This window comes from Gossypium raimondii, chromosome 11 (genome assembly GCF_025698545.1).
Source record: "Gossypium raimondii isolate GPD5lz chromosome 11, ASM2569854v1, whole genome shotgun sequence".
In the NCBI taxonomy this organism is placed as follows: domain Eukaryota; kingdom Viridiplantae; phylum Streptophyta; class Magnoliopsida; order Malvales; family Malvaceae; genus Gossypium; species Gossypium raimondii.
Genome location: NC_068575.1, coordinates 48,381,346 through 48,453,434, shown reverse-complemented (window position 1 = coordinate 48,453,434; position 72,089 = coordinate 48,381,346). Strand labels below are relative to the sequence as shown.

The 72,089-nt window shown below is 33.0% G+C and overlaps 6 protein-coding genes across 9 annotated transcripts; 3 read left to right on the top strand and 3 right to left on the bottom strand.

Annotated features, from left to right (window-relative positions):
* Positions 1 to 15,720: 15,720 nt before the first annotated feature.
* Positions 15,721 to 18,216, top strand: LOC105803439 (protein IQ-DOMAIN 33). The gene is made up of 6 exons (XM_012635637.2): positions 15,721 to 16,157; positions 16,258 to 16,542; positions 16,703 to 16,909; positions 17,209 to 17,322; positions 17,411 to 17,788; positions 17,878 to 18,216. Exons 1-6 carry the CDS (start codon positions 16,080 to 16,082, stop codon positions 17,959 to 17,961), a joined length of 1,146 nt encoding a protein of 381 aa, XP_012491091.1. The 5' UTR covers positions 15,721 to 16,079; the 3' UTR covers positions 17,962 to 18,216.
* Positions 18,217 to 18,624: 408 nt separating this feature from the next.
* On the bottom strand, positions 18,625 to 20,144 carry LOC105803440 (eukaryotic translation initiation factor 1A). 4 transcript variants are annotated; one of them, XM_052624081.1, is made up of 2 exons: positions 19,923 to 20,144; positions 18,625 to 19,322 (listed from the first exon to the last, which is right to left on the bottom strand). In XM_052624081.1, exon 2 carries the CDS (start codon positions 19,280 to 19,282, stop codon positions 18,854 to 18,856), a length of 429 nt encoding a protein of 142 aa, XP_052480041.1. In that variant the 5' UTR covers positions 19,283 to 19,322; positions 19,923 to 20,144; the 3' UTR covers positions 18,625 to 18,853. The 4 variants fall into 4 exon arrangements, with proteins under 4 accessions (XP_052480041.1, XP_012491095.1, XP_012491094.1 ...); XM_012635641.2 differs by having other exon boundaries at positions 18,625 to 19,305; XM_012635640.2 differs by having other exon boundaries at positions 19,942 to 20,144.
* A 1,703-nt stretch (positions 20,145 to 21,847) lies between these two features.
* On the bottom strand, positions 21,848 to 26,115 carry LOC105803441 (uncharacterized). Its single transcript, XM_012635642.2, has 11 exons — positions 25,960 to 26,115; positions 25,716 to 25,849; positions 25,196 to 25,277; positions 24,787 to 24,857; positions 24,564 to 24,665; positions 24,365 to 24,454; positions 23,538 to 23,612; positions 23,406 to 23,438; positions 23,241 to 23,321; positions 22,465 to 22,524; positions 21,848 to 22,383 (listed from the first exon to the last, which is right to left on the bottom strand). The coding sequence occupies exons 1-11, from the start codon at positions 26,012 to 26,014 to the stop codon at positions 22,204 to 22,206; spliced, it is 963 nt and encodes a 320-aa protein (XP_012491096.1). The 5' UTR covers positions 26,015 to 26,115; the 3' UTR covers positions 21,848 to 22,203.
* Positions 26,116 to 32,952: 6,837 nt separating this feature from the next.
* On the top strand, positions 32,953 to 37,074 carry LOC105803442 (putative BPI/LBP family protein At1g04970). The gene is made up of 6 exons (XM_012635643.2): positions 32,953 to 33,455; positions 34,116 to 34,255; positions 34,560 to 34,914; positions 35,156 to 35,404; positions 36,413 to 36,538; positions 36,627 to 37,074. Exons 1-6 carry the CDS (start codon positions 33,024 to 33,026, stop codon positions 36,828 to 36,830), a joined length of 1,506 nt encoding a protein of 501 aa, XP_012491097.1. The 5' UTR covers positions 32,953 to 33,023; the 3' UTR covers positions 36,831 to 37,074.
* On the bottom strand, positions 37,007 to 42,399 carry LOC105803444 (3-oxoacyl-[acyl-carrier-protein] synthase, mitochondrial). Its single transcript, XM_052623171.1, has 15 exons — positions 42,174 to 42,399; positions 41,761 to 41,990; positions 41,000 to 41,107; positions 40,840 to 40,911; positions 40,576 to 40,662; positions 40,148 to 40,299; positions 39,604 to 39,684; positions 39,480 to 39,513; positions 39,301 to 39,367; positions 39,133 to 39,209; positions 38,606 to 38,666; positions 38,442 to 38,524; positions 37,793 to 37,864; positions 37,344 to 37,540; positions 37,007 to 37,205 (listed from the first exon to the last, which is right to left on the bottom strand). The coding sequence occupies exons 1-14, from the start codon at positions 42,295 to 42,297 to the stop codon at positions 37,376 to 37,378; spliced, it is 1,413 nt and encodes a 470-aa protein (XP_052479131.1). The 5' UTR covers positions 42,298 to 42,399; the 3' UTR covers positions 37,007 to 37,205; positions 37,344 to 37,375.
* Positions 42,400 to 43,454: 1,055 nt separating this feature from the next.
* Positions 43,455 to 47,410, top strand: LOC105803445 (protein-tyrosine-phosphatase IBR5). Its single transcript, XM_012635650.2, has 5 exons — positions 43,455 to 43,948; positions 45,209 to 45,308; positions 45,858 to 45,915; positions 46,344 to 46,450; positions 46,783 to 47,410. Exons 1-5 carry the CDS (start codon positions 43,712 to 43,714, stop codon positions 47,094 to 47,096), a joined length of 816 nt encoding a protein of 271 aa, XP_012491104.1. The 5' UTR covers positions 43,455 to 43,711; the 3' UTR covers positions 47,097 to 47,410.
* The last annotated feature ends 24,679 nt before the right edge of the window (positions 47,411 to 72,089 follow it).

The window sequence follows — 72,089 nt, the reverse complement described above, 5'->3', positions numbered from 1 at the left end:
TATCGGTTGAGTAGTAAATTAAGATTTTCTCAATATAATTGACATGGATTCAAATGCCACCATATGCATAATTTTTGTTGTTTTTAATTTAAAAGACTAAAGTGCCCTTGAATAATATAATTTATTTTAAATATGGAAAGACATTTTGTAAGATCTCTAACCAAGTTGTTGCCCAGTTGACTTGTGACATCAACTCAATTAGAGATTTTATTAATAGTATAGATACTAGATTATGGCACACTGAAGATGTTGGTAAAAAATTATTTAACAAATTTATAAAAAAAGAATTGGTATAAAAATTAAACGTGACTTTGGTTGAAATAGTAAAGATTAATATGTCTTGGGTTCAAATCCCATGATTCCCATCATGTGTATGTATTTTCATTTTAGATTTATCAATTCATTACTTTATTAAAAACAGTTTTCGATACCAACTCAATCAAACACATTGGTGTAGATTATATATAATAAGTATAGATTATAAACATGACTAGTCATTGGTGTAGTGTCACATTGTTACTACAAGAAAAATATAAATTACTAATGTTAAAAGTCATTATGAAACGTTAAACAACAATTTTATAGTGGTTTGGCTTCAATTGTCTACTTTCACTACTTTTAGCATTTCCGATTAAAAATTTTCCCCAATTCACTAATTGATACATTTCAATGAGAATGTAAACCTTTACAAATTTAATTTCTTTTGAAGGCAAAATATAACTTTTAAATTTCCTTAAGATTTTCTACCTAAAATTTTAAGTAACCTAGTAAATAAGTTGAATGAAATAGAAAATAATAAATGACTTCTCAAAGTATTGGTTTGTAATATTAAACACTCTTAATTACAAATAATAAGAACTCAACCTAACAAGTGTTTATAAATAAAATATGAATATAAGAAGAGTAAAAGGATAAAATCTTGAATATTTGCTCTTTGATTTGTTTCTTTTCTTTATTAGAGTGTTGCAAGAAACTATTTATACACTTATTAATTTGTAGTTGTTTATGTTGCTAAATCGAGTTTCTAGCCATTGGAACTTTGAAGCATTAAATTCGAGCATTTAAGACATACTGCAAGTAATGGTATCAATACCTCAAGTAAAAATAGTCGTTAGAAATGTTTAGGTATTGTACTTCAAGGGTTTGCATTGGTATCGATACCTTAAGTATGGGTATCGATACCTTGCATTTCTAGTTTGTATTGGGGCTTCTAACTTCCCTATGTATCGATACCTTAAGGCTGAGTATTGATATTTAGGATTAAGTGTTGATACCTCAAAACTGGGTACCGATACTTTACTATCTAGAAAATGTTTTTAGATCTTGTTTGAGGGAGGTTTCGATAGCCAAGCCATAGGAATCAATACCAAGCCTTAAAATTGCTTGGAAATTACTTTTGAAACATTCTTGAAGGGTCTTGAGATTACTAAATATGCTTGTAATAATTCAAGGTATTTTGTAACTTGTTTTTGAATATTTGTAACAATTGAAAATTTTTTAAAAATTATGAAATTGATTTTCACTTATTTAATTAAAAATCTAATTTATTTATATCAAAATATTTTGAAAATCAAAATTGAATTTTATCGTTTTAAATGTAATGCTTTTTTTGGCAATGACTTAATTTATATGCAAAATAGTTACCATAAAATTGGTTACGATATCTTAAACACAACGATAATATTTTGATTCTAAAATTTTCACATAATAACAATATATTGGTTGCAAAATAAAATTTATAGCCATGTAAATTTAGATGCTAAATCTTTTAGGAACATTATTATAGTGGTTGTCAAATATTATTTTATGGTGACATTTTAATTGGTTATTACATTATGCAACGACTAATTGCCATTGAAAAAATTATTTTAACAACCATAAAATTTGGCTGTCAAATTGTTTACGTAACAATAATAGTACTAGTTACCAAATATTATTTTGCAACAATATTTTAACGGATTGTGTATTATGTGCACTTGACTATATATCATTATCAAAATTTGTTTTAACAACCATAAAGTGTGGTTATCAAATATTGTTGTTAAATTTTACATAACAATATTGATATAAATGTGAAATATTAAATTACAACAATGTACTATTTGATTATGTCTTATGTTGTTGCACAATGACTAAATGTGATTGTGTAAAGTCAATTTTAACAACCATAATATTTGGTTAATTTTAACATAATGATAATATTATGGTTATTGAATTTATTTTGCACCAAAGTTTTATTTGTTTGTAATAAAAATAGGTAATGAGTTATTTATTTTAAAAAATTAATTGATTGTAATTAAATTAAAATAAAAATCTAAAAAATAAAAAATATAAATGCAATAAGGATTAATATTTGATGCAGATAAATTTCATGCACCATCGTTAATAATAAAATGGCAAGACATTATTACTTAAAATAAAAAATATTGAAGGACTTGAAAATAAATATTATTTACTTTATTAAACATAATTAAATATTAATTATAATTATTTTATTTTTCTTCTTTTGGGTTTTAGGTTTTAAGTTTCAGTTTTAGTTTTGGGTTTTGGACTACGGATTTGGAATTTTGGATTTGAGTTTCAGATGTTATGTTTATGTATATATTTATATTTAACAATTATAATTAATATTTAATTTAAAATAAATTTATTTATATTTATTTTAAACCCTTCATTATCTTTTGTCTTACACAAATGATGATGTGTCATCTTATGCACAGATAGGGTATCAAATATTCTCCTATAAATAATCTAATAAAATGATTTCACAAGTGAAATTAAATAACCCATAAAATTTAAAGTCTGAAAATTGGTGCATTATTTTCTCCTATAAATTATTTTATATATTTTATAAATAATCAAACTTACCCTACCTTGATTAAAAAATAGATGCATTATTTTATATATTTAATATTTTTTGCATATATATATTTATATTATCCACATAAGACATAACAAATATAAGTTATATTTGAAAAATTATCATATAAGTTAAAGGGTCAATAATTTTGAAGGGTTAGGTTTGATTTTGTTTTTCCTCTACAGACTTCAAACAAGGTTAAGACAAAAGCATTTTCTAAATATATGCATATTAAAGAATCGTTGTCTACCTAATTTAATTCTGATCTAATAATTTTATAATTGAATTGCTTCAAGGTTAAGTGCATTGTTAATTGGATTAAATATTTTAATGTGACACTCGTGATCTTCTGTCTTTTCTTAAACAATAATTTATGCACTAAATTAAAACATCATTTAATAACTAATTTAAGCATGCCCAGTGTATATAACCCTAAACCACCCCAAAAAACATAGATAAGTTTTACAAGACTTTAAAATTTTAACAAAGTATAAAAATAATTATTTAATAATATATAGTAGTGAGTGAAGTTTAAGTTGTTTATTACTCTTTGTTATATCACTCCACAAGTCACTTACCCCATCTCATATGTGTGTTTTTGATAGGTAGATTTCATATTAGGCGGATCTTAAATATCGAGCAATTCCATGATAATATCACCTCTATTGAAAACACATAGGATTGCTTGATATAATGAGATGTCCATCTATCAAGGACACACATACGGAACAAGGTTTGCTTGATAGGTGACACCATGTTCCCCAACATTCGAGTTCCCCAATATGTTTGGGAGTTGAGATCCTCAAGATCATTTAGTCTATTACACCAATTTAGTAAAGTGCAAGGCATTTTCGATGAACTTGAAAGACTCATCACAAGCTTGGTATCTAGCACTTCCGCATCACTATGTTTCTAATTTTGAACAATTAGCGGACTCAAACTTTTCTACAATCACCAGCATGCTTGATGTCAATTAAACAACAAGAAGATGAATCCTTGAGAGATTTTGTAAAAAGATTCAACGTTGTAACAATGATCACCACAATTGTGTGCCTGAAGATTTTGCAACTTAGGCCTTCATTTCAAGTACTAATAATTAGTTATTGAAATATAATTTAGTCAAAAAACCCACCTGCAAAGTTGTCTTCCCTTTATGAGATGGCTCATAGGTTCACCAAAAGCAACAAAATTCAGAGAGTAAACACTCGTGTTTAACGAGATCCTCGGTGAACCTCATGGAACTTTAGCAATCCCAGTCGGGCCAGGCTACCGCTGGGAGTTAGGCCCAAAAGAGACCTCTTGAACTAGCCATACTTAGGGGGTAACGAACTTACAGCCCTAATAACTCACCTAGATATCAGAGAATTGTTAGGGATGATAGGCCCCGCCAACACCAATAGAGGCAACAACACAGAGCTCCATTTAATAAGATTCACTCTTATCATGATTTGACATCTTCCGCAACACATAATCTAGTCAGATTGAACATTAAGGGATACTTGAACCTCCGCTCCCTCTAAAACTCAGTGTTGATAGAGAGGACTCAAATGAAAGGTGTCAATTTCACCATGCACCTGATCATAGAACTGAAGATTGCATTAATTTAAAGGATGCGACTGAGTCTGCAGTATGCAAGGGCTAGCTGAAGCAATTTGTAGCTCGTCCCAAGCAGTTCGCAAAATATAGAGGTTTTGATGGGAATGCATGTTCCTTAAGAACTTGTAGGGATGACAGAGGCAAGGGTGAACAAGTAGTTAGGGGAGTTATTAATGTTATGGTAGGATCTAATGAGGAATGGATCGAGCCCAATACTAAGAGAAAGGCATATCTCTGCAGTGTCTACTCCATCGAAGAAACCTCGCTCCTCAACAGTGTGGAGACTGGGTTTATTTTAGCGTGATGAGGCGTAGTTGCTTGATGTTGAGGGAAACGATCCCTTGGTTGTTTCATCCACGATCGCAAGTTTCCAGGTTAAAAGGATTTTGATCGACACATGTAGTGAAGTTGAGGTATTGAGTTGGCAGGCTTTCAAACAGTTTGGTTTGAAAGATTCAACACTGAGACAAGCTAGTTCCATCTATGGTTTTAGCAATCAGCCAATAGAAGTCAGGGGATTTATGGTATTGCCCTTAGTGCTAAGGGATGATGAACATACAGTGATGAAGATGGTGGAATTCTCGGTGGTAAATAATACAACTGCATCTAACATCATCTTTGGTTGGCCATTGATGAAAATGGTAAAGATGGTTGTGGCAACATTCTGTTTGAAGGTTAAATTCCCAACTTCGACATGAGAAGGATTTATGAAACCTGACCAACAGTTGGCATGATAATGTCATGTGCTTCACCTACAGTTAACATTGAAGGAAAGGGGTTACTCTCACACATCCGCGAGATTAGGTTCTTCTAGCGAGGAACCCGAGGTGAACCTCATCAAGAAGTCAATGATGAATTTATAGAGTTTGAATTTAAGGTCCGAAGATAGACTCAATAAAGTTGAACCTACGAAACAAATTGAGTCTATTAAGCTTTTTCACAATGACCCGGAGAGGGCTACAGGGCTACTAAGGTGGCTTCTACATTGTTGAAATCTTAAAAGCAAATGTGGATCCATTTGTTGAGAGATAATGTAGACGTGTTTCCTATATGGCGGTGGACATTCCGGGCATCCATCGTTCAATCATTCAACATTCCTTGAACATAAATCTAGAGACCAAGCCATTTAAGCAAAAGAAAAGGAGATTCGCTTAGTTGAAGCAATTAGACAAGAGACAGAAAAATCATTAGTAGTGGACTTCATCAGGGAAGTGTCATATCCGAAGTGGGTATCTAATGTGGTCATGGTTAGGAAACCTAATGGAAAATGGAGAATGATTTTGGGTTTCACACACCACAACAAGACATGTTTGAAATATGGTTCATTCGTCAATTGGGCACAAGTATATGAGCTTTATGAATTCTTTTTTGAGTTACAACTAGACTATGATGGCCAAACAAGATCAAGAGAATACATCTTTTATAACCAAGGATGCCATTGTCACATCCGGTTTCCTTTAAATCCAAAAATTAAGAACAATTGGGGTGAAATTGAAAGAAATTGTAAGTTGGCGGCCACTTTTGAAAAATAGGAAAATTTAGAAACTGAATTAGATATGGTCGAGATCCAATTCTGGTTCGGTTGGGTTGGAACTAATCGGTTCCTTAGTGGGAGAAAAAATGATTGTCAATGGATAGTTTCTATACAATTGAAGATTGTGTTTGAAGAACTATAAATAGTTGAGAAGTGACTTCTAAGGGAGATTTCTTCTCAATCATGTTTCATTTTTTTTTTCTCTTTTACATCTTCCTTGATTGTTTCAAAGAAGAGATAGTTATGGAAAGCTCTGCATAGAGCAGTGATCCTGAGGTTTGAGTCGAGAAAGTAGATAATCCAGTGAGCTGGTAAGGTTCTTAGCCTTTTGGTATATGTAAGGTTTAGAAAATGAAGTTAAGAATTTTCAAAACCTTTTTAAGGGTTCTGCATGTTTCTGAAAAACTGAGCTTTTAGCTAAAAATTTTAACTTATGAGTTTGGTTATACTGCTTAGCTGCCAGGAGGATGGAAACACTAGCGTTTGGAAAAGCTAAGCTAGTGAGGCAAAGAAGTATCAAGTGAGTTTTTGTACTTCATCCCTAGAATGTTGTGACCGGGATGTTTTGTGAGGATGTAGGAACTTGATTGTGAATGCTAAGCATGCATAATGTTGAGTAGGTTTATGAGTATTCACTAGTGTGTCGATATGAAAGAAATGATTATGATTTTATGCCTGAAAAGTAGCGTACCTGTAACACCCCCAACTCGAGTCCGTCGCCGGATTAGAGTTACGAGGCATTACAGATCAAAACCCAACTCAAATTTTTATTATTATAAATTATACTAACTCAACCACGAAATTTCATTTCATATATATATACATATATATATATATAAACACATAACCAATTAAAATCAAACATGCATCATAAATCAAATTACATATACTAACCATGTCTCAAAATTTCAACCATATCATTATCATTTACCTAATCAAAATTTATTATCATTCAAATTCTTAAAACATTTCAAAACATATATGATTATATATCAAAATCCAAGCATATATCCAAACATTTATTTGTACACATATTTCATTTCAAGTTACTAACTATACTACATATTACAACATAGGTGGTCTACCCTATTTGGACAATTATTATACATCAATTTGAACAGCATTTATATACCAAACTAGATAGCATTTTCACACCAAAATTTGGACAGCATATATACAAAATTTGGACTGCATTTATACATCAAAATTTGACAGCATATACATATATAATTGGACTGCATTTGTACATCAAAATTTGACAGCATATACATAAATAATTGGACTGCATTTGTACATCAAAATTTGACAGCATATACATATATAATTGGACTGCATTTGTACATCAAAATTTGACAGCATATACATATATAATTAGACTGCATTTGTACATCAAAATTTGACAGCATATACATATATAACTGGACTGCATTTATACATCAAAATTTGACAGCATATACATATATAATTGGACTGCATTTGTACATCAAAATTTGACAGCATATACATTCATTTACTCTATCAATAAGCCAAACGTAATTAATCACCAACATTTACTCAATTTATAAATCATCCCTATATTCACTTAACTACTAAATCCAACCAAATCATATATATTTCATATATAATACATAACCTAGACACTTAACTTAACATTACTTATCTTAATGAATATAACAACTTAATTACTTCAACCACATAATTACCAAAACACTTGAATGAAATCACCATGCACATATATATATACATTACCATATAAATACTAACCATAAAATACTAATCCATGATTAAAGTATGCTTAAACCATAATTTAGCCCAAAACCGAACACAAACAAGAAAATTAAGCCATTTTCGCATGGCTTAATATTACATAATCTAAATTCAAGTATTTCAGCTACGCTATACATGCCATAAGATCGAATTCAAAATTTACAAAATACCGAGAGGAGTCGATAGTGTGATAATCTTCTCTGACGATCCCCGAGCTCGTAACCAACTTCCAAAATCTATAAAAAGAAGAACAACATACACACAGTAATCTATTTAAGCTTAGTAAGTCATAAGCAAACATTATTCATTTTAACATTAATATTAAACCAACCAAATCAAATATAAATAAACATTTAACTTTAATAGCTTAATGAACAAATACTCCAATTATTGTATACTTATCAAAATATAATTTAAAAACTACAATAATAAGCCAAACTACCAATCACTTATAAGCACAAACATGCTCACATATTGTTCATATATCAAATAACTTTGTATCATCAATTCAATATACAACTTACCTTAATTTCATAGCATGATATAAATACATACTTGAACACTATTATTGTTTCGATTTCACATTTGGTCTTCACTTAACATTTCCCGTTGAACCGTTCGGAATTAAAAAGGATACACGGATAATTAAAAAGCTAGTACAATGCCAACGTCCTAGACGTGGTCTTACATGTAATCACATACCGATGTCACTGTCCCAGACAGGGTCTTACACGAAAACACAAGTCGATGCCGACGTCCCAGACGTGGTCTTACACGAAAACACATATCAGAGTCCTATGTCATGACATAAGTATCCTATCTATTCCTAGGGTTCGTACGGGGCTTTTAGGCGTTGATTATCGATCGAATCGAACTCGAAAGAAAATTCCTATCTTAATAATCATTTTTGGCCAAAACATATAACAAATAAATAATTTAATTTATCACTTATCATTTATATATTCTTGAATTTAACAACATTTAAATGCTTATCGACTTACCTCGGATGTTGTCGACTGCTAAATCGGCTACTCGACTACTTTTGTCTTTCCCCGATCCAAATTCGATTTCTTTAATTCTTGATCTAAAAATATTCAAATTAAGCTTATTTAAACACCATTCTATTCAATTTACACTAAAAACACATGAATGGCAAATTACAATTTTGCCCCTAAAATTTCACACTTTCTACAATTTAATCCTTTTTGCTCAAAACACAAAATACACAAATTTTGACTACACTCCTTAAGGGCCGAATATTCCTAGTGTCTATAAAAGCTCATGCATTTCATTTATTTCACATTATAGTCCTTCAAAAATTTATTTTCTCAATTTAGCCCTAATTACTCAAATTCACCAAAAATTCAAAGACAAAACATGTTAATCTAACAATTATATTTCATATTTCATCAACTAACATCATGAAACTCAAACATTCATCAATGTCACATTTCAAAATCATCAACAATTCACAAAATTAAGATATGGGTTTTGAAGTATCCAAAGCAACGATCTCAAAAACGTAAAAATTATCAAAAAAACAAACAAAATTCATACCTCAATCAAGCTTGCAAGTGCCGAATATATTAAAGCTTTTAAACAATCTTCTTTGTTCTTAGTTTCGGCCAAAAGATGGAGAAATAATGCTTTAATTTTAATATATTAAACATACACTAACATTAATAATTAGTTTACTTTATTAACCTTTATATAAATATATATATACATATATATAAGGCTATACTTGTACTTTGCCACCCACTAACTATATTTTGGCCTTATTACATCATAAATCCTCCATTTAATAAAGACAACAACAATTTGGTACCTTTAGATTTAACCCCTAAATTTTCATTTTACGCGATTAAGCCATTTTCTTTAATCAATCTCTCAAACGATAAAATTAAAACACGAAAATTTCACACAATTAAATTCACACATCATAAACACACAAAATAATATTAAAATATTTTTTTCTAATTCGAATTTGTGGTCCCGAAACCACTGTTCTGATTAGGGTCAAAATTGGACTGTTACAGTACCTCATGAAAATATGTTAGGCATACATGTATTGTTTGTTTTTTACAATGGAGTACAGAGGGGAAATTTTAATGGGTTAGACAAAGTTAGAACTGGTAAATGGTGTTTCTATATACCATCATACAGTGCTACTGGGTGCAAACCATGATGTGCGAAGCTCTAAGCCTTGCGAAAGGGATATTGCGGTGTTCGAGCATCAAGGTATAGAAATGTAGGAATGGGTAGATGAATAGGGAAATTAGAATTCCGTTAATATTCAGCCATTCGGTGTTGCTAAGCGCAAACCGTGTGTCACATCCAAAAAATAGGGCTAGAAGAAATAGGGATAAAATTTAGATTTTGTTTTTTTAAGCAAGGGGTAAGAGAATTTAGTATGCCTTAAAATTTATTTTTATTAAAAATTGTCATGAATGAGCTTGTCGGTTTAGTGGTAAGGCTTTAGCTTACCCATAGGTCCCAAGTTCTAAACCCCTTGTGTGCATTCAGTTAAAATATTTTATTTTTACCCCATGAAAGTGTCGAATTTGCAAAACAGACTAGCCAAAAATGTTTTTTAATGTAGTCCTTATTTTAAAATAGTCCTAATTCTAAATGAATTCCCGAAAACCTAATTCAATTAGGGAAAATAGTTTATAAATAGCTAACCCTTTTCAAACCCTAGAATTGAAATCTAGAGAATTTTTCAAGAAAACTCCCAAAGTCCTTTCTTTGCCAAATCAATTTTCAACCAAAAAATTCAAAGTTTTCAAAATTATCCCTCTCCTTCCGAGTAGATCATCAATCTCATCATTCGATTAAGGTTTTTGTGCCTCCAAATTAGGTGTGGGATCTACACTTAAAACCATTGTGTATAGTTAATTGATGTACTAGAAAGTAAGAAATCAGTATAGGTGAACCCCATAAGAATTGTTATACAAACCTATAGGAAATAACATGCAAACCCTATAGGAATTGTAATGAAAACCCCATGCTAGGCAAACATCCATGAGATGCGACCCCCAGGTAGTGTGAACCCCCTACAGTATGCGAACCCCATCGCGAAACCATATGACAAACCTTATAGGAATTAATATGCGACCCCTTAGTATATTGCATGCAAACCTTAAGAAATATGCGAACTTCGTATAACGTGCAAACACTAGGAAAAATTTATGTTAACCCTATACATTTAAAAGCCTAACATTTATGCGAACCCTCACGAAAGTTATTGTATGGAAACTGCATGTGCGAACCCCTGTAAGCAAACCTTGTATGTACGAACTCATCTGTGTAAACCCTAAGTGAGAACCTATTCGTGTGAACCCCTTGGTGTGCGAACCCTAGGTGCAAGAACCCTAATATGCGAACCCTCTAGGTGTGATCCATAATGAGTGAACCCCTAAGTGTGAACCCATATGTGCGAACCCCTATGAGTGAACCTTGTATGTGCGAACTCATCTATGTGAACCCTAGATGCAAACCCATCTATGTGAACCTCTAGGTGTATAAACCGTAGGTGTGAGAACCCTAATGTGCGAACCCCCAGGTGCGATCCCTAACGATCGAACCCCTATGTGTACAAACCCATATGTGTAACCTTATATGTGTGACCCTTGTATGTGCGAACCCGACTTATGCATGTGTTAACCAAACCAAGCGCGTTAGACCACACGAAAACATTGTATATGTGGAACTATTTTAATTCTAAAATTAATTTTATAAATGAAACCGTTGAGAATGGATGCATCTTTAAATGTCATTAAATGTGAGTATGAAATACTGAATGTGCGAATCTTCAGGCCTTACGAAGGGGACACTTTGGTGTTCAAGCATCAAGGTGAAATATGAAAAAGAATGATATCGACTAGTTCTTTGGGGCAACATCGCGACAATGGTATTTAGGTTCCATAGAGTAATATTGCGATGGCGGTTAGCAGGCTCTATGGGGCGATATCACGATAGAGGTAAAGTCATTCGGGGTGACACCTCCAAGAGGTTTAGTGTGTAAGGCTATAGCTCGGCTATGGCGACCAATGGAGTTCGTCAAGACATTAAACATGAGATATATTATGTAAGACCATAGCTCGACTATGGCAGCATATGGAGTCCGTGGGGCACTAAACACGAATTAGTCCGTTAGGACATTAAAAATTGAGTAGCCAGTCGAGACATTAAAAATATGGTAGTCCGCCAGGACGTTAAACATGGGATCATGTTGCGTGAGACCATAGCTCGATTGTGGCAGTATAATGTAGTCTGTTGGGACACTAAACACATGTGGATAACCGGGATAAAAATCATTAGAAATCTCGCAAATAAGGAAAAAGGGTTAGAAGGAAAATAAAAGTGTGGATAGGCAATAGTTAGCCAGTGGGTCAAAGGAATCCACTGATGAATGAAAGATGTAATAGAAATTGGAAAAGACTACTAAAATAATAGCCGTGAAAGCTGAAAGGGCATATGGATGGTAACCCAGCAAGATTCAGACAAAGGGAATAATGTGCTAGAAATGACTAGGGTAATAAAGAAAAACAAGAGAAGATGTACCCAAGGATCGCAAATGAGGAATCCGCCATTAGGGACCGCCAGAAGGCCTTCAATAAAATTTGGTATGCGGGAAAAAGTTACCAATAAGGGGTACCAAGTGATAGATATGTCTGTCAAGACTATTCCTCTTAGAGGAGGATCTATCACGAGTATAACCGTCATAGAGATGGTTCCATAAGGAAATTCTCACATAAGAGAAATCGTAAGCTCAAATGTTCATTGAGATAAACTATCTGAAGGAAGCTGTCGGGCAAAACAATTCTCTGCAAACGAATATACCTCACCTTAAAAGTAAGGTATAGCGAGGAGGGCGGATTACCAAGGAGTAATCCAAACAACATTATAATCCAAGTGCAGGGTGGAAGTAGAAAGGATAAAACAAGGTTAAGACCATCAATGTGGCGTTTTATAGGTAGAATATTTGTATATCCGTCGGAGCTATGACGTTAGCAAGCTAGAATGAAACTAAAAAGGATATTCTTGATAGAAAGTGTGTAAGGAAAAGTGAGAATCTTCAAGTATGACGAAACATTTAGGAAATCGTTATAACATGATGGTTGGTCATAAGCTTGACCAAGTAATGATCGTAAGCGATCGAACCGTCAAGAAGAAAACCTGGAAGTCATCTCGGAGTCCGCCACTTTGGGTAAAATGCGAACGCCTAAGTAGAACAAGTAGTTGGCGTATTTTAATTTATTTTATTTTTAAGTTAATACCTCCAAAGGTATGGGTTAAACATTTTCGTATATATATATAAGTAGTATCAAGGAAACTTACTAAGTTCTTTTGAACTTACAGAAGTTGGCTTACATGTACAGGACTTGTTGGAGGTGTAAGGATCTTGGGGAGGGACCCAACCAGACCCAGACAGATCAAGGATCATCATCAATAGTGTCATGCACATAGGAATGGGGTACCTTTAGCGGTTTCGTCTCGGGGTCAAAATTTATTGTAACTAAATAGTTCCTTAGAGTCTAAAAATTTAAGATAGTAAAATTTTATTTTAAATTTTAAGGTTCGACCGTAAGAATATTTATTAATAAGTAATAAAGTTTGTCTGTAAAAATAGTCCAAATTAAAACTATGCATAGGACCAATTTGATTCAGTTGTGACACTCCATACTCGGATTGGGCGACCAGGTCAGGTGAGGGTGTTACAGCCTTTTTCTGTTATAAAGTGATGCCCTTTGGTCTTAAGAATGCAAGGGCAACATACCAAGATTGGTTAATAGCATTTTTAGGAACATTGAGGTATATGGGTCTTAAGAATGCAAGGGCAACATACCAGAGATTGGTCAATAGCATTTTTAGGAACATTGAGGTATATGTGGATGATATACTGACCAAAATTCCCTCGATGGTACATGTGGTGGATCTCTAGGAGGATTTTAATATTCTACGAAAATATGGCATGAAATTGAACCTTGTCAAATGTGTCTTCAATACTGGTGCAAGTTTTTAGGAAAAAGGAATAGAAACAAATCAAAAAAAAAAAATTTAAGGCCATTTTGGATCTTAATCCACCCAAAAATACAAAGGAGATTCAGAGGTTGAATGGCAAAATTGTGGCATTGAACAAGTTTGTCTCTAGAATGGCTGATAAATGCCTACCATTTTTTAAGGCGTTGAAGTCCCCTTTTAGATAAACATAGGAATTCTAAGAATCTTTTAAGTAGTTCAAAATGTATTTGGCTTGCCCCCCATTGTTAGCTTCACCTTCGCCAGGGGATTCCTTATGTCTGTATCTCGCAGCTTCTGACGAAACTATAGCAGCAGTACTAATCAAAGACAACATGGCTCGTCAAAATCTAGTGTACTACATCAACAAGGTTCTCCAAGGTGGCAATTTTGTTATTCATATAAAATATTGTTATATAAATAGATATGCTGAAAAATTATAAAAAAAATATTAAAATTAATAATAATAAACTTAAAAATCACAAAATTATAATTTTTTGGCATTATGAATTTTACAACTTTTAAGAAATTTTTACAAAGTTACGTTTCCAATAGGACATTGAGTATTTGGTTAGAAAGTTGAGTTTTCAATAGGATTTTGAGTATTTTGCTAGAAAATTATATTTTTCATTAAGAATTTGAGTAAATAGTTTATGAGAATAACGGATTAAAAGTCGTCTTTTATGAAAGCTCCCCAAGAATTTCCGATTAATTACAAGATAATAAGCAAGGGTAAACTTTTTGTTGTACCATCTAAATGGCTTATGATTCAAACATAGTTTCCAGCCTTCCTTTCTTCAGCTTCAAGCCCACATTATGCAACAATTCATCAAAAAGTAGTCCGCAAACACCACTCTCTCTTCTTTCTTTTTCTTTTTTCAATTAAGATATTAATTTTGGATTCCATAGTCGGATAATAACAGGGAGTATATTAAAAATAATAACAATGAAGTTATAACATCTTAATAAATATTACTAAATTCCAACTTAAATTACAATAAATCTAGATGAAACTTAAATGTATATATAAACTGAACTTTTAAAGTTGAATTTTAGCATTAAATTAAGATCCAAACATAGACGGATCCTCAAAGTTACTTTAATCGAACCCACACAAGCACGAAAATGATGAAAGATGGATGGTTCCACTTTCCCACCACAATGCATGAGGAAAGCTTGATCATCAAATGACTATTTTTTTTCCCAAGAACGCCTAATTCACACATTTGGAATGATGAAAGCACATGAGAAAACCTTCTATTATTTCTCGCTATTATTAAATAAGTTTTGTGTTATTAAAAAAATATTTACAGTTTAAAAAATTATATGAAAATTGTTTTATATATTTACGGTTTAACTTCAAACAGAATATTTTATTTGTAAATGATAAATTTTTTTTAACAGTAAAGAATAAAGTAAGCCCAGGTCAAGTACATTCACCCCTTTGAAATGGTTTTGGAGTTGTCCTAACCACTCCAAACCTTTAGAAATTTATGGTATGAGAAATCAATCCAATTATTGATGCAATCCAAATTCGACCAATTCCAAACAACAATATTTTTAATTCCAACCAATTCGAATATTTATAATTAACAATCAAAAGAGTCAAATTACCCAAAATAGTACAATGCAATGGTTTGCACCTACAGATTCCATTCACCACCATCTCTACCTTACTTAAGCTAATTGACATGTTTTTTAAGGTTGTTTTTTTCTAAATAAAAATAAAAAAAACAGCCCAATTTCGAAATGAAAAAGTGAAAAGTAGGAGCAGGAACCAGAAAGCAACAGACGTAACCCCAGTAGCAAGCAAACTTTTTTAAACCAATCTGATGCAAGACATGTGCAAAAAAGTGATTGAAAATACATAATTAAATAAAAGAACTATGCAGTCCTTCAAATGCCAATCTTTTCTATCTACTCTTCACTTTTATCAGTTTCTATTATTTCCTGAGTTTAAAGCACTAATTTCCAGCTCTAAAGCTCTGAAAACCCATCAGATTTTTCCTTTTCTTTTTTAATCTTCAATTACAGCTAACATATGGATTATTGTAATACAAAAGAGTGGATTAGCTGTTTATTTGCTAACATTATTGTAGTAGTATTATCCACTGAAGCCTGGCCTCTTCAGAATTTAACTGACTGAAGAATGTCACAAAGCATTTTTTTTCAGCTTTATTTTCTTTTTTCTCTCAAAACCAATAATGACTCATGGAATCTCTAGTGGTTGTCAATATAATTGCAGACAACCCATTTGAGAATTTCACTCATTGAATTGCTCAGTTTAGAAATTGAGAGATGGGTATCACTGGAGAACTGGTTAGAAGTGTCTTCTCTAGGAACAGGTCTTTTGGGACTCCCCGAGACACCAGCTTAGTAAGTTTATATATCGTATATATATGCCTTGTAATCAGTGAATTCCCATAGCAGTATTTTCTTAAATTGAGATATGGCTATCTTGTCTTGATCCTGTTAGGCAAGAAGTAATGTGACCGACAAGAAAAGATGGAGTTCAGTCAGATCATACCTTTGTGGCGATGAATTTAATTCAGTTGTTGCAGAGGAAGATTCATGTTCAGTTAAGAGCTCTGAAGCCACTGTTACTCAGCCTATACCACAAGGTTTAAGGGACCAACCAGAAAACCAGAGTGATGATGAGACCAAGCCAAATATGCCAGAGGAAACACACAACTCAATTTCTAAACTATTCCATGCAGAAGATGCAGCCATTGTTATTCAGTCAGCATTTAGACAATTTCTGGTTTGATTCTCCTGCAAATTCATCAATTCACATCTTTTCTATTTTAATGACAGTATATGTAGTTTCATGCAGAAGTTCAGGATCCTGGCATGCTTGAGTAGCATTATGTTAATGAATTTGGAAGTCTGAATTCTTTGGTACTTTGGTTCTTGAATTTCAGGCCCGGCGTCGAGATACAGAGATCAAAAGAAAGGATGATAAACAGGAGACACTCACAGGGACCGAAAGTCCGAGCAGGGACACTATCGGTACTTCGATTGAAGTTCAAACTGGAAACTCTGTGGAAATTTTCTTAGTTCAAGATGAAAGCAAAGGAGTACATCACCGAGTTCAACAAAAACCAAAAGCTCAGGTTCTGAGGATAAAGGTAACACAAGCAATAATCCAATAGTTGGCGTTCCAAATTCCACTAATTCATGAAAACGATAAGAACCCAGTGTCAGTGATGATCTTGATATTCTCAAATACACGGCTCAGTTGTGTTCTAATCTCGATATGCGGATTTTGCTTACCTTTTTTTGGACAAAAAAACAGCATCCTGCAGACTCCGGGATTCAAACGCCACATTCGCTGGATGCTCTTAGAGTAACTGCATGCACTAACGGGGCTATGCCCCAGGTTCAGATTTTGCTTAATTATTTTCTACTTTGATACCTGAAATAACAGGAAGACTGGGATGATAGCATGGTGAGTAGTAATATATCAAAAATGAGGATTCAGAACAAACTAGAAGCGATGACTAGGCGTGAGAGAGCACTGGCCTATGCTTTTTCGCAACAGGTAAAGATACAAATTTGCCTACAGAACAAAAGAGAAATGCAAGTTTAAGCTTTGAACTGGTCTAACTTTATCCAAACTCCTTTGGTAGCTTCGAATCTGCTCCAAGAGAAAACAAGGAAAACCTGATGGCATGGAACAGAACATGAGCTTAAGCTGGAGCTGGCTAGAACGATGGATGGCAACCCGTGTTCCAGACAGCTCACTGGGTGAAAACAATAATAAACAATTTGAACCTGTAGACCACAATCAAAGATTTGTTATCAGGAAAGGAATTATAGACGGAGCAGGTGAAGAGAAAGAAAGTTGTGGATCTAATGAAGTATCTATCCAGCTAGAAACCTTACGAGCACCAACTTGTAAGGAAAAACATCGATACAGTCCATCAAAGAACAGGCTTAAAGCTACAAGAACTATATCGAGGAGGAAAACTGTACCAAGCTATCAACCATCCAAGGAATCCAACAAGGTTAGATGCTAATAGTTGTATCTGTAGTTTCTGGCTTCTATTAGTGCTTTAATACTCCAATGTAACCAGATCATTTAATACTGCTGCAGGTGAGCAAGAAAGATGGTTCAGGGGAGCGTGTAAAATATAAGAAGGCACAAGAACAAGCAATCAAGAGGCCAGAAAGAAATTAATGCAACAGTGCTAACCATCAACTCTCACCAGATCTTTTAACCGCTTGATCTTCGGATTTTTATAATGTTAGGAGAGAAATAAGTTGCTACTAGGGCTAAGGCTTACTCTGTTTAATATGTGGCTTCAACAAAATGGTAGGTTTCCCCTGTAAATGCTGTCACTAAACCATTGTTCATTCTGTAAATTCCTCGAGTGTTGGTTGTTAAGTATCAAATAATAAAGGTTGCTTAAGTAGCCGAACTTGCAACCCCAAAGATTCCATGTTCATGGTGCAAATGATTGAAACCTACATCTGATCACTCTCTCAAACAGGCCAGGAGCAAATGCATACTGTATATAACTATGCATCCTACTTCTGAGTCTCACAAGGCTGCATTTAACCTACAGCTCCTACTGAAGCATTAGTCGCCTAGATCAAACCTATGTTACTTGAACGCAGATGTGAGTGAGGGTTGAATATGGGTCTTTTTATGACTTTTTATTCCTCCACTTGATCATGAATACAATTTTCTTTCCATGTAATTGGAAGATCCTTGGAAAGTCATCCCCATATCTATGCTAGATGTGTAGACACAGATGTTGAACATGAGTAAACCAAGAAGCATGATTACTTCAAGAACAATTAAGAATCAGAGAAACATAGAATCAAACACCGAGGAAAATGCTCAAAATAAGCTTAACTTTCATTAGTAAATTTGAGATATGGAACACAGTTTGAGCAAAATTAACATTACATCTAAGAATGAACATTCACCTCTTACAAATGCAAACTTATGCATTCTGGGATAAATCCCAGGTATTTGCAGGCTTCTTAGCAGCATCCATCAACATCAACAATATCCCTTTTCTAACATTTAAACACATTATTCAAACATAACCAAATCCAAAACCCTAGATCTTGTCTATATCTTCATCTTCAAACTCAACATAATCATCTGCACCTCCTTCATCCTCCTCATCGACAATGCCTTCATTGAGACGTGTATTCTCTGGGAGCTCACCATAGGCTTTTAAGAGCCTTGCTTCATCTGGCATGTACTTGAGGATCACATCAGCCTTATCATCCTGATAGTCACGAAGGCCAACAAGGATTATATCACCGGCAGCAATCCAAACCTTCTTATGCATCTTCCCACGGATGTGGCAAAGGCGCTTAGTACCATCGATGCACATGGCTTCACACCGGCCATTGCCTAGCATTCGAAGCACTTGGGCATACTCTTGGCCGTCTTCCTTGAACACGAGTTCGCGCTTTTCATCATCAGCTTCATTCTTCCCTCTCTTTCTGTTCTTTCCTCCCTTCCCCTTGTTCTTTGGCATGGTCTCTTCTTATAGCCTTGTGCCTAAGAAAAACCAAATACTTCACATAAGCCAAAATATCAAGATGCTTGAAAATATGAAATTATTTCAATATAAATCAATTTAATTTAATCAAATTGGAAAATAAACAAGTGTAAACAAAAAATAGCCATAAAATCAATATGTAATTTCTATCCAAACCTTGAATTCCAATAATTCACAAATATCAGGATCAAAATTTCTGATGCTATTAAAATTAAGCAATTTATTGATAAAATTGTAACATAAAATTTATGTTTTGATTCAATGACCAAAAGTACAATCACAGTCAAACTAAAATACATAAAAATAATAATTTCAATAAATAGAAACAAAAAAGGAGGAAAAGGTCAGGCTTTAATCAGTTAAAGCAATCAGAATTACATGATCAAGAAATTAAAACTACAAAAAAAAGAAATTAAACAGAATCTCAATCATTATAACATAACCCTATAAGTTAAATTTTTGAAAAAGCAAAAAAAAAAAAAAAGTAATTTAACCAAGAACAAATTACGTTATTCTTTCACAGAGAATGATAAACATTTAATTATCGGCAAGTTGAAGTAAAAATAAGCGTCAAAATAAAGAGATTTAAAAAAAAAAAAAAAAGTAAAACACGTACAGAGAAAATAAAAGAAAACCTTTTTGGCTTCTGCTTCTGCTGCGTAGAGTAAAACACTTGAGAGTCAAGTGTTGAAGATAAGAGAAGTTTATAGAACCAATCTGATTCTTCGTCACCAAAGGCCAAACCCTAGCTTCGAAACGAAGAGTCTACAAAAGTTTTATAGTAATTTTGCCCTCCCCGAATTTTATTCGATCCGACTGGACTTTTCTTTTAGCGGATATGATTGGAATATTAAGGTTTTTGTTTACATTGTTTTTCAAAGTCACTTTTATTAAAGTTAAATAATTTTTGAAGTAAAAAATTAATTTTTTGGTTTTAAAAAATATTTTAGAATCAAATAACGTTTTTATCCTTTACTTATAATCTAATATATTTTGTATAATATTTGTATGAATATATAATTATTTTTAAATTTGTTTCAAATATATAATATTATATATTTTAATTGAATTTATAATGACTATATTTTAATATTTAAATTATAATTTATATAATTAAATTAAATTTTACAAATAATTAATATTAATTTTTAAAATATTTATATATAAATATTAATAACGACTTATAATATTTTTATATATTTATTGAAATACCATAATGTTAATAAATTTTAACATCATTTAAATATATATTTTTACATTTCAACGTTTTATTTAAAATGGTAAAATTTTTAAAATATTTTTTATAAAAATATTAAACAGTTAAATTATAAATCGAAAATTTCAAAACCACTTCTTAAATTTCTTTTTCCAATTATAAATTTAAGTCTATTAATTTATATATGAGATTATATTTAGTAAGCATGTGATTGAATTTGAATTTACTCTTCCCTTTCATCAACATGTATATTACTTAAATCCTAAAACAGCACATGATTAGTAGTTGTTTTAGTTAAATATTATATAGTTAAAAAATTCTTTATTTTAAATTTATATAATAGAGATACGCATCAATTTAAAAATTTACATGTATGATAAGTATAAATATATTAATAAATTCAATAGTTGAATTGTTAAAATGTTAATTGTATAAAAATTATTTAATGGTGTAAAACCACTTTTGGTTTATACGGTTAATATTTCAACAATCCAATCGTCATACTTCATACTCTATTCATGTAGATCATACATGTCAAGTTTGACATAAATTAAAACTTTTAGCTATTTATTTTATGTAAAAACTTTCAACTATTAAATATATATTAATATAGACAATATTTTAATTGATATAATAGAAATATTGAATTGATTCAAAATTTACATATTCGTGTATGCAATATATAAACGTAAAATGATGTTATATAAATAATTGTGTTAGTAATTTGTGAGAATTAGATAAATCAAATTTTCATATATAAAATTTACAAAATTAAACCAAAATTCCTGTATAGTTTTGAGATTTGTCTCAATTAAATAGTTACAAAAATAATTGCTTTGTTCTCGACATTTTAATGGATTTTTTTGGGTTACTTTATAAGTTAAAAAAACTAATGGTGATTTATTTATATAAACATTTATAGGTTTAGTTTAAATTAAACAATTTGATCAATAATAAATGGCCATATTCGTGACTGGAATCCAAATCGTTGTTTCCTCAGACTCGTAGACAGAAGAACGAATAAGGCATAAATTTATCAATCCACAAGTTTATTATTTTATCATTATACTTTGGATTTCAGAATAATTCTTTTTCTTCCAACATCACCTTTGGGTTCATTTTCTGATTGCAAAATAGCTTCAAAAATACTATTTTACGGAATAAAGATGGGACAGCAAATTCACTATAGTGATAAGATTGTAGTAAATATACTATAGCTTTGATATCACAAAATAAACCCAGTTATTATTCACTTAAAAATAGAATAAACTAACGAATATCTGACAATAAACGATATGTTATGGTCCTGCCAACATGAAAATAAATTTTCATCCATGAAGAATAAAGAAGCTATATTGAAACTGCTTGATCTGAAGTTATCAGGTTATCAAAATACCAACATCATTTCTGCTTATTTTGTACATCTAATGAAAATTATAAATCTTTTTAATCGCCCATCCAATGTCGAAAAAAACCAGAATGGAATGCCCGGTCAAACCACTGTAGGCTACCATAGAATACAATAACCCCAACATTCGCTCTCACCCTCTAACAATATAGGAATACACAGATTATAGCATGGAAGTAAATTCCAAGAACAATGCTCAATTGCTCATGCATCATGAGCAAATAAATGGAGAAAAGTCTATTCACAAAACTGATCGTATAAGAAACTGGAAAATCATGTATCAGACCCTATGATATCCCTGGCCCAGGAAATTCCAACTGGATATGATCTGTGTACCTTTGTTTTCATGGTAGGGACTTTTTTGACAGGGGAATCTACATCGGTTTTGTCGGGGTCTACTGTTGGTTTCTGACTTGGGGCTGACTCATTGGTTTCGGTAAGGAATTGTAGTCCCTGAAATTGTAGCCTTGGACAATTTAGTTGGAGAGAGAATGTATATTTGTGATAAAGAAAACAAGGCTTGACTTCACGTACCTTCACCGATTTCTCCTCAAATTTCACAGCTGAATCGATTGCAAGCTTCGCACCAACATCCTGCCAACAAGCACAAACAACTAATTAATAACGAGTAGATAACAAAGTCACTGAACATATAGTTGGCTGCTCAGAGCAAGAATGTTGAATCTGAAGAATACTATTGTCTTATGCAAGATGACAAATGAGAACTGGATATGTTTGCAAGGCAATACAATTAGAACAAAATCAGTAACTCTTGAAAATATAAAAGTATGACACGCTCAGAATTTTAGCCTAAAGCTAATGACAAAAAACACGATGACAATAAACTCTTAAAACCACATTTTTAGTTATAAATTACAAATTAATTTTCTGCAACTAGACTAAGCAATCTAAGTAACAAATCAAACAATCAGAGGAACAAAATATAAAACCAAAGCTCCCTCTAGCATACACATTTATCTCCAAATGTGACCAAAACAATCTTTTCTGTTATTTGCTCCACATTTTTGGAATGCTCAGTGTATATATATTTTAACATGGATAGAAGTACTATAATCATATGGAAATGAAAGTTTAGCATCTGGTTTCTAGAATAAAATGCATAATAATCGCGATATACATGCTAACCTCAGAAAAGGTTTAGTTTCTATGTATCCATTCTGTATTTGGGCATAGTAAGCACATCTGTTCCCAATATGCATATATATGATACCAATATGGGAGTGGGTTCCCAGCATCATTATTTCATGGAACATAACGCATAATAAAAACAATATAAGAGATTATTTAACCTGAAAAAGTTTAGTATTCACTCCATCTTTAACTCCTTCAGCAAATTGGCATAGATACCAAAGACCTGAATTAGCTACATCCTGCATGGCAGAGAATAATACTTACCACTTCTGCACAATTTCATAATTTAGAGAGTAATATTTAATAACAGTATCAGAATTAACCTGTTTGCTTTCAAGAAGCTCAATTTTTCCTTCCTGCAGAGTTCAGTAACAAATGAAGCATCAGATAAGTTGCAAATAAGTACAATACCGGCACACCTGAAGATCAAACATGAGAAAAGAAATGCATCTTACCAATCCAGCTACCATTTTATTAATCATTTCCACATTAAAACCAATTTCGGAAAGGTTTGATTTCATGTCGTCAACCTGCATGCAAATAATGCTTCATGTCATTATGAGCAGATAATCGGTTTCTCCCTTTTCTCATAAACAAAGTAAGCAAACCAAAGGTCAGCTGGAAGAATGGATGTTGATTTGAGGATCTATAAGGCTGCACCAGCCATAAACTTATATGCTAGAATTTCATTCTATTTGAAAAAGTTATGGACATAATAAAACAATGCACCCTCATAAACTCTCAAATGATTCTCCTTAATGCCAACTATGGGCTCTTACTTACACAATGTCAAGAGTAAGAAAGACTGACAAAGAGACTGATTTCAAACTCAGGTAAAAGTGTCTAAAATCAGAAATCGCAAATCAAAAAAGAAAATATTCATTATAGCTGGGAAACCTCAAAAACTTTAAATCAATAACTGAGATAAAAAAAAAGCACCTAAAATTCTTTGGCAAGTCATTCTCTATTAGTAAAGATTTGCAATAAGCTTCTAAACGCAACAGAACTCAATCTTTGGAAAGTTCTGTATCACTGCTCCAGAAAGAGAATCATCAGTAAAAGCAAAGGGAAAGAGGGAATGAAATACAACTCAAACTAAAATACAAGAAAAACATTTTAAAGGTTGGAGGGGAAAAGGCCAAGGCTTAAATATTTCCTCAAATGCAGCTGGAAAAATATCAAAAGATTCATGGAATAATGATATTTGATCTTCTACTGGTATCCAATATCTACTGCCCCTATGAATAACTGATAGTTCAAAATAAAAGTAGTCTTTGAATACATTTTTTGCGATGAGAAGGGATGTTTCCTTCTGCTCCTCTACTTTCCAGTCCAAGCCTTCCAATCTCCTGGATAGATGTCTTTTTGTTGTCTGCATGAATGAAGTAAGAACAAAATCAAACACTGAAAACCGTGTCAAACAAAGAATTTGTTTCCAAGGATTAGTACAATTACATAAAAGAAACACCAATATTACTCACATTTAATGTTTCAGATACATTATCTAATTGTTTTGACACAGCTGCTACAGCATCCATCATATTTTGCTTTGTGACAAACATCACATCAGAGATTGACAAGCCCTACATAATAAGGGATAAGAACAATACATCAGAAATTTAGGAATGTTAAAAGTACAATATTTAAAGCACTTTGGACAAAAATGATATTTCATTTTTTGATTCATCAATAAAATCGTTTTACCTTCCACCACATATAACAATATCCTAATGCTCCAAGCGCTGCAGCTGGCACAAGATAAGAAGCAATGCCCCCTGTGTGCATCAGGAAAAAAAAAGGAGTGAGCAAGCACCCTACAGCTATATTACTGTTTTAATGATAAGCCACAAAGTTCAACTTCTAATTCTTCACAATGCAGCATATTTGCAACTCAAACTTTCTAAAATATAGGCACAGATCCACATAAGCTATCCCCCATATAACCAAAGTGCTCTAGAACATGAGACCAAGAAATTAATAAATTTAATAGAACAAGTAAATCATTCAAATAAATTAGAACAGGCCAAATCTAAATGAAAAGATGCAAAACAGGAAGTAGACATATATAATTTAAATTATATAGACATATTTCAAAAGACATAGATGCACATACCGCCGGAGCCTGAGTTCCCATTAAGAATGGTTACCGGATTGGACGTTGTCAAATCCTTGAGCTCTTGCGCCAATTGTCTAATCTAAAAGTACATAAACCCAAAAGCATACACACATAGTTAAATACAATCTTACAGAGGAAAATGATTAACACAGATAAAGAGAACTCCAACCTCATCCCACCACCTAGAGAAAGAAACAAAGCTGCAAAATTTCATTGACATTTACCCAAATCTGGTCTAACAAGTTCTATACCATTAACCCGGCACGAAAGGATATGTGTCCAAAACAAGTATGTTCGATTTTTCTAAGTTTTTCCTTGAAGAATCACACCGATACCCATATTCAAATATTTGTCAAACACAGGTACCGGGCATGGGTACTTCAGGAAAAATGGAAGTCCAAATAACATAGATTCTATATACATATTCAGCACTTGAAAAATAATATAAAACGCCGAAAACTTGTGCACTTAAAGTAAACTAAAAGGCTAGATTTTGACTGGAAAGGATTGAGAGTACCTGAGCAGCAAGAAGGGTGTGATCATACTTATAAGGCGAGAATTGGACATCATCAACGCCTTTCAGTAATTCCTGAAGCTGGGAAATTAGTTCAGATAAACGCCCACTCCTCAAAACAATTGAACCAGTTAAACCTAAACCCAAAATTTTAAAAACCCGAATTACAAAACTATAGGAAAAAAGGTAAGGAAAATCAGACCAAAAAAGAAGAAGAGACATTAGATAATAGGGAAAGTATAATAACCAGCGCCCATCAGAATTAGAACTTTGGAGGTCTGAACCCCTGCCTGCATCGCCATCGTTCTTTTTTCTTTTGGGTGTTTGAATCGAAGAGAAGGAGGCGCAGACTTCAATTGAAATCCACCTTTTATTTCTTGTGTTCTGGTACGATACTATTTAATCTCACTGTTAATTCTTAAAGTTTGGGTAAAACTAAACAATTCAATAAAGCTTAATTCTCGATTTGGCCCTTTTAAGTATACTAATGTTTTCATTTTAGTACCTCATTTTTTTTCCAATTTAATACATAAAGTATCATTAATTAAGGCTTTTACTCCATTTTTTAATTGACATTAAAAAAAAGCTTCAATGAATAAAAATATGACACATGGCACTCCATCACCATTTTGACCAAAATAATATATATATTAGTTGAAAACTCACTACTCTCCATGTTTTCTTTCATATCCTTCATCATTCAGCATCAAAGTCTTAAGCATTTTTCTTCTCCTTCCACCCATCAAACTCCTCTCCCTCCATTATTTATTATTTTTCCATTCTTTCATGTTAATCATTGTGTATTCAAGGGCGGTTGATAATTACAATCCACATTGGCAAGCTTGCTCAACTTCTGATAGAGAAGAAACTATTGTTGATGGAGAAAAGTTTATGAGCCTCTTTATTGATGGAAAAGCTAAGCCTAAGCTATATATTTCTTAGTTCGAGATTGTTGATTGCACATATTTAACTTAAGTCTCCATTAAGTTTTTGTTCTCATACAATAATCAATTCAAATCTCATACTTTTTCTTCTGTAATTAACAAAAATCACAAGGCTGGTTGCAAGAATAACACACAACAATTGGTGTCACTATATTGTGGCATTTTATTTATTATGGAATTTAAGGATCAATAAGAAATGCAAAGACTTGAAAAAAAAACAGAAATGCAAGGACAATGGAAGTTCATATTAATAACAATGACCATGAATAAAAATGGAATGATTGCACCATTATGTTCTTGCATTTTTCATTAAGATACAATAAAAGAAAAGAAAGATGTGATGAGTGATGACAAAGCCAAATAGGAGGGCTAGTGCGAAAACAATTCCCTCCTTGAGGAAATATAACATTATGTGGGGTGTGATTCTCATTTATCGGACAGTTTGCAGGCACTTAATGAAAACAGAGGTAAAATAGGCACTACATCGAGGACACCGACATCATGACAAGAGGTGACGTCATGATGAGGGACGTCGCAACGACGCGACAATTTTCAAATTGACAAAGAGGGTGGCATCGTGACGAGCATGCATAGGACGTCATGACGATGCGATGTATTTCTCAAGTAGTATAGCCGCGTTTTGACAGCCAAACAAGACTTCTTCCAATCGAACTCTGATTACTTTAGGGATATTTTAGTTGTTTTAGCCCTTTAAACTTAGTCTATTTAAAAGGGCCTTGTATCCCTATTTCGATAAGGCAATTAAAAATGTAGTACTATAGGACTTTTCTTTTAGGGGCGTCAAAATGTAGTTGCAGATGAGTTTTGGTGAGAGATTTCATGGTAACTATAGAGAGAATTTTGTACTCCTTTTGAGAGAATTCTATGAGAGTTAAGGTTTTATTTTCGGGTTTACTCTATGAGAGTATGGGCTGATCCCCAATAAACTGGTATCAGAACAATGTTACATTTCCTCAATCAATCAGTTCAGGGATGGAGCTAACGAATTTCGATATCAAGAAGTTTGATAGAATCACAAATTTCAAATTGTAGCAGTTTTGGATAAAGCAAGGTGTTTAAAGTAAGGTTAGTCATAAAGGGTGACAACCAAGTGGAGGGAGTTGATTTCTTTGATGTTTTATCTTTTATTGTGAAACACATATCCATTCGTGTATCACTGGCCCTGGTTGCATTATACAACCTTGATTTGAAGACTAGGAGTATTTCAGTTTTCAAGTTCAAGAATAGTTTGGGCTTGGTTGACATTCTACAAATATCGAGTTCGACCCGTGACATGGCCTGGAAAAGTAAGTATAGTAAATACAAGTCAAAGTGAAGATTTGTGGGTGTGCCTCGCATTTTTTAAACATTTTGTAGGCACTTAACAAAAACAAAGGCGAAATAGGCATGACGTCACAACGTGGAGGACACAAACATTACGACGATGGACGTCGTGGCGATGGACGTCGTGACGATGGACGTCGTGACGATGCAACAAGTTCTCCAATTGACGGAGAGGGAAATGTTGTGACGAGCATGCATGGGATGTCACGGTGACGCGACATATTCCTTAAATAACATAATCGCGTTTTGACAGCCAAGTAGAACTTCTTTTCCCAGTCGAACTCTAATTACTTCAAGGATATTTTAGTCATTTTAGCCCTTTGAAGTAATCAGAGTTCAACTGAGAGAAGAAGTACTACAGGGAAATTAAAGATGTACTACAGGGCTTTTCTTTTGGGGGCGACAAGATGTAGTCGTAAATAAGTTTTGGTGAGAGCTTGCGTGGTAACTATAGAGAGAATTTTGTACCCTTTTTGAGAGAAATCTATAAGAGTTAGGGCTTGTTTCCGGATTTGTTCTATGAGGGTTATGGCTTTGTTTTCGAGGTTAGGGTTTGTACATTTAGTACATTTATGTTTATTTTCTTCATATTGTACTCTCGTTTGTTTACTCATTTAATGAAAAATCAAAGCCTCATTTGCTCGTGGTTTTTATCCCATTCGGATGAGTTTTCCACTTAAAAATTGTGTTCTTAATATTCTCTATTTTTCTCTTTCGTTGTTTTATAAGGGTTGATCCTCAACACATTATATACTTTGAAAAAAAAAAACATAATTCCAACTTTCTACTATACATGAACCTCACATGTTTGGTTACAACAACCACCATAATAGTGGTTTTAAAATCTTTTCTCTTCAAAAGAAATAACACACTGTAACGGTATGAAATCTTCATGACAAAACACTTTCTTGCCTCCAACATATCTTTCACTTGTTTAGTCCACTTTTGAAGAATAGTTGAAACCAGTCCGTATCAAATGGGATTTAGAACATCATTATTAGAGAGTTTTAACGTGAGAAAGAGAGAAATATGTCGTGGTTGAAGGATGTTATCGGTAGCGACATTGGGTGCTACTATGGTGATCCTTGGTGGTGGAGGAGCTGGAACATGCTTGAGGAGTGCCTTGGTTCAAGCGTTAGGATGGTGTGATGGTGTTGCAAGACAGAGCTACTGAGAGTTGTTTAGGGAGGGTTTGTTGAGTAGTTAATAGCCAGGGTGGAGAAGGGAAAATAATAATAAATTGTGGAGGGTGAAGAGTTTGATTGGTGGAAAGAGATAATGAAAAGATTTTGATTGGTTGAAGGAGATGAAAGAAAATATGGAGAGGAATGAGTTTTCAATCCAATTTTTTTTATATTTCAGTCAAAATGGGGAGGGAGTGCCACTTGTCTTGCAGTTTTTTTAACTCAATTAAAAAAGGACTAAAAACTTTAATGGAATCATACTTTAAGTATCAAATTGGGACAAAAAAAATAGGTACTTAAGTGAGAAAATAAGTATATTTCAAGGACCAAATCGTGAATTAAGCCTAAAAAGAATAGTAGAGTGGAGAAGTATGAACATTTATCAAACATACCCTTCATAGCATCTGATAAGAGAAAAACGATTGATGTTCCGTATATTATAGTATCTAGATCAAATTAATCCTCTATTATTAAATGGATCGATTTAGTCCTATATTATTAAAAAGGATTAAATAAGTCCAAATTGTAACATAATTAACATTTTGTATAAAAATGACTTGAAATTATTTGTTTCAATCGTAGTTAAATTCTAAACAAAAGATTTTATTTATAGAACCATAAAAACTTTAAAATGTTAACTCTTTTAAATAGTAAATGTTAACTCTATTCTAATTTGACATTAATTGATTCTTTTTAATAATACAAGCCTCTTTGGTAAACTGTTGAAAAAATCAATCAACTTAAAATTAATACTTTTAGCAACTTAATTTTTTAAACACATTTGATAACTCATGATGAAAACTACTAGATAGAATTTTTTTTCTACAAAAAAGTGTAGAAAATGATAAGTAGATAGGGAGCTACTTATCATTTAACGGAAAATAAATTCAATGATTTTTATTTATTTTATTTAAGATTATATTATTGTTTATTGTAGGGTGTGCCTCTGACCCGTACGCGCTTGTGCACAGAAAAAAAAACAAATAATTTTATAAAATAATTTAAAAGAGTGGGTTTTTAACTGCAAACGTACAGTGTCAGTTGTGATATTTATAGTTCTGATGGAACACGAAGTGTTCCAAGGGGTCGAACCCAAAGGATTGCCAAGTGGATAAATGTGTTTATCAAGTTAATTACAATTTAAACAATTACTAATCTAATTGAGTTAGAAGTTATTAGTGCAAGTCCAAATAAAATTGTTTATAAACTAAAATTAAACTATTAATTAAACTAATTAAGCTAAACTTTCTTTCTAATGTTTTAGATAATATAAATGATTTAACGATGGTCTATTGATTAGTTGAGTGTTAATTAAACTAATAAACCTACATTGATTATATTAGTTGCCACTCTTAGTTAGGAATCTCCTCTCGGTCTCATTTTAGACTAAAAGATACAACCTAAGATTACCTCTCGGTCTCACTACTCGACATGATTATATTAAAATATCTAAGGATAAACTCTCCTTTTGGTCTCGTTTATCTAGGTTTTTCGTTAGAGACGTCAGTTCTAATGTATTAACTATTTCAATCTAAGTGAACAACCAATCAATTAAGAATAGATATTAACTTAAGCTAACAAACAACCAATCAACTAACCGTCCAATAATTTAGCACATAATAAATCTTTACATCCAAACAAACATTTCCTTGAACAATTAAGAGGCACAATAAAGAGATAAGGATAAAAATTGCTTATTTAGATGTGGAACCAATGACACCCAAAAGCTTCATTCATCTTCATTTACAAAGTCATTTAGAAGAAAGAATAAAGAAAACTACAAGAATAAAATCTACTAAAAGAAAAGAGAAAACCTAAACTAAAAATGAAAAGAAAAAAAGAAAAGAAAAGAAAAAGAGAAAGAAAACCTAACCTAAAAACTATAAACCCTAAAGAAACTATTCAACCACCAAAAGTCTAAAATGAAAGGTTTATAAAGTTGTATTTATAGCCTACTAATATTTAACCTAACATTAACCATTTTGCCCTTAAATAAAAGAAGATATAAGCTTATTTGAACACAAAATTGCCTCTACGGTTTTTTCACTCGTCAGGCTTGAGTATCGTGATACCCACAACAGTCTTGAGATTGGGAGTCTTGGGGGTCTCAATATTGTGATACCACTGTAGATGGCCTCTATTCTCCTCATTTCAACACTATTAGGGGTATCACCACTTCTATGTTTCGATATTGCGATACCCCTTTCTAGGTGATGTTTCTTCACATTCGGGCCACAGTCGACTCCCTACAACACTTAATCAACTTGTTAGGTTTTCTATGGCATGATTAGCCAATTTGGGTCTAAAAAATGACTTAAAACTAATAAAAAGCAATTTATTAATGACAAAACTAAAAATTGATAAAAACATATAAAAGCCACATAAATTGCTTGAGAATATGCTCCTTAAGTGTAATGGGGAGCCTAATTTAATGTATCAAATTACGATAGATTAGCCTCACATTTATTGGGCACGTTGCAGGCACCTTAAACGAGAATCGACAAGCAACCGAGAAAGGTCAAAACAGGCCCAACGTCGGGACAATGAGTGTCAGCTCCTCGGGATGACACGATGGACGACGTCGTAATGAGGAGAATGGGACATCGCAACGTCACAACATGTTCTCCTATTTTGCAATCGCATTTTAGAATTCAAGCAAGACTTCTTCTCCCAGTTAGACTTTGATTATTCCAGGGATATTTTAGTATGATTAGAACTCTAATCTAAGCCTATTTAAAGTAGCCACTGTATCCCTGTTTTGTTAAGCCAATCAATATGTAGTCGTAGGCTTTTTCTTTGAGGGCGACAAGATGTAGTCGCATATGAGTTTTGTGCAGAGTTTCATTATGGAGAGTATTTTATACCCCTTTTGTAAATGCCTTATGAGATCTAGGGTTTTGTTTATCAGTTTGCTCTTTGGGATTTTGAGCTTTGCATTTGAGGTTTAGGGTTATTTTCTCCATATTGTACTCTCGTTTGTTTACTTATTTAGAAAAAAGTCGAAGCCTCCTTTGCCCATGGTTTTTCCCTCTTTGAGGGCTTTCCACGTAAAATATTTGTGTTTGTTCTTCTCCACTTTTACTATCTCGTTGTTTATACGGGTCGATCGCCAACATTTATCAAATAATTTAATTATATTCAATATTTAATTTTAAATAAAATACCAAACATATTTTATAACTTAAACTCAACACTTAATGTTTTAGTAATTATTTTTTCAACACTTAATTTTTTTAGTTTATCAAACATAGCCGAAATAAATTTAATCACTTCGAAGGATCAATTTGATCTGGTCCTTATCATAGTGGGACCTTTCAAGTGCATTCACCAGAGAAAAAAGTGAAAGAAGTAGAGAACAAACTTTATAATTGATGATCGAAGTGATAGAATTTGTAAATATAGAGGATTAAATTTATTGAATTATTTAGAATTAGGATAAAATTGATAAAATGTGTAAATATTGAGGACTAAATATGTTATTATCCTATTTAAAAAAGGTCACATCATTACTTCCATTAATTAGAATGAGTGATCAAAACAGAAACAATCTAAAATATTATTAACGAAATTGAAAATTTTATAGTTTAATGACAAAAAAAATGCTAATATTTAAGTGACAAATTCTAAAAATTACCCTTAAAAAAAAGTCTAGTTGTAGGTAGATCAGACATTTGAGCAGAAACAAAATATTATTTTGCGTGACGTGGCAGCCAACTCTACCTCAAGCAAACAAAAATGGCACAACCTTCCACGGCACCGTTTGCATTTCCAATCATGGCCAATAAATGACAGTATTTATGGAGTAAAAACGTCCACCGAACCCCTTTCCCTCTCCCGCCATGGCATCCCTAGCTTTCTTTTTCGTCTTAATCTCCTCGACCTTCCTATCATCACAAGCTAACAATCTCCATCTTCAACAATTGAGAACCCAAGATGAATCCTTTACCTCTATCCTCGTGTCTCAGAACGGCCTTGATTTCGTCAAGGACTTGCTCGTCAACGAAGCCATCTCTTCCATCATCCCTTTGCAGTTGCCTGCCACCATCGAAAAATCTGCCCGAATCCCATTTCTGGGAAATGTTCATATGGTTATCTCCAATGTTACTATTTATAAAATCGATGTTTTGGCGTCTTATGTTAAGCTTGGGAATTCTGGGATCGCGATTGTTGCTTCGGGGACTACTTGTAACTTGACCATGAATTGGCATTATTCTTATAGTTCCTGGCTTGTTCCTATTGAGATTTCTGATGGAGGAAGGGCTTCAGTTGAGGTATTATTTTTTCCCCCTTTTTATTTTTTGAAAAACTGTTCATAATTTTTTTGTAAAAAATAAACCAAAGGTACGAATTTCAATTTAACATTGCTTAATATTTGCGACAGTTTCATTGTAGCTCTAGGCCAAACAAGCTCTAGAAATGGGTTTTCTTTCAATTTTATCTTTGCTCTTGGTTGGTTTGTCCGCTTTGGATTTTGGGTAAAATATATGTTAGTCTTTGGCTTTTTTCTTCTCATGCTAGTGGGTTTCATTTCTTATGCTGGTACTGAGTTTTGTGTTATATAATCGTTTTCTAGTTCATTAAATTTACTCTGCTGACTAAGGACATGGGATAAAGTTATTATATTTGCAGTTAAGCTTCATTTACTTCATAAAATTTAAGTATGAACTTTATGTTCCTGCAGTGCATTTACTGTTGGGTTGTTATAGAATGTTATGTTTGTATCTGGATTTTCTACATATGGTTGTTGTGTAGCATGTTTCGTTCATTATCGTTTTTTATCAACAAGTGGGTTGCTTGTTGATAGCAGCCATGCATGAAGTTCATGCACCAATGATTCTTTTGGCTGTTCTGAATTTGTGCTTATTTGCTCATTTGTAATATGCTTGTAACAAAGGGAATCTGATGAGTAATGCCTCTGCAATCTGCATAAGGTTGAAGGAATGGAGGTGGGGCTTACATTAGGCTTGGAGAATCATGAAGGAACTTTGAAGCTGTCCCTCTTGGAGAGCGGTTGTTATGTGAAAGAAATCACCATAAAATTGGATGGAGGAGCTTCTTGGCTTTATCAAGGGTATGTTAATTTATATCAATTGACTAATTTTGTCCTAGTTGTATCCAAGGTTCGTTTTCTGGTGACCTAAATCATTTTGCATTGTCGGAAGTGTTTAAAAGAACTGTTCTTCTATATGATTATATCATCATTGGGCTGCTTTTCCTTTCACTAACGGAAAAGGATTCTGGTGTTGGTTTATGTCTTCAACTTTCTTCAGTGAGAAAATAATGGCCTTACCTATGCACATTTTGTTACTTTTCTTTGCAAAGCTGGATCTATGTTTTATTTTATGGTGATTCATTGCTACTGTTTCATTTTTCAGGATGATTAATGCCTTTGAGGAGCAAATAGGATCTGCAGTGGAAAGTGCTATTACCAATAAACTTAAAGATGGAATCCTAAAGCTTGATTCATTTCTGCAATCCCTTCCGAAGGAAATTCCTTTGGATGATAATGCTTCTTTGAATGTATCTTTCGTGGAAAATCCTGAATTGAGCAGTTCTTCCATTGAATTTGACATCAATGGGTTATTCACAGATGGTAAAAAGGTTCAACCAGTTTCTAACCATTACCGGCAGGTGTTTCAACCTTCAGTTTTCTGCATTGATCAGTCTAAAATGCTAGGGATTTCATTAGATGAAGCCGTATTCAACTCTGCTTCTGCTTTATACTATGATGTGAGTTTGTGAAACTATGTAGAACTGTTGAATTATGTCTGCTTTAGCTTCACGATAGTTTGTAGCTAATGTAGAAATCAAGTTATTCAGGTTAAGGAATATAGATTATACCAATATGAAGATAGATTTACTCAATGAGAATCAATGTTGTTGACTTCTTCGTTCTGATTGCCTTGAGGTGCCTTAGTGTGGCATCTCCTGTATTATATATTGTTAAATTAATGGTTTCTATATGTGTCAGGCTGAATTTATGGAGTGGATTGTGGATAAAGTACCAGATCAAGCTCTCTTAAATACCGCTGGATGGAGATTTATCATCCCTCAACTGTACAAGAAATACCCAAATGATGATATGAATTTGAACATTTCTCTGTCTTCTCCACCTGTCATAAGGATTTCTGAGCATAATATTGGTGCCACCGTTTATGCAGACGTGATAATTGATGTGGTTGAAGGTAGTCAAGTAATATCGGTTGCCTGCATTTCATTGGTAAGTTTGTTGATTAGAACATAATGGTCACAAATTTCGTAATAATCCCATTGCATCTTCATTTGTTTATTGAAAAACACCTCTCACTTCCCACCTCTGCCTGCTTGCAAAGATGAAAATGAAAGGAATACAAAAGAAAAACCATGGCTCCTTGGTCTGTTAATTTTCCCCTTTGGCTTGGCACTCTTGAGAGTCTTTATCATTTGTGCTTGATTTCATTAACCAAGTTCATCATTCTGCATCCCCGAAAATGGTTCATCAATCATGTCAACTGTGGCTGGTATATCTGGCAGTGTAGAGATGGTTTTCTCTTCTTATGCTGGTATGAGAATTACCAAATTGAATACTTAAGGGAGCAGGTTAAGGCTCTTTGTTGGCACCCCAAAGATTAGGGTTCAAGCTCTATCTTTATCATCCTTGTCCCCAATTTGTAGATTGTAAGACGTACTGAAAAAAAGCAGCAGCAAATTTTAAGCATGTTAACATGTAGTATAATTCACTACTGAATTATTCATTTATATCTACTAGCATTCAGCATTTTATGTAATAAACATAAAAGCTTTCATCCATTATAATAGATGAGAACCCAAAATCAAGTTTCCTGGAGGGCAGCCCAGTGATATGTATATCTAGTATGGATTCTTTATATGTTCTCCCTCTTCTGACCTGAGTAATTATTTGTTTTTTGTTTATATTGATGTAAAATTGCATTTCCGAGGGTTTTATTTTGGATAGGAAACTGCTGAAATTTTACCGGACAGAGATAGGCAACTTGTTTCTTATTTGACTGGTTAAGTTTATGACTTTTGAAGATGCTAGGTCTCAGAGTTCCATTTCTGTGTTTCCCTTATCCTTCTTCATAGGGTTTATCGCATTATGCATGGTTTCTTCTCTAGTTTTTCTTATTCCAAAGGTTATGGATTAGAAAATAAGAACTGTTTTTGAAGCTTCATAATGAAATATTATGCCCCTTTTCTGTGACCAATATAGTTGCCTTTGTCATGGCAGGTGATCCGTGGCACAGGTTCAGTTAAAATCATGGGGAATAACCTCGGTGGTAGTGTGAAGCTAGATGACTTGGCAATGTCATTGAAGTGGAGCAAAATAGGGAATCTTCGAATGTATTTGATACAGGTTGCTATGATCTTAGTATTCAATCAGATTGATGTTTATAATGCATGGTTACCAATAAAAGGTCTAATGTGTCTTTTACTTATTGCAGCCTGTGATGTGGACGCTCGTCCAGACTGTTGGCATACCATATGCCAATTCCTACCTTGGAAAAGGTTTCCCATTGCCCATCATTCATGGCTTCACTCTTCAGAATGCTGAAATTATTTTCTCTAGTTCAAAAGTCACCGTGTGCAGCAATGTGTCGTATTCAGAATCTGACAATCTTAATCAGGTTCCAATCCACATCAAGTAAGATCACTGTTCATATCATGCAACCTTGAGATGTCCTCAAAATGGGTTTACAGGGAAGAGAATGAAGCAAATTGTCAACTTCCCACTTCCCATTGTACAGTTTTTACTTTAAGATGAAAACTCTTTGGTCAACAAAATGCAGCAATGTGATATAAGTTTGTTGAATGCACAAATATATGACCAAAGGCACAGTTCAATTTGTATCACTTTCTTTGATGTTTACCTAATCATAAATGTCTCATAAATCATGGTGCGAAGAGAACCATCATTACATTTCCCTCGGCTCTATGGCAGCTATTGCTGACTGTTGATCTTAAAGAATCTGAAGCTCAAAATTTTCCGCAGTCACATAATGAAGTTGTTTTTCTGCAGCTAACTGTTGCCAACAAAATAAGAGAACAAGAAAATAAACAAGAGCCTGCCACAATGACCTATTTGATCGGCTTTATATCTTTGATTGTGGTTCTCAAAGTGCAGATGCAATCAAACCAAAGAAATGGCATCGAAAACCCACCAATACCAAAAAGTTTGGCCAATCAATCTGTTCTAGGAGGGGGATGCAAAAAGTAAGGACGCATTTGTTCCTCCAAAGCCAAAAGAATTAGACAACGCAGCTCTAATTGGCATTTCCTTGGAAGCAGTCAAAGGCATGAAAGCATCATTAAATATGGGATCAGGTTTAGTGAGATTTAGTGTCAAAGGTGCAATCCCCTGCAATAAGACACCACTACAATGATCATTTACTGCAGTTTCAAACTTTCTCAAGTATACTAAACAGAATCTTTTGTAACGTTAATTAAGCACGGGCAAAAAAATGGGTAGATAGGGATCACAAAATGGTTCATACAAGTGGGAATTCCTATTGAACCATTTCAAAAGCTTTTTGAAAAGCTATGTCCCACCAATAAGAAGAAAGGTGCTTTCATTTGAATAATTAAGCAGCATGTTAACTGAAATACTTACATGGTGTACGGTTAAAACAGAAAAAATTGCTTCAACAGCTCCGGCTGCACCAAGAAGATGACCGACAGCACCCTGTGTATGAAGGTGATTGTAGCAGTTTAAATGGAAGGAAATGGTTGGTAAGTAGATGAAAGCTATTAACAGTAAAAGAAAACTTCATGAAATTACAGCAAAGTAGAATGGTCCAACACTGGAAAAGTTAACATTGCTTTTTCTTTTTCTCGCTAATTCGCTCCCCCTCCTTTTCCCGCACATCTTTTCATAATAGTAAGAAAATTTGTAGGAGAAATTTGAGTGCACATCTCTTTAGTAGAGATGTGAACAGCTTTATAGAGAAGGCTCTCTCTCTCTCTCTCTTGGGGAAAGAAAAAGCAAGTTGAGTTAGCAGTAATCACCTAAGATACTATATCTTGAACAGAGTTCTATCCCTTTTGAAGTTTTCCTATTGTTTTTGTCTCCATTGCACTTTAGTCCTCTCTAGATTGTGCATTTCGGTTGAAGAAGTAAAAATGATATCAAACTCCAACCACACTAAATTCAAATCATCTAGTCAGTTCTGAAGATTGATGCATAAGTAACCGAGTGTGATTTTGCCTAGAAAATTTTAATTATCGTTGTCCTACATATGGTCTGAAATACTGAATTTTACCTTTGTCGAGGAGAAGGCCAAAGAACCTGATGTTGCATGGTCAGTGAACATGGCTTTGATTGCATTTGCTTCAATTGCATCACCTAAACAAGGGGTTCCAGAGACATGAATCAGACAAAAACCAGATTTAACAGAACTTAGAACATCAAATAACAGAAACTTACCCAAAGGTGTAGAAGTAGCATGAGCATTCACATAGTCCACTTGGTTAGGATGCAGACCAGCCTGAAACAGCACACCAAGTACATAATAAACTGAATCTTCTGATTATGTATTAGAGAAAAGATTAACAATATTTAGCAGGCAACTTGTCAGGGTACCCACAGGTCAAGTGACAATGGAACCAATGAACCAACTACTAGAATCCAGAAATGCACATTTAATTGTGAAATAAACTATCATGCAGCTCTTTATGTCACGAATCACAAAAGTTCAGTGATAATTTTTTCTACATTTTCAAGTGACAGATTCTCAAGCACAATTGTTTTATAGGCAGCCACATATAACTTGCACGGCTGCCTCACACGCTGCCAGACCAAAAGATAAGAATATCAACATAAGAAGCTGACAATCCTGTATTTTACTCAGATATGACCCATGCGAGCAGAAAAAGGAATCCCCTTGATGTTGTTATAGATGCTAAACATAACTGTTAACAAATCAAGTGTCAAAAGTACTCAGCGAATATTACTTGTTTCAAAGCACGTGCCATGGCCAAAATCGCACCTCTTCCATCAGTATGTGGTTGAGTAATGTGATAAGCATCACCTAGAAGTCATAATTAGTGTTCAGAAAATAAATATTATTGAACATTACTACCAAAGTTAATGTAGAAAATTTTCAGATCTTTGACAACAACCTGACATCCCATATCCACGGACCTCTGCATAAATTTTTGCTCCTCTACTTTTTGCATGCTCAAGTTCCTTAATACAGATGGGGTATAATCATAATGATAAAACAAATAGCATCATAGACAACAACAGTGGGAAGGGGTTTGTGATTGAAATATAGAAGAAACACCATAACTCAATTTACCTCTAATATCAAGACACCAGAACCTTCACCTATCCTGGCAATATATGATAAGTTAGGAAGTAGCATAAACAAAATAATTGCAAGCAATGAGCTTGACACAATTAACCAATCAAACTTTACTCACACAAACCCATCCCGGCCACAGTCAAAAGGTCGTGAAGCTTCTGAAGGGGAAGAATTATACTTGGTAGTCAAAGCTCTAGCTCTGGAGTCGAAAAGAAAAATGTTATCAGCTAAGTAGAATATGGAAGGAGTAAAACAAAGTAATAGAGCATTCAAAAGGATTGGGGGGGTTGAGTTATCAGCATAATGAGCTAACCACCCTAATTTTTTACTTCATGGTCTGCCTTAATGAAAGAAAGCTAAAGAGAGTCAAGCATTAACTTTTGAAAATTTAATAACAATCAAAGCATTATTGTACATCTAGATATACAATGTCTCCTAGAGCCATTCCTGCTGAAGCAATTCTATCAATTTTTCATTTTAAATAAGAGCCGCTTTAGTTAAATGAATGAGAGAAATGTCCCTAAGGGTCCACTAAGAAGAAGAAATGACATGGAATCAAAACAATAGCCTTTCATCACTCTCCTGAACTTTTATCAATATTTTAACTAGCCAAAATGGATATTGCGGCAAAAAAAAAAAAAACTGTAAGTTTTTATCATTACTTGCAAAATCCAGCTATTGACAAAGCATCAATGCTAGACTCTGTGCCACCAGCAACCATAACATCAGCATCTCCAAATTGAACCATCCTCATAGCATCGCCAATAGAATGAGCCCCAGTTGCACAAGCAGTCACTGCAGCATGGTTTGGTCCCTATATTCAAAAGGGCAATTAAACTACACAACAATAACTTTTACTTTAGGAGTATGTTTATTCTCTGTAATTGCTAACATTCTGCAATATTAATATTAATTTTAAACTTGAGAACTAAAAATGACCTGACAGATGGAACTAGAATCACTATGGTGATGAAGCACCATTTCTAATCACAGCAGTAACTGGCCTTAAATAGAAATTGTTGCTAGACTAGGTTTAGGTCATCATAAGGTGACAAGCATGCCATATATGAAAAATATAATATATACACACCTGGAATCCATATTTCATGCTCACGTGACCAGATGCCATGTTGATGAGTATCCTTGGTATGAAAAATGGACTTAGTCGACGAATACGCTGCATTAAAAGAGCAGAGATTTCACTTGTCTTATTAATTTTCTCCATATTCAAGTAGTTCATTTTCCAGCCCATAGCTGACACGAGGAAAGGAATGATGATGACACTATGAGCTAGTGATGACAATAGAAATACTTACAATCATAATGAAAAAATTCATGGCTGCAAGAAACCAACCTTCTCACAGATCATTTGCGCTGCATCTAAAATATCACTAATACTTCCAGTCCCACCACCTATAGAGACTCCCTGGTTACCCAAAAATTAATAAAGAATAAGATAATGAAATGAAACTAGAGAAGATCTCACATATTATCAGCTATTCAAAAGTGATTACCGTTCTTTCCTTCTGTTCCTGATCAGTGGGTGCCCATTTTGCATCTTTTAAAGCTTCATCAGCAGCACATAATGCATAGCTTATAAATCTTGCAATTGATCGATGATCCTGATCAACAAGAATCATTAATAGTAGTATGCAAAGAATAAGAAAAAAAATCCATTGCACATTGATTAGTCTTACAGAAAGAGAACCTAACCTAATAATCATTATCATAAATAAGTAATATAGCATCGGATTAGACACTGCACACCGCCTTAAAATGATAAAACAACTTGGGATTCTGAGATGTAAAAACTAGAAGTCACATCAAGGTATAATGAGAGACCACTTTCCAAGCAGACAGAGCTCCTTTGATTGAGAATACAGTTCATATTCAAACCCTGGACAGCTTGCAAAGTAAAACATCCTTCGCAGTTGCGAGGAATCAATGTACTTTGTTCCATCTTCACATCTTTTAATTGCCCAAGTTTCTTGCTAAGAATGAAAATTCACTAAGAACTTGGAAAGTAGCATTCAATATAATGTCACTATCCCTTTCAGTATTTGCTCGAGACCATGTTCCAGAATCCATAGAGTTCTAGAAACTAAATAGTTGACCTCAAAAGCATCCAGCTTTACATTCTTAACCAAAATTTATCTATGTACAACTTCAACCATAAAACAAAAACATTGACCCAGCTCAAAATACCACATGCCAAAGTAACACACAGAGCACAATACAATTAATGGGTCATCAACCAAAATCACAAGGGGGTTACCTTAGCATTAAACCAAAGGTCCTCATTGAATTCACCAGGGGCAGTCCCACAAGGCACAATTGCAGCAACTTTAGAAGTTAACTGATCGAAGGTAAGCGTCAGTGTCTCTTTATCAAAAGCATTCATCTTCAAATCCTCTGTGGTTACTGCCCTTATTCCACACTTGCCTTCTATCAAATGCTTCCAAGTTGTTCCTACTCCGCACCCGAGTGGAGTCAACAGCCCAAGCCCTGAAACCCAAAAACAAGTAACCAACCAGTCTAAGAAAGTTTTCTTTCTAATCTAATAAGACCCTCCTGTACCAGTATAGAAAAGCTCTCCCGACACGTCTTTTTTCCGTTCTTAATACTGAAAATCGAGAAGTCGTCAAAGCATCATAAGCGAATAAATGAGACTGGAGAAAGGTATAGTACCGGTGACGACCACCCTCCGGGGAGAGGAAAGAGGAGGTGGCGGGAGAGAGGTTGAAGAAGAAAGGTGACGAGACAGTTGGAAACGACATGTCGTTTTCAGTTTATGCCAACAGCGCCTTGCCATGTCCACCGAGTTGATTTGTCCGTACAGGCGAAGGGTTCAACTTCAAAGTTGAGCGACTGCGATTGCGAAGTACCAAACTGATCTTCATAAAAAGTGCAACTCACACGGTTAAACTTGGGTTCCAAACACTTAACTGCTACTTTTTACTAATTTACTGCATATTTTTCCTCCAAATTTGAGTTGAATATATATATATATATATATATATATATATATTATATTACTATTTGAAAATAAAACATTTTACCTATTTAGAGAACTCAAAAGTAAAAATAAAAAATTATTTACGTCTTTACTTTTTAAATTAAAAGAAAATAAATTTCAATTAAAGGACTACATATACTTTTTAATCATTTCTAGCCACCAATCACTTCTTTTATTTAAGTTATTCTTAATAATTTCTTTTTTGGAAATAAAAGATGTTATATTCTTGATGTGACCCTAATTATGTTTTCCCATCAAAATGTGAATTTATTTATTTTCCTAACATATGAAAAATTTCTACAAAAACAAATTGTGAATTTAACATTTTTATAACATATGAATTTTTATTAAATTTTATGATTAAATTATATATTAGTCATTGTCAAATATAAAATTTATAAATTTAATTCATATCAATTTAAAAGTTCGATAAGAAAATGTCGAGATAATATTATTATATTAAATATAAAATATATTATTTGTAATATAAAAGATTTCTTATAATGAATATGATATGAAAATATGTAGAATTTTATGGATAATAATATCCAAATTTTAAATATATTGTAAATATCTTTAAACTAATATTATATTAAATAAAACTTATAAAATAAAAAGACAAAAATAAATCACACATAAAATAAGAGAGTAAAAGAGAATTTATTTTATTAATAAATGGGAATAATCTACAATACTTCTTTAAAGTATATAAAAATATTGTTTTCAAAGCATATAAGAATTTATTTAGATCTTGATGATATCCACCCAATTAAATATTAATAGCATAAAATAATAATAATAATAATAATTAGGTATAAATTCAAATTTTTTAAATTATGTTAAATATTTAGTTCAAATTTATGTCTAAAATTTAGACAAATAATAGAAAAAAGGAAAAAGGAAGAGGATAAATCCTCTACCGTTTGCATTCTAAATTCAGTAAATTAAGACACAATATTAAGAAAAAAAACTCAATTGGACGAGTGTATAAATCAACTTTCTCCCTATTAGAGAAAAGAACTCTCACTCTCTCCCTCTCTCGATCGAGCAAAATCTGGATTCAACGAGGACTTCCCTTCAACTAAAACCCTTTTGATTCGAGAACAAAACTCCGGGTCTTTTTTTTTTCTTTGCGTTCTTGACCAGTGTTTAATCGCAAATTTGTAGCTTTTTTTGGGGGGTGTTTGGGGTGGGGGGGTGGTGAGTGGGGATGAGGAAGAGGGAGAGGGAGAATCCGTGTGGGGTATGTGGGCACTATCACAAGTACGAGGAAGGGGAAGTTTGTGGGATATGTGGGCACCGACCTCCCATTTCTTCCGATAGAACATCGCTTCAACTCAGTGCTTTTCCATCGGTGATCTTTCCTGACTTTCTCTATTTGGGTAGCTATGATAACGCCTCTCGCTCTGAGCTTCTCAAGACGCAAGGAATTACTCGCGTCCTTAATGTAACCCCCTTCTTGTTCCTCACGTTTCCTTTTTCATTGTTATTTATTTATGTTTCTTTATAGTATTAGTATCAACTTACTGTTTTTACTTTTGATGTTGGGTTTATGGATATTTGGGAAAAAGTTTATTTTTGATTGTTTACTAGACGAGATTTTTGTGCTGTATTTGTTAAGCTTTATATTACGCTGTTTGAACTTTGATGGGATTTCTGCATTTTAATTATTTTAACCAAATCCTTAAATAAGAAACATCTTTTAACTTTATTGATCTAGAAAATTCCCATGTCAGTTTCCCTGTAGAAGTTTTATTGTTATCGGTGGGGTTAGAGATGTGATGGAAAGATTTAACCCAACTTTTGGAATGGAGTATGAGAACTATCCAAATCTGAGTGTATTTTACATTTAGACTCTACTTGAGGCCTTTACCTTTTGGCTAAACTCATGGATGAGTTAAAAACATGGGGAAGAAGTTAAAATCAAATGCGCAATTTTGGCAGGAGGCAAGATCAGAATGGGATGTTGAGTAAAGTTAGAACTAGGAACAATAGGAAGATATGACCGGCAGACAGTCCAAAGAGTGATACGTTTGTTTTCTTTGTCATTTGTTATAAAAATTAAGTTGTAAGATCTTCATAGTGTTTACTTGAGAATTTCTAATTAGGATCATTGTTATTGCCATTTGCTTAGGTATATAGGCATAGAATAGTGGACAGTTTGAAGATAAAGGGTAAACCTTGCACTTTGTATCAAATTATCATAACTGGAGAGCGGTTGTGATGGGATTTCCTTTTGATAGTAAATTAAGATTCTATGAGAGCCATTAGACATTTAGAATTAACCGGCATGTGCAGAGCACTGCAGCCAGTAAAAAACTTGTTTTCTACACATTAGGGAAGTTTATATAATCCGTTTGCCTTTTCTAAGGGCACAAAACTGTTTGAATGGGTCAAATATTTAAATACTTTTATCAAAAAACTGTGAGATGATTATGTTTTAAACCTAATTCAATTGATACTAAGCAAACAAATAGTTGCTATGGTCCAATTGCTATCAGTGATCAGATTGAAAGATACATCTTAGAAAGTGGTAAGACTGAAGGTGTCAAGATCCACTCTTTTTCATTCTTTATCATGCAGTTTGCTTTGTTCCTCTTTGTTGGATGTTGTGACTGCTAAAATGCATACTGATGGCCGTCAAGTGTCAAAATTTGTAGATTGCTTATATGGCATATCCTTACGTAATTTACATTCTCTCTTGCAGACCGTACCTGCTTGTCAAAACCTATACAGGAATTCATTTATCTATCACTGCCTGCAAGATGACAAAATTTTACAATTTGATGATGCAATACAATTTTTAGGTGCGTTGACCTTTGTCTTGCAATTGAGTCTATTGTCAAAGCCTGAGTTTGATATCTGTTCTTATGTGCATGACTTTGGTATTTCCTCTTTCATGCATTGGATTCTTTTTACCTGTGCAAAATTCATGAATAACATTCACACACTTTTTATTAATGTCCTGAGTAGCATTTATATGTATGTTTTCTCTTTTTATTTTGCAGAATGAGATGCTTCTTAATTTTATTGATTCACATGGCCAACTATGAGCATTCTGCTGTCAAATGCATGTGCTTCCCTAGGGCTCTACACATCACAATGTAGAAAAATTGCTAAGATATTGAGTTTACAACTCAAACAAATTTTCTCAACTTGACATTTTTCTTATGGTTTGCTTTGCTTAAATCATGATGCCTTTGTTACCCTTGTGTAAAATGGCTTTGGGGAAGTTTGCTTAATTAATGTTTGTCAGTTGCACTGCAATATCTCAGACACTGCCACTTGACATGTTGCATTTGTTTTATTTTCTCATTGGCATATTATGACCTGTAGTTCTTTTCTGAATTCTGCAGAGCAATGTGAGAAGGATAAGGCTCGAGTTCTTGTGCATTGCATGTCAGGAAAAAATAGGTTGATTTTATTGTTTCTTCATTCTTTTTTATCCTAGAAATACACAGTAAGACAAACATGAGTATGTTAAAGTGGTTTTTTTCCTTCCTTTTTTTAAATCTTATTTTATACCTTAAAGTTTTTGAATGCTGAAAATAAGATTCTCAATATTTTAAGAACCTGGTTGGACCTTACCCGAGAATCTTTCCCATAAGATGCCCTTCGGAAAGGTTTTGCAAAACCTTGTTATTTTGCACACAGGAGATAAACTGCTTTGTATGTGTGTGTACACCTTTTTCTTTTTCCTTTATTTGAGGAAGTTGAATATTTCATTCCTTGAGATGGGATATACATGCCCTTATCATTGAGCCAAATGCTCAGGCAGGCGTGAGTTTACCCACTTGAACTTATAAAATTGTTTGCGAGGATGATTATATTCTTTCGGACAGGTCACCAGCTATTGTAATAGCTTACTTGATGAGGTCTAAAGGATGGAGGCTTCCGCAGAGCTATCAATGGGTGAAAGAACGTAGATCATCTGTTGAGTTGAGTCAAGGTAGTGTTGTTTATGATGCTTAATTGTAAAGAATATAGGAAAGCCGTGTAATAGTTTTTGGATTAGGAAAAATGAATGTCAGCTAAATTGTCTTTTTTCCTGCCATCCAAAAGAGACTTCAGACTGGAGATGCTTCATTCATCAGTAACTATTGTGTGATGTGCTTGTTTAAAGTAAATCCTTTTTTTTATGTGATTCCTTTGGTCAAGTTTAGAGATTGTAGACTTGCAGTTGTAATGTTTATTCAAGTACGACCTTGTCAATGTTATTAGTTTTCATATTGTACGTATAATTGCTATTTCTGACTTTCATTCACTGCATGTGATTTGTAGCTGTCTATCAGCAGTTGCAAGAATATGAGCAGAAGCTCTTCGGATCATCTGAAAGTATCAATCCTTCTTTGCCTGCATTCCCACCACCGGCTGGAGCTCCATTCAACTTTGGTTTCTCAAAGGTAAACGATGCAGTTCCTGCTCCCGTTCCTATACCTGCCTTCAATAATCTTGGTGCTACTTCTATTTTTGCCCGTCCGCCCTTAGAAGTTCCTCCGCATGGGTTCACATTTGGTGCTGGTCAGACTCAGAGAAGTATGTCCGAAAGCCTAGGGAACCCTAATGCCAGTGATATTCCAATGGATAGCACTTAAATTCCCAAAGTTTGTTTTGCAAAACCAACCGTTTCACCAGAAAATTGAACGGAGACCGACTTTTATGAGGTTCTATATGATATGTGGGTGTAAATTGGGAGTAAATCTTAAAAAAGTTTTCTGGTCTGTAAGATCCGATGAGTTGATATATTCATTATGTTAATTAAGCGCACGCTATCTGGGCTGTTCCAGATTTCATATACAAAGATAATTTCAAGTAGGATGTTCTTTTTTGCTTTTCATAATAAAAACAGTGTATTTTGGAACAGTAGATGCAGTTTCCGGTACGAGGGGGAGTTTGTGTTGAAGGTTAATTTGCTTTGCAAAGATCATACAAACTTGATTCTTTTTGTTACAGATATTTTATTAAATCATTGCACCATTGAGTATAACTATGATTTTATCTTTGACTAGTTCACGTATCCTTAATATTTGAAGGGAGGGCTTGGCAAACATAAGGCAGCTACAACTTAATTTTTGTATATCTCGTCTATTTTCTAGATTGTAATTTTGTTTAAATTATTTTATTATTTATATATATTTTTGCTTAACTTAATAATTTGTATTATAAAATCTTTTTTATACAATAATATGGGTGTGAATGGGTAACACGACAAGAGTTTAATCACTGTAAACCTCATTTTTATATAATCATATTATTATAGTCAATATTTCCATGAATATTTACAAGTTTTTTTTTTACTTATAAGTACTGTTTGAGCTGATTAAATATTTCGAGTCCACCCACAGTCTATGCTTGCTTAGATAACAAATATACTTCTAAGTTTTAACGCTTACATTAATTTATTTATATCTATATTTATCAATATATATTTATATCTATACTTATTTATCAATGAAACATTTGATTAAGATGCCAACTCTGTAATCCAATTATCCATAATTAAATTTTAAGATAATACATTCATCAAATAAATAAATATGATTATAAAAAATTTGAACTTTTATTTACTCTTTGAAAAGAAATTACCTACCAATTTATTTTTGTAACTATAATAATAAAACATTACCATTAAGAATATCATGTGATTTACTCCTTTTGTGTTTCAATATCATACATATTTCATGTATTATTATAATTAAATTAGTTTTAAATTAAATGTTTCATCATTTATTAATGTCATTTTTAAAACACACATTTGTGTTCTAAATCCGTTCCCACAGTGCAAGAGAACGTGGCCAAGGATTCGCATAAGGCTAAGTTGATGGGTGATTCATCGATTCCAGATGAAGTGACGGGATGAGGATGTGACGACGGAGACAGTGAGTGAAATTCCTTCCATCACGTTTTCGGATCGTGTTCATAGGTTTATTGAAAAGAAAATGGCTTTTATCAATTGTGATCAAATTAGTGGGGAGGAAGATAGCTTTCAACACCTTACTCAACGAGGTGTCTGTTCTATGGAATATTAAGGGTAAATAATTTTTTCTTGTCCGGTTCTAAGATAAAGATAATTTTGACAAGATGTTAAATCTAATTGGTATGAGGTAGACACTCAGATAATATCATTATATAACTTTTTAGATTATGATTATATAATCTAAAGATGCATGTAATTACACCTAAATGGCATATTAACAACCATAATATTTAAAAAGAAAAAACAAAGTGAGAAACGAGAAATGCAGTTTTATAAAAAAGCATGCAACAACAACAGCAAATGCTAAACCCTTCCAAATCCAAACACGAGAACAACAAAAAAAGAAAGAAATTGCAACAACTGGTAAATTAAAGGATGCCAAACTGAAAGATCTCAGAAACCATGGAAGACAGAGATAGAGCTTCGCAACGACCCATTTTTATTGAGTGAAGAACCAAAGAAATGGAGTCCGGGCGGCGCCCAACTAGATCTTTATCTTGATGTTGTTGACAAGCTTAAAAGTGTCATCGAAGTCGTCTTCATCTTCGGGGGTATCTTCGCAACGTTGGCTATCGCCAGGCTGAGCACCGCCATGGTTGCACCCATGATCGTTTTGACCGGCGTTGCCGGCTTTAACTAAGAAAGAACACACCACCAGCGTGATGAAGCAGAAAACGATCATTCGTCTGGATACGGCCATTGTTGTTTGTCTTTGAGATGTATGCCCAAAGCACGGTGAGTGATATCCCTTTTTATCAGGTGAAAGGGGGGAAGTATGGGTTAATGGAGGAGTGTGATTTTTCCTTTCTCTGCTGATTGCATTTTGTTTTGGGGGATTTAAAGATTGCTTAGTTTTACTATTTGGGGAGTTCCATCAGGAGTTGAGGAATGCCGTTAGGAGTGGTGTGCATCTTTGAGCTGGTCTTTAGGCAACAACCTTATCTTACTAACACTTGGATTACTTCAATACACTAATACCCTAACATAATTGATTAACATTAGTTTGTAATTTGTAAAATACGCTCTACTCTACTATCAACTTCACTATTCATCAACTCAATTTCGTTACTATCTTTTTTTAATACCATTACTCCTATATAAAGATGAAATTTAGCTACCAACTCTATTATTATTATCAAACCCTTAAGATCAGTGTCAGTTCCATGCCTGTGGTATACAGTTTTGTATATTTTTTGTGAAGAAGTAACTTAAAATAATATTAAAATCTTATTTTATATTTCTAAAACAAAATCTTGCTTGTTCCATCTTATTATTAATAAAAAAATTGATGCATGAACTATGCTAAAAAGGCCCACCAACAGGTTCATGCCAATTGCCCTGGCACAATCTTGCAAGCGTTAAACATTTCGGTGAAGAACGGGCGGAGCGAAGATGGAACATTGCCTCCAAGGCATACAAAGACATGAAGAATGTTGGCCCTTCACCCTCATCACCCATAACAGTTGCACTCAACAAATTCTCTCCATCTCCTAATTATCTAGTAGAAACTTGTGACACTCTAAAAAGGTCTGCATCTCCTCCTCCATTGTTGTACATTCAAAGGACCCGCTGCTGATGAACATATCCTCCGATCTCTTTCTTACCCCAACCCATCTTCTTCCCTGCAGCAACCTTACCTTTACTACCATCAACCCTTTTACCACCAATCGTGGAACTACTCGAAGTGTAAAAGCAATATTCAAATCAAAAAGAGAAAGGAAAAAGTGCTTACCTAATTCACTAAAAAGAAACCTAAAGAACCCCAATAACCTCAGACCACGAAAAACCAAGGTAGAAGAAAACGAATAAAATTTGCAGAAAAAATAGATGGAAAAAAAGCGGAGAATTTGCAGAGGAGGAATGATAAGAATTTTCAGAGCAAAAGCAAGAGAATTTAATAAATTTATTTAGCGTAGGAGAAGGAAACAAAGTCCCCTCTTTACAGAGAAAACTGACAACATCCAAACATGTGACATATGCACCCTTAATGCATGTTTCCCAAAAAAAAATAGCAACAACAACCAGTGAAAAGTGCCACATACCCCATAACTTGTAACGCTCACGACCCAAATAACGGCTAGCACACATCTTCATATATCATGTCTGGTCATCAAATCAATAATTAAGTCATCGATTATAAAATTCAATATTTCAAAAAGAACCATTATTTATATCTTACATTATATATAAGACGCTTCGCCACACACCTAATTCTTAAAAGAAGTTTTATTGAGCGCCTTGTCTCAAAGGAGGCCACTTTATAACCCCTCCTTCGACGAGAGGGGAGCCTAGGACACACTATGCCTGGCCAAACATGACAACTTGCCAAGGGCACAACTATGACATATTCAACCACACTAACAAGACCACAGTTACACGCCATCAGCATACCCTACCACTCCATGTTAAATCCAATAATCCACCTAAAGGGCAACCTGCACCGAATGAATGGCCTACCAATCCAAGGAAGACATATGGTCAATACATGGCCCTCCCTCTTATATAATCTTCCATACCTTATAACAAAGAAGACACTTAATCTATCAACCACCACTTTTCAACTAATCTCTCTCCAAGCTATTTACAATCTTCCCTCCCTCACTTTAGTCATTTGTAGTTCTCAACCCACTAAAAGCCAGTTCTTCATCTCTTAAAAAAAGCACTTCTGACTCAAAAAGTATTTTTGAAAGAAAAGCTGTGAAGAACAAGTTGCTTTTGGCAGAAAATTTTAGCTTTTCAGAAGTACTTAAAAGTACTTCTGAAAAGGAGCTGAAAAGGAAAAGCTAAAAATTTTAGTTTTTCTTCGCCCAAAAGCACTTTTGGTGCTTACTTACTTTTTCACCCCTCTAATAACATAGTATTTTTCTTTTCTTTTTCTTGGTGCTTAATTACAATTGTGTTAAAATCATTAATTAAAAATAAAAAAATATTTTTTAAAATACTAATTACAAATATTTAATGGTTATATTTAAATATTTAAAATATAGCTTATATATTCTAATTAAATTTTATAAATAATTAATATTTACAATTTATATTTCATATATAAAATATTAACAACAAGTTATAATAATTTTTTATATTATTACTAAAATATAATAATATTAACTAATTTAAATATTATTTAAATACATATTTGTTATTTGATAATAACATGTCTAAAATGGACATTTTATTTCTCAAAAGCACTTTTGACAAGAATGCTAAACACTCAAATTTTAAACTAAACTTCTCAAAAGCACTTCTCAAAAGCACTTTTCAAAAGCAATGAAGAACTGGCCCTAAGTGTATCACTTTTGACCTTCTTATTACATTCTTGTATCAACAACTTTCAACACAAAAAAATCAAATAAGTTAAATATATTAGTAAGTATGTGATATATAGTTAACAAAATAATATATTATTTTATCTGTTAAATATATACAATGTGTACATATATGTAATATGTAATTATAAGTTGTTTGAATTTCAGTTAGAAAATCAAATTATTTTGATTAATTCTAACCATTAAATAAACTCGAGCTTAATCAAAATTTTATTTTTAATTTATTTTTTATGATTCTCATTTAATATTGAAAAAAGCTTAATTCAAACTCAAGTTTAAACATAGGATATAAATTACATAGTTGATCACTTAATTTTCATATATTTTCATTTTGGTCATTAGAAAATACAAAATTGCAAATAGGGCAATCGCCATTACAAAACATTTTCATTTTAGCTTCCGTTATTAATTCAATATTATTGTTCACTTATTTTATTCACGTGACTTTAATAAGTTTTCATTTTGATTACTCATCTCTTTTTTTTCAAAAAATGGGTTTCTGCAAAAATGAGTTATTCATTAGCGAAGATGAAACCAAGTTTTTCCTCGTAACTTAATTCCTGTAAAATTTAAGAATTTTCCAATAAAAATCTTTTCTTGAAAAAATAAAATCAATTCTAAAAATAAAAATAAAAATAAAAGAAATTTAAAAATAAAATGGTTTTCTCTGTAGAAACCCAAATTGCCCTATAAAAATCGAAGCAATTCATTTTAAAACTTCAAGTTTTTCTTTTATTGGGACAAAATTAAAATTAATTCTAAAATAAAAATAAAAACAATTAAAAGGATAAAGTGATTTTTCCCGCATAAATAAAAATTTTCATAAACTCAAGTAATCTCCTATAATACCCCATGTTTTTCCTTTTCTACTAAGCAGAAAATTAAAATTAATTTTAAAAAGTAGAAAAGAAAATTTTCTTGTAAAAAAATAAATAATAAAACAAGTGATGGAAATGAAAATTTACTAAAATAAAGTCACTAACTGAAAAATAATTAAAATAAAAACGTTTTATAACCACAGTATTCTATTTACAAATTTTTATTTTTAATGAGCCACCCATAAAGCATCACATTTAAAGTGGAAGTCAAAGAAATTCAACGTTTTAGCATATAGTTGGTGTCATGACATGGTATAAAATGATGATAAGAATGTTGTTTCAGTCTTACCAAAATCTTGAATGACACAGCATTTCTAGTTATGCATACCTTTCATTCCTGTCTTCTCGTAGTCCCCCTTATTAACTGCTGCCGCTATTTTGAGGTATATGTCTTGTCTTCTTTTTTTGAATTTAAGGGGTTTTTTACAAAATTATTATAAAAAATAAAAAATAACTAAAATATTATACTTTTTTATTTACCAAAATATTATAAAATTTTTTATTTACCAAAATATACCAAAAAAACAAAAAACAGAAAAAAAACCAATCACATTGGCGGCACCAAAGGTGCCAATGTGATTGGCGGCACCAATGGTGCCAAAGGACTAAAATGTTAGTTAAGGGTAGTTTCAAGGACCTGACATGCAAATTTACCATTTTGAATTTTGAAAGTTAATTGCTGCTGTGCGCACTAAAATTGAAATATGACTAATTGTCGTCTAAGCCCTCCTTATTTATTATTATTTTTATTCCCCTTCAACTCACTTTTTTATTTAATAAACAAGCCCGCAACTTATTTTTGTAGTTAAATAAGCTCTTAATCTATGATTTTACTCATAAAAGCCCTTTATTTTATTATTAAAGTAAATATATTTTACCTAAAATAAAACTATTTAAAAATATAAACTAATTCGTATTTTATGTATTATTTTGATAATTTGATGAGAATAGTTTATTTAAAAATTTACTAAATAGAGTTATTAAGAGTATATAATATAATTGTAATTTATTTTTCTATTTGGGTTACATTTATGGGTGATCAGTTTTATTATTACTTCGGTTTTTCAATAAGGCATGCCCAGTATTTCTATTAATTTTTTAATTAAATCTAATATTAGTTAAGCGATAATTAAGATACTTAGAATTCTAATTAAGTAATAACTCTATTTTAATTTAATAAACTATTCTCATTTAATAACTCTATTTTCATTTAAAATATAAAATTTACTGAAATATAAAATTTGTTGCTTCATAATATCTTAAGAGACTATTTTAATTAAAATAGTCTAACATGTTTATGTTATAAGTCTATTCGAATATATTAAATTTATAAATAGATAAAATAGTTTATGTTTCCATTATTTAGTCTAACATGTTTATGTTATAAGTCTATTAAGAATATATTAAATTTATAAATAGATAAAATAGTTTAATTTTTTTAAATTAAAATAGAGTTATTTAATGAGAATAGTTTATTACATTAAAATAGAGTTATTAAATTAAACTATTTTAATTTTATAAATTTAATATATTCCCTTAACTAATATTAAATCAAAAGGAAAAAAATAATGGAAACATAAACTATTTTATCTATAAACATAAACTATTAAATTTAATAAATTAAAATAGAGTTATTAAATAAAAAAGCGAGTTGAAGGGGAATAAAAAGAAAATAATAAATAAGGAGGGCTTAGAAGGCAATTAGCCATATTTCGATTTTAGTGCGCACAAGCAGCAATTAAATTTCAAAATTCAAAATGGTAAATTTGCATGTCAGGTCCTTGAAACTACCCTTAACTAACATTTTAGTCCTTTGGCACTATTGGTGCCGCCAATCACATTGGCACCTTTGGTGCCGCCAATGTGATTGGCCTGATCAGGCTGTGTCAGGTTTTTTTTCTTCTGTTTTTTTTGTTTTTTTTTTGGTATATTTTGGTAAATAAAAAAAATTATAATATTTTGGTAAATAAAAAAAAGTTATAATATTTTGGTTATTTTTTTTATTTTTTTATAATAATTTTGTAAAAAACCCGAATTTAAGACTTCCATGTATACTTGATTATCATTAAATTTTGTATTCGTTAAAATTTTATTTAAGATTGACTCGTATAAAAATATTAAATTTGAGTTGGTCTTATTTATATTATTTTTTATATAAATATAAATTTAAAAATATAATACATTAATTATACTAAAATATTAGAATAAATGTTTCTCAATAAACTAAAAATACATTAAAAATCATTATACTTAAATAACATTAAAATAGTTCCAACTTAGCAAACAAATGCCTCCAAAATACTAGCAAAATTAAAAATAAAATAAGAGTTATACAATATCCAAATAATAACAATAAAAAAATAGTAGAAAAAAAATTAGGTAGATCTGGGCTAGACCTGGGTCAAAAAATCTTACTCGAGTCTCAACCCATTTAAAAAATGGACCTTATTTTTTGTCCAAACCTATGTTTCAGGCCTATTTTTTTACCCAAACCCTTCTACTTTTTAGGTAGGCCTTCAGGCTTGGGCGAGTAGCTCAGCCCATAATTAGGTCTACTTGGATGTTACAATTGTTATTTTGGTTAATATGTAATTGCCCAGAACTTGTCCAAAAGTATATAATTAGTATTTTAATTTTTTTTTACTTAATTGGTATTTGAACTTATATTTTGTTGTCTAGGTTGGTATTTTTGCACTAACACCATTAATTTGTGTTGATGTGGCACTGATGACTAATCCAATGGTGACACGTGGTAGTCTCTTAGTATGACATGTCATGGACATAAATTAAAAAATTAAATTTTTTTTAAAAGTATAAATTAATTTTAAAAAGTGTAATTTTTTGGACAAGTTCAAGTTCAACTAGGTATTTTGGATAAATTTAAGGGTAAACTACATATTAACCCTAATCGTTATTTTGGTTAATTTTAGGATAACTATTTGATACATATGTGGTTGAAAGTTTTAATTCCAGTTAAGATTTTATTGTTATCACAAGTATTCTTTATTTATTTTCATTTTTTAATAAACGTAAGGGCATGTGATAAAATCTAAACTTCACTTGCAAAATTAAAAATTTTCACAACTATTCTACTAAGTAATTGTCCTGATATTTAATGAAATAATACTGAAATTTTAAACACCATAAACAGGGTTAGGAGGTTGACAAGTATTCAAGGCACATAACAATATTTTAAAGCTGCTTGTGAAATAATAATAAAAAGTACACTTTCAATATATCAAATACTAACTCATATTTAATACATAAATAGTATATAATTCTATATATTGTTATTATTTGGTTAAAATCTGATTCAACATCGATTCAATAAAAAAACTACTTTTTTACATAATAATAATTATTATTAGAAATTATTGTATTTCTATATTTTTATATAAAGTTTGTAAAAGAAAATTTAAGCCTAAAATAAATTTAGAAAGCACTCACTTATCATGAAACTTAAACCTAAGACATTATGATGTATAAAGTCCAAGCATCAGCATTCTTATTTACTTTTACAGCAACTTGTTATAAATGTCTCTTTCAACATAATTTTTTCACCTATATGTAAATGTGTCCTAAAATAATATTGTTCAAATAATTTAAAATAAATTCACTTAATTTCATTTTGAATAATATTTAATCATTTGATTTACTAATAATTGTAATAATTAGCTAATGAAATCTTGGCATTGTTTGTAAAGCTTGAAAATTTGAGTTATTAAGTATTCAAGTTTAAGTGGGTAATATTTTAGATTATTGGGTAGAATTTTTGGAAAGTAAATATTTTTAGAAAAAAGCATAATAAAAATTTGAAATGACATTGTACCCTTTTAACTTTTTTGTTTTTATTAATTTTATTGTTTTTTTAACATCTACCAATTGAATTTGTGTAACTTCAATGATGGACGTCAAAACCACCAAATATAATTTCCTACGTTCTAATTTAATTAAACAATAGTAAAGAGAAGTAGGATCGATCCCACAAGGACTGAGATTCCTAATTTTCCTGTTTACGTAACCAAATTCTTGAGTCTAGACAACTGTCGTACCCAAAACTTGTACGTGCAGAGTTGAAAGATAAATAGAGGGGGAATTTAGTTGATAAAAAAAACAAGTATAAAATAAAATGAAATAATAACATAATAAAGGTTGAAAAATAAAATCAAATAATTCAAATTAAATTTGTAAATCAAATATGTGAATGCTTAGCCTTAGCTTCGGTACACTCCGAACTTGAATCGATTCTTGAAAATAGATTCCTTCTTCTTAACGATAAGTTGGTTATAGCGACCAAGGACGCCCCAACCGTCAACTCTTCCTTGTGTAGTTGGTTTCGGTACGACTTGCAAAACAACCCTTACCGATTATCTAACCATGTAACTTGCGTTCGCAATTTAAGATCTCAGTAGCCTTACGATCTAAAAAAGCCCAACTCAAATTAACGGTCTTAGCCGCGTGGGTTGTTTAAATCTGATCACTATCTCCTTTGGCAGAACTCAACTAACTTTTTCCAATTGAACACGTCAATTTATTCCCAGGAACTCGAATATGATGACCAATTCGTTTTCCCAACTATACGCCAAAACAACTTCCTCGCAACGTGCACTTTGAGCTGAAATTGGATTAACTTTAAGGGACGAATGTGACTATCCCATATACAAGAGAGATAATGAATACCATGTTGTAAGGTTTTAGTGCAAGTTCATATCTCACGATTTTTTATTGGAACTACAACTGACCTAAGCTAAATGGGGTTTGGTTAAGTATGAAATTAATCATACTCGATTAGGGTTTAAAAGTGGATTTGAATGTAATGGTGATTAGTGAAAAGGATAAATGACTTAAAAAATAATTGAACCAAAAAATAAGGAAATGAAAAAAAATGGCAGTAAACTTGAATAGCTACTACGCGTGGAAGAGAAAATATAAGAATTGTTTTTAATTCTATTCTAGTGTGTCTTTTTAAAGCCACCATTATAAGGTATTTATACAATTTTCATATGCCAAATTTAGCATGATTCCTGCTAGGATTATGCCTAACAAGCAACTAAAATCAAAAAATTTTTTATTCATAGAGTTTGACAAAATCACAATCTGATTTTATTCAACCACAAATTCTACAACTTTTTAATTTGGCCCCTTTTATTGCTTTTCGTTCCAATTTAGCTCAATTTGCTTATTTATTTGAACTTTGGTAATCCAATTGCGTTCTGACAAAATTAAAACAAGAAATCCCAAGCTTAGTAGCATTCTATTCAAAATTTGATTAGAAATAAGTACATTAAACACACAAAATTAGCTTGCTATCATCCAAATACATTATAATAGTATAGATGTTTACTTTAGTATCCATCCTTAATGGTGAAAAATAAATAAAGAAGGTAATTATATAATGAACACAATGATATAGAAATTAATAATCCTTATCAACAATATTACTAGTTTAATGAAAAAGAATTTTGTTGATGTAAGTGTTGTTAAATGGAATCAGATTAATCGATCAAATCGATATATTGATCTAAACAAAAGATTTGAATAACCCTCTAAACAAACCACTCAAAAATAATAAAAAAACCAAAATGATGACAAAACAAACAATTAAATCCATTTATAACTTTTTCATAGTTAAACCAATTAATCTGACAACTGATATAAACTTTACATTAAATTCAATATCCAAAATTTGACAAAGGTCCCAATGGTAGAGTAAGAACCTTGTAATTGAATTGGTTGTCGCAAAGAGATATATCAATTAATGTGGTTGAGGACTGTAATGGCCCAATTTCGTCCGGGACAAAATTACAAACAAATAAAACAAAAGTTAAACAAATAATAATAATGTCCAAAATTAAAAAACAGTCCAATTACAAAAAAATGCCAGGCCCAAATTTACAAGCCCAAATGGCCCAAAACAAAGAAAAACCCTAATGACCCAATAGCCTAAACTTTTCAGGAAAAACCCTAGCCTCTGCGCCACTCCTCTCATCGATTACGCCACCCGAGGCTACATGTCCTAAGGCCTGACGCGCCTCTGCCACCTTGCACCAAAACGACAAAGGCAGGGTTTCTCTCGTCACCGTTGACTCCACCGCCACCTGTAAAAATAGAAAGGAAAAGGACAAAGACAACAAAGAAATAACAGCGACCAAACAGTAGTGAAATAGAGAAAGAAAAAGAAAAATAACATGTAGTGAAATAGATAAAGAAAAAGAAAAATAACATGTAAAATCAGCTATAATAGCCAGATGCTAGATGTATCGTTTTTTTACAGAGGAAGAAATACAAAAAAAACTAGAAAATTTTGAAACAATAGAGATAAAAAAATTGAAGGTAGTTTATTTTTTCTTTTCGTTTTTTATTAAAAATAAAAAATAAAAAATAAATAAAAACAAAGATTCTTACCTGTCGTTTCATCTTCTGCCGCCGTTGAGGACTGTAACACCCCTAACCTCATATCCGTTGCCGAAATAGAGTTACGAAGCATTACCAGAATATACAGAACAAATATAGTAATTTCATATTATTTAACATTCATGTTAGAAATTATTCATAAAGTCCCTTATATGAGCCCTCGAGGCTCAAAACATACATTAGAAACAAATTAGAACTAAACCAAGTACTCAGAGAATTTTTCGCAAAATTTTAAATTTTTTCGAAGGTGCATGGGTCACACGCCCGTGTGGTTAGGCTGTGTGGCTCACACAGCCAAGAGACACGTCTGTGTCCCAGGCCTTGTGGGTATTTGAAATAGGGCACACGGCCGTGTCCCAGCCCGTGTCCATACTCGTGTAACTCTTTGACTTAGGTCACACGGCCAAGTCACACAACCGTGTGCTAGGCAGTATGTAGGTGCAGAGGTCACACGGCCAAGCCACACGCCCGTGTGCTAGGCCGTGTGATCAATTATGAGCATTCTGTTTTGAAATTTAAAGATGCAGGGGACATACGACCAAACCACACGCCCATGTGCTAGGTCATGTGTCACACACGGCTGAGACACATGCCCGTGTCTCTGCCCGTGTGGACAAAAATAGGCCATTTTCAAGGCCACTTTTCTCGTCCAATTAGTCTTCCACCTACATAAACACTTTAACACATACATAAACCAATCCAAAACACTTAAACCAAGCCAAAAATAAAGTCTTATGCATGACATTTACTATTTGGCCAAAAATAACTCCATAAATCCAAACTTACCTATTTGACCAAAAATACATTTAAACTTACTTATGAAATTTACTATCAATTGTCCATACTTAACACTCATATTAGACATGACATTATCTCATATATATATACATCAAAACACATTCATCACAAATCTTACCAATGGCTAATTACAACTAAAACATTTATATGTCAATATTGGTTATTTAAACCTATACATGCCATTATAACCAAAAATTAATTTACTATTTATACCGAAATGAGCCGATGGATAGTGTGGTGTGTCTCCGACCAGATTCCAACCTTAACGAGCTTCTGAGTTACTATAAAACAGAGGAAATAAAATGGAGTAAGCATTTAATGCTTAGTAAGTTAGTATAATAGGAAATAAACTTACCATTCATTTACATTTAAGGTAAGCATACAAAATGCATCCAAGCAATTTGGCTAATAGCCTAAACTCACAACTTCATCAACATGTTAGTCATGTATTTCATGTGAATATCAAGAATCATGAATGAGCTCATCAAATATCAAATTTCCATGTGTTTTCAGGTGTATGCAGGTAATATCTCATTCAAAATACACCTTAACTTATATCAGAACTTTGTCTGTTAAACCATTTGAAATATTGATGGATACATGGTAATATACACAAAGTGTATAAATCTGTAATCCGTCAATTCATATTCAGGAGTGTTCATTAAAGCACATAATCGGGAAGCCCTCTCTCGAGCCATATAACGAGAAACTCATGTGAGCCATGTAACGAAAAGCTTATCCGGGCTATACAACAAGAAGCTCATAAGAGCCATAATTGGAAAGCCCATGCGAGTCAATAACGGGTAGCTCCGAAGAGCCATTAACGGGAAGCTTCGAATAGCTATATATCGGGAAGTTCAAGCAAGCCATAGCGGGAAGCTCCAGCGAGCCATATCGGGAAGCTCCAGAGAGCCATTAATCAGGAAGCTCACAAAGAGCCTTTAATCGGGAAGCTCACGAAGAGCCATATATTAGGACGCTCATAAGAGCTGCGGTGTGTCCACAACACATGTAGGATCACAACCAATCGAGATGCTCCAAAGAGCTATTAACGGGAAGCTCGCAAGAACCATATAACGGAAAACTCGAGAGGGCCAAATATCGAGATGCTCATGAGAGCTTATAATGGGACGCTCTTTCGAGCTATGGTGTGTCCGCAACATATGCAAGACCACAACCAATTCGGGAATCTTGTATCCATCGAATTTTATTTATTCAAATGGGACTTAACATTTATCTGGCTTTGTCGGATTTGTAATCAATTTTATGTACATGGAAATTAAACAATTCATATATATACAACATTCAATTCAAACATATAAATGTACACAATTTAATTACACGAACTTACCTTGGCAAGTGTTCGTTGATTTGTTATCTACTGTTCGACACTGTAATACCCCCTACCCATATTCGTCGCCGAAATAGAGTATGAGGCATTACCAAATTTTACCGAATAAATTTTTCGCAAAATCCCAATTTTTTTTAAAATTCAATATAACCCTTTTTACAAGTATCTAATATTCTCTGCAATTTTAAACCGAGACCAATCCAACACAACCAATCAATTTCAACATATTTTCAAGATAGATTTAACGTATTCATAAGATAACCTCATCACATACCAAAACCAAAATTTGTTAGCCATACCAATGGCTAACCATACATTCATTTCACATTAACATTTACTTTACTAGCTTATACATGCCATTGATTTCCAAATTTCCAAAATAAATTTTCTTTATATATCGAGATCTTGAGGTTGATAGTGTGATACGTCTCTAACTGAATCCGACCTCCGAGCTCTTAACACTACAAAACAGGGGAAAAAGAAACAGGGTAAGCACTTTGTGCTTAGTAAGTTCATGTAACAAGAATTATACTTAACTAATATTTTCAATACAGTGCAATAAACATTCATACACCCATTCCATACATTATTCCCTTATCATGCACAAACTCAACATTCAAATTAGTCCAACAATTTCCATGTATCAATAATTTATACCATGATTGATGAGCTCATCAATTCCATGATTTCCATTTCCTTATTATTTTTCCATATTTATCCCGTTGAACTTCTCAAAATTTCGATGGATTTTCAGGGGTACACCTAAGTGTACAAATCCAGGTCCGTCAATTCATATTCATGTGTGCACATTTCCATTTCAGAGAGCACACTCCCTCGAACCTCATCATTACAGTAGGATTACCAGTCCAGGCTAAATCTCCTGTAATATAAACTCATAGAGTATTGTCGGGATTACCAGTCCAAGCTAAATCCCCTGCAACGACAATTACTCTAATGAGCTTGGATCTGAATTACCAGTCCAGGCTAAAATCAAACCCTAATTCGGATTACCCGTCCGGGCTAAATCCATTTTCCACATATTCTTCGGGAGGGCTATATCAGGATAGGACCACCAGTCCGGGCTAGATCCTTTTTACTGTCAATTCCTTTCAGAGATCCATCGAATTTTCCTTCCATTCAACTGGGATTTCTTCCCATTTTTATCAAATATATCAGTGTTTCATCAATTTTCATACAATGAACATTCAAATAATATTCACATCAATAACAAACATTTCAGGCATTTAAGAATATAATTCAAGTTACACGAACTTACCTCGATACTTGTTCGTAAACAAAAATCTACTAATCCCGAACTTTTTCTTTTCCTCGATCTAGCTTCGTATTTGAATTTTCTGGATCTAAATAAATAAATTTAATCATCAATCTAATACATTTCATGTTCATATGTAACATTATCAATAATCTTAAGATACAGAACTCCAAATTAAGATCCGCTAATTTTTCCCGAAACTAGACTCATATATCTTCTTACCATAAAATTTTTAGAATTTTTGGTTTAGCCAATAAATACAGTTTATTCTTTAAAGTTTCCCCTGTTTCACTATTTGATAGTTCCGACCCCTCTTCACTAAAAATTAATTATCTCATTATACAGAATTTGGATGATGTTTCCGTTTGTTTTTTCTGAAAATAGACTAATTAAGGATTCTAAGCATATAAATTATAACTCATAATAATTTTGTACAATTTTAATGATTTTCCAAAGTCAAAACAGGGGAACCCGAATTCATTCTGACCTTATCTCACAAAATCTATTATATCTCATGATTTACGATTTCATTGCTTACACCGTTTATTTTATAAGAAACTAGACTCAATAATATTTAATTTCATATTTTATTCATCCTCTAATTAAATTTCAACAATTTTTAGTGATTTTTCAAATTTAACCTACTGCTGCTGTCCAAAACTGTTTTAGTGCATGATGTTAATTACCATTTTTCCCTTAGGCTTTCAATAAATGATAATTTCATCCCTGCTCAATTAACCTCTCAATTGAGGTGATTTTTCTCAATTAACACTTTATTATATCACTTTAAACTATTTTATAACCTTTGGAAATTAGAATTTTAGCACTAGACTTTAATTCCAAACTTTTTCACAATTAAGTCCTACAAATCAATTTCTATTGAAATTACCTAATAAAATCATCTAATAAACAAATTAAAGCTTCAATTTCATGCTATTTAATCATAAAATTCCAGCACATATTCATAGAAACTTTCAATTTCATTCATAAAATCAAAACTAATGAATTTAGTAATAGGACCTAGTTGTAAAAGTCTTAGAAACACAAAAATTACAAGAAAAAGGCAAGGAATAACTCACTTGGTGTAAAAATTATGAAAAACCAGCTTGAATAAACCCTTAGGACGTTTTTGGCTAATGAGAATGCAGAAAAATAAAGAGAATTCTAGATATTCCAATTTGGTCTCATTTTTATGTTAGTAAATTTTGTTATTTTCCCATTTTACCCTCATTTCACTACTTCTGATTTTTCACAGCTTATGCCGCCCAAAATATCTCTTTTTGGGCTTATTTACAATTTATGCCCCTCCTCATTTAACAATTGAGCTATTTAATCCTTCTAGTAACTTTTACACATTTTTCAATTTAGTTCTTTTCACTTAATTGATTACCCAAACATTAAAATTTTCTAACGAAATTTTAATACCATATTACTAACATTTCATAAATATTTATAAAAATATTTCCGACTCGGTTTTACAAGATCAAGGTCTCGATACCTTGTTTTTACCCAATTTCTTCAATAATTTCTTTTTCTAACTAACCACTAAATCGGTAAAATTTTTCTATCGATATTTTCATACGATTTTCCTATCATATCAATATTCATGCAAAAAATATTAAAATAAATTTCTCTTTAAATTGGATTTGTGGTTACAAAACCACTGTTCCGATAACATTGAATTTAGGCTATTACAGACACTTTCTCTTTTCCTCGATCTAATTCCGTATTTTGTCTATTCGAATCTATACGAGTAAATTTAACTCAATTTAATACAATTCATATTCAATTCAATCCAATTCACATCTTAGGAAAAATTACGATTTCATCCCTAGGCTCAGAAAATGAAATTCATGCAATCTAACCCTTATTCCAAGCCTAACCGATTTTTACATGTAACATTAACAACCCATGTATTTCATAAAATTTATAATTTTTCCATGAATTTTACATCTTTATAATTTAGTCCCTACATCACAATTTCATCAAAATTCACTTTACAAAAGTTGTTTATCTATCAACAACCTTTCATTTTCTACCATAAATTTCATAATTCATACATACCCATCCATAGCAAAACCCTAGTACTTTGATAACTTTGCAAATTAATCCTCGAGATAGCTAAATTAAGCTATTATGATATCGGAAATATAAAAATTACTAAAAACGGGACAAGAAAACATACCTAATTAAGCAAAATAAGCTTGCTAGAACTCAATAACCATAGCTAGGGTTTCCATGGATTTTTATTTGGGAAAGATGATAATATGATGATATTTTCTTTTATTTTATTATTTTTCATCTTTCCAATTTTGTCTTTTTCTTTATTTATATTTTTATGGATGAATCATCATACTTATCTACTAACTCCTCTTAATGGTTTATTTCCAATTTTGAATCCCATAATTATTTGATACCTATAGCTATTAGAACTCAACTTTTGCATTTTATGCAATTTGGTCCTTTCCATCTAAATAGACATGCAACCAATAAAATTTCTCTACAAAATTTCATATGATATTTCAATTATAATGCATATAATAAAATAATATTAAAATAATTTTTCTTTTGGACTAGGATTTGTGGTCTCGAAATCACTGTTCTGATTTCACTAAAAACGGGCTGTTACAACGACTATCTCTAGCAACCCAAACACCTTAAAACCCATTAGGGTTCTGACGAGAGTTCGATGAACGCAGTGAGGCCGAAGGTTTTCCTTCACTTTTTAGGCCGAAGGTTTTCCTTCACTTTTTATTTTTCTTTTTTTTTTTGAATTTAGAAAATACTCGGTTTCAATCTGGGTTTTGAGGGTTTTTTTTAGAAAAGAGACTAAAAAGGGCAAATTTTTTACTCCGACTGCTAGAGGCGACGGTTGCAGTCGTGGATGATCGGCGGCTATGGCGGAGTCGCGGTGGATCGATGGTGAAACCCTAGGCCGGACTAAAAAACTGAGAGAAAGAAAATGGTTTTTAAAATTGTTTTTTAAAACAATAGGCAGAATGAATTTTTTGTAAAAATTTTTGGTTTATATAGGTCAAGTTAAACGATGCCGTTTTGATCGGCGTTCATAAGTCCCAAAATGACATCGTTTTGGAGACCAACCCGACACCTCAGGATTCGCGTGTTTTTACGACTAGGGTATAATTGCAACCCTAGTCCTTCCATTTTTAAGCGGTTTCCAATCAAGTCCTATTCCTTTTTTAATTTTATTTTATTTTTATTTTGGTCCTTGGGCCATTTTCAGGAAATGGGTACCTGAAATGGTGTCATTTCAGCCGACCCGAACCACCCTTAGGATTCGCGTGTTTTTTAAAAGGGAATATTTGCATTTTTAGTCCCTCCACTTTTTAAATATTTTTCAATCTGGTCCTAATTTCAGCCTTTTGTTTTTTTAAAATTTATCCTTTTAAATTTATTGTTTTTTCATTTCGGTCCTTTGACCATTTGGTCTCCTGGGAATGGTGCGTTTAAGAGATAGGGGAATAATTTCCTAGTTAGTCCCTATCCTTTTTTGCGCATTTGATTTTAGTCCTTTACTCTATTTTATTGTTTAATTTATTTATTTTGTTATGATTTTTACTTTTAATTTTGTTTAAATTTCAATTTAGTCCTTTATTTTCAATCTTTTATAAATTATCTTCCTTTATATTTATTCTTTTTATATTTAGAATTAGTGTTGTTCTTTTTATTCGCATATTTTGTTGTTATATTATTGTTATTATTTATTTTTATTTAATTATTTATATTAGTATTAGAGTAGTAAATATAACATGATTATCGCCATTATTATTATGAAGTGGTTTTCTTATTATATTTATATTATTGTCATTCACTAGCACGACATTTTATTTTTCATATATCATCGTTCCATTTTTATACACTACCATTCCATTTTATTTCATTATAATCATGTCACGACTCGTGTTTAGATATATTTATCCATTGTTGTACTATACCCAAATAAGATAAATACGCGTTGTTTTAAATGTTACATTTATTATTATTCGATAAAGGAAATTTTTAAAATTAAGGCAATGGTTCGTATTTGGAGATTCGAGAAGTCGTGCCATAACTTACGAGGTCCAAGATCCTCCTTGAACCTAGATAACCGAACGTCCCTTTTAAAACGAAAACACATGAGATTTAATCAATGATCAAATAATGAGCAAGCTTATTTTTGAGGATTCAAAACGTCGTGTCCTAACTTACGGAACGTGACCTTTTTGTTTACCTCGAGATAAGAAGGCATTTCACATATGTTTTGATTTACTTAAGTGAATTTAATTATATCATTATGCAAGGTGGGATCGTGTTTTAAATTCACTTCAAATTTTCAATTATCGAGACTAGGACATCAATTAATTAACTAGGTACCAATTTTGGGCGTTACGAGGGTGATAATCCTTCTTTGTGCGTAATCGAATCCCGAACTCAATTCATGGATTTCGTAGATCGAAAGTATCATTCTAATAAGTCTAACATTTTATTAAAATGAGTTTTAAGGTGATCCAATCACACCTAAAGAAAAGGGGTTGGTGACAACTTAATTTTCGTTTTTTTAAAACATAATGTCGATCTCAAAAAATAGGTTTCGACAGCTTGGTGACTCCACTAGGGACAAAATGAGAGAGTCAAGCCACGAGTTGATTACTTTTTGGTCTTTTTGTCAAAAGTTGATAATTTGGTTTAAATTAACGATCCATTTATTGCATTTCATCCTTCATGTTTTGTCTTTGATAGCTCAGGTTACATAACAATCTAAGGCATATGTTTTGTTGGTTTGAGAGTTGCTCTTGGTGTATTTCTGCATATTGCATTACATAATCGTTCGATTTTTCCCTTGTTAAGTGGGAGTGAAAAATTATTCCTTCATGAGGTTTTCACCTCCGTATAGGATAGTGGATCACTTTCGGGATACATCCGTACCTATGTCTTCGTGAGATTTTTATCTACGTAAAGCCATAGGGAAATGTATTTCCCTGAACTAAACTCGGTCTGTATGAGCCTATAATTGGTGAAGATCGGGGAATCTGCTGGTTCATGTACCCTTACTTTAGAACCGAACCACATATAATGAGCCCTAAGAGCCTACCCTAGTTAAAACCATATCAAACCTCTAGTGGTCACCCAAATATGTGTTCTATTATTTTTTGCTTTGAATTCTAGCTTTGTATGAAATGTACTAACTTGTTTGTTTTGTTTGGCTGTGATTGTATTGCATTTTCATCATAGAAAAGGGTGTTGATTAACATTCAGTTGCTAAATAGAGAGCTTGTCATGGAAAAGGGATTTCTTGATAAAGTGGAAGACGGGAATATGGTCCGATAAGACATAACAAGAGAAAGGCGACAGCCTGACGGAGGGATCTATATCAAAACTATAGGATTTCACTTGAATTAGTGTGACTCATAATAACCTACAAAAGTTGAAAGAGGTATGAGACCAATGGGATAACGAAACCAATCAGTTATTCTACCGAAACTATAGTGATTTGCTTTATTTACTCAAGGTCAAAGTGGATAAGCACTTATACCGAGCTTTTACCTAGTATTAGAATCTCGTTTATAGCAGCTTTACTTTTGAGAAGGTAGATTTGGTGCCAACCGTAGAAGAGTACACAACTTTGCTCTGTTGCCCGATGATCCAAGCCGACAAAGCTTATTCTAGAGCCGCCAACGTCTCGAATTTCTTAGAAAAGCTAATGAGAATAACTTGGATGAGCGAGCAATGGGTCGTAGCCCAAATTAAACAAAAAGGAGACAGTAAATACATCCATTGAAAAAGTTTGCGATATTTGATCTAGGTACATCTGGATACGAAGAAAAGAGTCGACATCTTCGCCTTGAGTATTTAGGGGCTAACCATCTTCCCCAAAGCACTAAGGTACATAGATGAGGTAATTTCAAATCTATTTGACCGACTTGACAAAAGGGTCATGCCCGTCCTGGCAATTTTGGCCGAAACCTTCAGATCTTTGAGTGCAGGTCAGAGAGCGAGTGAATGAAGGTTTATTGGGTGTGCGCAGCTCTTGTTAGCATGGTTCCATAGCCACTTTTGGAAGATAGAAAAGGTCTATTATCGAGTATTCTCTAAGAACTACTCTCTGTTGAAAGAGTTAGTGGCTACCCCAAGGCGAGACAACATTTCAGAAGAAAAGTGGATGGTAATTCTCCAAGGTCTCCAAGACGAAGACGTTGAATGGAAGGCCCCTTGGATGATCTCTGATGAGATTTTGTACAGATGTAGAGACTTCGACTGGGTCCCTTTACTCGAGATATATAGAGCTATTGGATATGCCCCTCTACTTCTATTGAGGCAGTATAGGTCAAGCTAGTTTATACCAGCAAGGCAAGGGCTGGCTCAGTGTGAGTTTGCATACAAAAGTGATAATTACAAGAAGAAGATTCGTGAAATATTGAACGCTTGAATTGAACTCACAAAATGAAAAGATTTGCTACAAATCCCATGGCAACCCCCGAATATGATTGGTGGTAGGGTAAAAGAGTCAATGATAATAACCCTGTGTCAAGTCAAGAAAACACTCGGACAATAGAAGAACATCTACAACTGATCCCGTCCGAGTAAGAGATCATAAAGCGAGACTTTGAAAAGAGGAGTTCGGAGCTAGGAAAAAAATAGAACAATTGGAAGAGGAAAAGATACGGCTAGGATTAGATGTCGACGTCTAGAAGTTAAAAGCTGAGAAAATGAGAAAATGAAATAATAAGGCTGAAGAAGACTTGGACAACTTAAAAGCAGATTATAAGAAACTGTGTTTGTCGATGAGGATTGCCTGATTGGGTAAGACATCGAAACGGTGGTAGCAAGAAATCAAATAAGAAAATATTAGAGTTGATTAGTGGGAAAAGAAATTCCAAGCTACTCAAGTTCGAGAAAATACTCTAAAAGGGGATTTATTAAAAAGCTGAAATGAAAAGGTTGGATTGAGAGCCCAAGTAGCAGAATTAGAAAGGTCACTGCACCACTATCGTGGTTGTAACTCTACAATTGAGTTGAAAGTAAGCCTAAATAAGATTGAAGAGTTGAAGGAAAAAATAAAAGAGTTCGATGTCGCACTACAAAATTGTGAACTTCGAGTTGAGTTTCTTAAAACGAACAATGAACACTGGAAAGAGCAACTCCAACGCTCTCAAGGTAAGATTAGGGATAGAGATCACATCATGGGCGAGTTGTGACTCAAGTACGGGAAGTTTCTGACCATTTCCAAATCCTAGTGATTTAAACTAACACGCTGAGCTTAAAATACGAATTAGAATCAGATAGGGGCCGAGAATTAGCTTGTCGTCTTAGGAAAGTCAAGGCTTTGAGTATTAGGGCAAGGCTGTATATGTAAAATATTTATGTTTTATATAAAGAGAATTTTTTTCTCGTAAAGTTGTTCTAATAGAATTGAATCAGAATCAATACCTCTTTTTACATCCATTTCATTCATCAGCATTTTGTTTCATCATATGCATTAAATTTCATAAAAAGAACCTAATTAATTGAAATTATGATAGTTACCCTAGAAACCAACAAGAATCTACCAACTGAATATCGTTACGATACTCGCGGCAAAACTGAAGCAATGGATCAAAGATTAGAGAGATTAGAACAAATTCAGAAAGACATGCAAGATCAGTTGCATGCGCAGCTGCAAGAACATTTAGCTAAAGTACAGCAACACATGAGGGAACAAATGCAAGAATCTCAACAAAGTATGATAAGCCAGTTGACACAATTTCCGGCTGGAGGGATCGAAAAAGGGAAAAGCACTATGGTTAACTCGGGGGATGAAAATGAAGACCCTACATACCCTCAAGGCTTTACCCCGGTAAATGTCCAGGCCCAACCAGATACAAATCCACGAAGGATGCCCGTCACCATAAGACCTCAACAATATCAAGTCGGTACTTCAGCACCAGTGAATTACCCAATAGGTTCAGGTTCCAATCTCAGGGATAATCTGACCAACCCAGTTGTTCCCGATTTGGACGACATGGCTGAAATGGATAGAGCAAGAGTAGAATTTCTGAAACAGCTGGAAGATTGGTGCAAGAGTTGGAGGAGAAATTCAGAGCTATGGAGAATGCTAACAACCTTTGCGGGGTTGATGCTAACGAGTTGAGCTTAATCTTAGATCTAGTACTCCCACCAAAATTAAAAACTCTAGAATTCAAAAAGTACAATGGGACTAGTTCTCCTGAATCCCATATCACAATGTTATGCCGAAGAATGACCAGATACATCAATAACGACCAATCGTTAATCCACTACTTCCAGGATAGTTTGATCGGTTCGGCTGCCAAGTGGTACAACTAGCTAAGCCGTGCCAAAATCAACTCATGAAAAGACCTGGCACAAGCTTTCATGAAACGATACAGCCATATGACTGACATAACACCTGACAGGCTTACGCTGTAAAAAATGGAGAAGAAGCACAGTGAGAGCTTTAGACAATATGCTCAGAGATGGAGAGATGTGGCAACACAAGTCCAACCACCTCTTATAGAGAAGGAGGCAACATTATTTTTCATAAACATAGTGAAAGCCTCGTTCATTAACCATATGTTGGGAAGTGCTACCAAGAACTTCTCAAATATAATAGTGTCCGAAAAAATAATCAAAAATACAGTAAGAAGTGGGAAAATATACGCAGGGGAAAACACTGAAAGATCAGCCCCAAGGAAAAAGAAAAATGAAGTGAACACCGCGAGTGTGTATAATAAGAGCTATTCAAAATCGGTCACTGTAGGCCAACCAAGGACCGTGACAACATACCATCAAGGCCTTTCGAGGCAAGAATCTAACTTAAGGCCAAATAAGGAAAAACTTCAATTCACACCCATCCCCACGACATATAAAGAGTTATATCAAAATTTTTTCAATGTGCATACGATATCCTCATTTTACTTAAAACCCATGCAACCTTCGTTCTCAAAATGCTATGATGTTAATGCTCAATGCGAGTACCATACAGGAATAATGAGACACTAAATTGAGAATTGCACTACATTTAAAAAGCTGATTGAAAAGTTTATCAAGATGGGGAACGTAAAGTTCGATGATCCGTCAGGATTTAATGTGGTAGGAAATCTGTTACCCAGTCATTTAGATCAAGGGGTAAACGCGATAATTGAGAGTGGAGGAAAGATGACCAAAACTGATGCGGCGGAAGTAAAAACCCCACTAATTGGGTTTGGAAAAAAATGATAGACGTGGGATTAATCGTTCAAGATTCGAAAGAGGTACCTAAAGGGATGATGAGCTACTATGAGTTCCACACTGAAGAAGTTCATGAGATACAAGAGTGCACTGAATTGATAACTTTGGTGCAAAGTTTGATGGATAACAAAGAGTTAGAATTCTTTAAAGATGTCAAAGGCTCGGAATGAGGAGACATCTGCATCTTAGAGGAAGGGTCAACAGAGAAGGTCTACAATGTCAACAACCCGGTGGTGATTATTTCATAGCCAAAAAATAATGAAGCAGAAAACAAGCTGTGCTAAGAGTCATAATTCAGAAACCCGTGGCTTTTCCCTACAAGGACAGCAAAAGAGTTTCATAGAAT

Bases quoted from the DNA above. Each gene is read 5' to 3' on its own strand.
- LOC105803439 (XM_012635637.2), top strand. From the start codon at position 16,080: ATGGGTATCACTGGAGAACTGGTTAGAAGTGTCTTCTCTAGGAACAGG. The intron at 16,158-16,257 runs GTAAGTTTATAT...TGATCCTGTTAG, and splicing joins CTCCCCGAGACACCAGCTTA to GCAAGAAGTAATGTGACCGA. The intron at 17,789-17,877 runs GTTAGATGCTAA...ATACTGCTGCAG, and splicing joins CATCCAAGGAATCCAACAAG to GTGAGCAAGAAAGATGGTTC.
- LOC105803440 (XM_052624081.1), bottom strand. From the start codon at position 19,282: ATGCCAAAGAACAAGGGGAAGGGAGGAAAGAACAGAAAGAGAGGGAAG.
- LOC105803441 (XM_012635642.2), bottom strand. From the start codon at position 26,014: ATGGCGATGCAGGCAGGGGTTCAGACCTCCAAAGTTCTAATTCTGATG. The intron at 25,850-25,959 runs GTTATTATACTT...TTTTGGGTTTAG, and splicing joins TCTAATTCTGATGGGCGCTG to GTTTAACTGGTTCAATTGTT. The intron at 25,278-25,715 runs GTACTCTCAATC...ATGTACTTTTAG, and splicing joins ACACCCTTCTTGCTGCTCAG to ATTAGACAATTGGCGCAAGA.
- LOC105803442 (XM_012635643.2), top strand. From the start codon at position 33,024: ATGGCATCCCTAGCTTTCTTTTTCGTCTTAATCTCCTCGACCTTCCTA. The intron at 34,915-35,155 runs GTGAGTTTGTGA...TATATGTGTCAG, and splicing joins CTTCTGCTTTATACTATGAT to GCTGAATTTATGGAGTGGAT. The intron at 36,539-36,626 runs GTTGCTATGATC...TACTTATTGCAG, and splicing joins TTCGAATGTATTTGATACAG to CCTGTGATGTGGACGCTCGT.
- LOC105803444 (XM_052623171.1), bottom strand. From the start codon at position 42,297: ATGGCAAGGCGCTGTTGGCATAAACTGAAAACGACATGTCGTTTCCAA. The intron at 40,663-40,839 runs GTTGGTTTCTTG...CTTTTAATGCAG, and splicing joins CGCAAATGATCTGTGAGAAG to CGTATTCGTCGACTAAGTCC. The intron at 39,210-39,300 runs GTTGTTGTCAAA...TATGACTTCTAG, and splicing joins CCGTGGATATGGGATGTCAG to GTGATGCTTATCACATTACT.
- LOC105803445 (XM_012635650.2), top strand. From the start codon at position 43,712: ATGAGGAAGAGGGAGAGGGAGAATCCGTGTGGGGTATGTGGGCACTAT. The intron at 45,916-46,343 runs GTTGATTTTATT...TCTTTCGGACAG, and splicing joins TGCATGTCAGGAAAAAATAG to GTCACCAGCTATTGTAATAG. The intron at 46,451-46,782 runs GTAGTGTTGTTT...TGTGATTTGTAG, and splicing joins ATCTGTTGAGTTGAGTCAAG to CTGTCTATCAGCAGTTGCAA.